Source organism: Dermacentor andersoni, chromosome 4 (genome assembly GCF_023375885.2).
Source record: "Dermacentor andersoni chromosome 4, qqDerAnde1_hic_scaffold, whole genome shotgun sequence".
Classification (NCBI taxonomy): Eukaryota; Metazoa; Arthropoda; class Arachnida; order Ixodida; family Ixodidae; genus Dermacentor; species Dermacentor andersoni.
Window position 1 is genome coordinate 181,317,224 of NC_092817.1, and position 72,089 is coordinate 181,389,312.

A 72,089-nucleotide genomic window follows, 5' to 3' on the forward strand; every position below is an offset into this window, starting at 1 on the left:
AAAAATACCCATCAAGAAATTGGTTTAGGAATCAAGCACAATGTTTCAATTGTTATTCACGGCTTGCTTAGAAGTATTAAAGTTAGTAGACTCTGTAGGAAGCAACTAATCAACCTGTTGTTTTTAGATGACACTGTCCTGTTGAGCAGTGATGGAGTTGTCTTGCAAAAAATTAATGAACAACATAGCGGACAAAATGAAACGGTTGGCTTGAAGATTGTTGTGCAGAAGCCTAAGGTATAGTTAGAGCACCTTCGAAGGTAATGACGAGTTGTTATTGGGAGACAGACTCAAGATATAATTACTTATTTCATTTCTATACAAGGGATCATTATCATGTGAAGGAAACACATATAGAAAAATAAGAAATGGTTGAAGAGCACGCTGTAGCAATTACCAAGTCATGGCCACTGAATTCTTACCGTTATCATTAAAACAAGCGTGCAGTCCTTGCATTCAATCTCTAATACCTTTTTATCACCCTATTTCTCTCGACATCAGGACGAAGCGATATCCGAGATGACTTCATTTCCGATACTAAATTATAAAGCAGAAACATTAAGGTTAATTAATTACTTGGCAAAGAACTGTAGCACGGCGTCAACAGCGGCGTAACGGAAAAGAAATTGTAAAAAAAATATTGGTAACAGGCAGGAAGACAGCAATTTGTATTAGAGAGCAAACCGGAGTAGTCGAAGTTCGTTGATCTTAATAGTTGACGATGGAGCTGCGTAGAAGACATAAAGCCCAGGGCGGATAACTGGCATTCTATTAGAGTTATATACGTACTGATTGCCAAGATATAGAGCGCAGTCGGGATTTACATTGGAACGAGAGAAAAGGCATGGCAGATTCCAAAGTATGTCGGTTGGAGCATACAGGAGCGATTGCATTTCCGTGAACACCAATAAGCTGCCGGTGATGATGATGATGACCAACGTGGAATATAGTGATGTGCGCGCTGTGTGAAAAAGAACAGCACACAATACAAGCTAGACCTGAATTTAAAAAAAGTCGTGCCATATATCCACAATAAACGGAGGACTTGAGGCCGGCTCGCAAATTAAGGAGCCCTATTGGAAGATGCATTGTTTAGTTTTTTGAGGCAAACTGTAAGTTTACAGAAAGCTGGCGCATCGAGGCCTACGTGAGGTGGCTGACGGCGTCTAAGAGACGGTGAGTGGCCGGACCTGTTGCACTGCCGGGATAAAGTTATTAAGCAATTACAATAGCCATGTGCCCCATAGCTCCAATATCCACGATTGGCATAGTATGTGGAATGTTGTGATGTGTATATTGGAGACGGAGTTATCGTGCACATAGGGTTTTTGGACGGAAGGATGTTGTGGCGCGCTTATCGGACACAACCATAAATATGTGCCGGCGGGATAATTTCCCAAACCAGAACCACCCGGGACAACAGATCGTTCCTACTTAAGCACCAATAAATAATCTTGTAGATCAGTCAGGAAGGAGCGTCAAAATATTAGCTCCGACCAACAGAGATAGATCAAATTTCTATCACATTTGCTAAAGTGTTCTAAGTGCTCTCAAAGTGTGCTTTGTATGCAATCCTGAAAACACACGGTGATTATCTATAACTTTCCTGCGAAAATGGATTTCGCTATAATTATACGCGGTTTGTCAACTCTTGGCGTTTATTGTGACATTCTTTTCCTGCTATGCGCAATGCATATATTCAACGCAGTTTTGAACACGCACATGAGACATGGCCAGCGCATTAGAGAAAACCGTCATGGCATTACAACAGTCGATATCTGTTTGCTTTCATTCAAAGGTCTTGGCAGTGCGGCGGCCATTATTCTGCAGTTCATTTTTTTCTAATCAATATTGTCGCCAAGCAGACCAGACGCTGTGTGCATAATGAGCACAAACACGCTCAAAGTAACCCTGCAGTGATAAAATACTTAAATTGCCCTGAATGGTCACGAAACATGTTGACAGAAGCTTGTGGTTTCGAGGACACTCAGGCATTGTCACGAAACACAGGACACGAAGGGAACAGCAGGGATAAAGGACGCGTTCGCTGTGTTTGCTTTTCGCACTTGCTTATACATTTGGATTGAAAGTGGTGCAGGTCATATAACTAAATATATATGCTCGTTTAATGATATATTTTAATTTCTTTGATGTATTTCTCGCCGATTTGCAAAGCCTGCTTTCACATGCCAGTGGAGTTCCTGGCCACCGAAATGTTTTGTGGTGCATTCGGATGTTTAGTCAAAATTGACCCACTCTAGGTCCTGCAAACAAGCTGGCTGTTCAGACGTTTACCTAATGCGACTGCTAAAAGCTCAGCGTGATGTGTCACGTAAGAAAAGAGTAGCAATAGGCACTGTTTCGCACATACTAGCAATCACAGAAATAATTTCTCTTTTGAACTCGCAGGTGATTGCCGCAGGCTTCGACACTGCCTCTAAACAGCCTGATTTTGTGGCGTTTCCTCGATGTGTTGTTGTGGAGCTCCGTGCATCCGTCGCGTGAAGACATTCCACAGGCTTTACATAAAAGAAAAAAAGAAAAGACGCATGGATCTTATTCTAGATTTTTAGGTTCCTGTGCCCCCTCGTAAGTACATTATGCTATTTGACACCTAGAGGTTTTCTTTAGAGTGTAACGTTACTTCTGCAGCGTAGCTTAGCCTACTTTAGACATAAATAAAAACGCAATGAACGAAAAAGGATCTTATGCCCACAAAATATCTGCAGGAGACATCGTAATGGAAAACACTTTTGGTTGACTTTTATTGAAAGTTAAGCTGAGACACTTGTGAAAATGCGGACGGGTTAGTTCACACTGACGTAGCATAATATGGCGGTCTGCCCAGTGACCGTCTTGCCTCCCGACGATGACGCACTATCGGGCGCTGAGGACAGCGCACCTTGGTAATTTTGCACACTATGCCAGAAGTAATGTACTTATAGAAAAAAAAAATATAGAGGGCTTTGGCGTAAAGTCTGAATATAGGTGAACTTAAAACACCAGAGTTGATATAAGGCCGACATATGCGTAACGAAGCTGAATGATCAATCGCTTTGCACTGCCGTCGGCAGTGTTTAGCGTGCTAGCGGTGCTTGTTCGTCTGTCGGTAGTGTTTGATTGGTCCGCAGTAATTAAATTTCAAACTGTGCATGCCAATACATAAATTTGCCCGAGACATCCCGATTTATTTGTCAATATTAAGCACTCGCTTCTACAAATGTTCCTAGAATTAAATTAAGAGAACACTCCCATGTGCACATAACATAATAGAGCACAGCCAGCCCCCTCACTTCTAATGAAGGTGTTTATTACTGTCATCTCAATTGTATCAGGGCGATAAGTATGTACTTCTACGCGACAGACGGGAATTGTCGATTTGAAAACAGCGACTGAGTCACCGACGCTCAAGTGAATGTGCGTCGCTTGTGGAATGTTATGGCCCGTTTTCGACCATTCGTGTCTGCATATAATCTTTCATCTACTGTACGTAGTAACGGTTGAGTCAATGAAAGATTTGATCTTCATGGCTGCGTGGCTATGAGGAATAACACGAAGAACGGGATAAAGGAGCGATCCCAGTGAACATAAAAGATTTTCGATAGGGCGGATAGCTCCATTTCTCGCAATAGGTCAAGTAGCCATTCTATAAAAAATTAAGAATACACGCAGCCAAGCGCTTGACAGTGGACATTCGCAGAACAATTGCAAGGGCACACTTGTTCTCAAACGAAAGAAACTTTTACATATGATGGACTTGCTCATTTGCCTCGGTGACTTTTTCGCGGTCTTAATGTCAGCAATACCGGTATGTCGCGTAGAAATAAATTATTGTCGCAAAGATAAAATTCACGTCATGATTAGTAAAATATTCCATAAGCTCCGAGTGCCCATCTAAGCCGTGCAAGCAGTGCCATTTCCATCCCGCCTTGCAAGAGCAAAAGAGTACACAAGAATGTTTGTTTTTACTTAAAGCAGCTGAAATTCTAATCTTAAACTGTGAATAAAGATTCACATCTTTTTGGTAAGATGGTTTAGGCGCCCTTTTTTGAAACTCTTGTACTGAATGCATCGCTGTCTACAAGATGCACCAAAGAAATGATGCCCTCTATGATGAAGAACGGGCTGCTTTCTTGCATATGGCACTACAGAGACAGGCAAGGAGTGCGATGTGTTCTTATATACATACGCCTAGGAATACGCGTAGGACGTAGTACTATTGAGAACTACGAATGATAAATTTTCCAGTCCATCACAAAGCCACGTTGCATGTGTATAACTATGAAGGAAAGCTGGCAAAAGATTGTTTTTGTTGTCACGGAATGGCACGGCAGCAGCAAATTATCGTCAGAAATGACAGTCAGTGCATCAACTACGTACACGCCCACGCGACGTCACGGAAAGGCACGCAGACTAACATGCAAAGACCATTGCACCGCAGGAACCAGGAAGGTGACAGACTGCGTGTCAAACCTTTGAACAGCCAGCCCACCTAGGATCGTTGATCGCAATATGATCGATCTCGCATGAAGCGTCGAGAGCGCTGTGGATAGAGGCGTGTAAACCAGACACGCCTCCACGCCACGTCCAGCGGTGAGTATCGCAACTACAAACTGGCTCACAAAGAAGTCGCAGAAGATAACCGGGCATCAGGAGAGCCGTGGCACAGGTACTGTATCGACATTTGTCGCCTCATGACGGTAAGACTGGCTGTGGAACAACCGTTTTGTGTGTTCGTTTTTGCACTTGTTTTTGTATTCGCGGAAGATAGCAGTATGCCATATCGTGGAATGCGTACGTCTTAAAATACGTTGTCTTTATTCACACGGAAGTACGTGCATGCATTTTCAGGCAGAGTTTTTCGCGTAGAGCACGTGTTCTACAAAGTACCGGCGACGCCCTACGTGCGTAACGGTGTCGCCGCAATGCGATCCAGTACGATATCACGAACGGGTTGTTGAATTTGTGCCACGCCCTGAACTCGTCGACCAGACGAGGCGGACGGCGTGGCACCCTGCGTCAAGGCTGACACAGTCGCATCTGGACGACGTCTAGATGCGCTGTGTCCGGAACGCAAGTACCATATGATGCTGCATTCATTGTGATGTTCCTCCCAATTTCCTATCGCCAATGATTGTGGGTTTCAAAACGCTTTTCTTCAGCAATGGTCCGTAGCGTTTGCATTTTGCTGCATTGTTGCGAAATGTTTTTTGACTCAATTCATTAATCTTTTGATGTGGCCATACAATTATAGCGCAGAGGAGTACACGCCGTAAGTATTTATCGGCGGTTTGGCGCCAAATTATCATCCTTGTCTCTAAAAATGAAAAGCTTTCATATGTAATACCAAATATTTATACCCTCAACTGAAAGTATTGTCATCGCCTTTTGGAGAAATTTCCAAAGAAGGGAAATGGAAGAGGGAGCTGGATAGTCACTGATTATTCTGTTGAAATTAATTTTCTTTTGGATATCAAATGGCCGACCGTGTCAATTAAAGCCCACAGAACTAGCTATCCACAATATTCAATTTCAGCCTTCCCACTACTCGTAGCTCAGTTGGCAACACGAAAAGACATCTGCAAAAATATAATTGTTTTGTTATTTTATTAAATGCTCTGCAGACATCTAAATCAAACCCATGCGAGCGCGGACTTCATTTGTACGACAACGCTCTACGACAGCTACAACTCCTGGATGGTAGATGTTAGGCGCAAATCGGGAACACGTTCACGTAGGTGAGTGTGGTCAGTTTTAGGCAGCTGCCTTCCCAACGAACGCAGAATAAGCTCGCAGCAATCAAGCGTACTTGTAACAACCACGCAGGCCTGAACATGAGATGATGGAAAACATGGACGTGGTTTCCTCCTTCCTGGTTATAACACGCTATTCGTTTGTAGAACCCTGCCATCAGCGCCGTACTCAGCGCATTTGCTGGCAGTCTAATACCGTGCGAACGTCGACATATTTTTAGAAAAAACCGTTTTTGGTTCGGAAGACCTTCTTGTCCCTGCGTCTCTTTTTGCGATTCTTCCTTCGCGCTAGAATATGTGGTTATGTAAGCACCAGCTAGCCCAACAGCATGTCTTCCTCTGGCAATAAAGCGGAAGCAACGGAGTCAAGGCCTGCTCCTGAATAATGTTCCACATTGTTTTTCATGTAAGCTTAGGCACGAACAAAACAAGCATATGCCTCTTGTTGTACGACAGCTAAATCAGCAAACAGACATTACGGAGTGTTACATTTCACTGGTTTCTCAGGGCTCTTATCTCCAACGTTTGGACAAGTGCGAAACTAGAGCACGTGCGAGTCATGGCGAGGACAGCTTCCTGTTGCAGTAATCCAAAATAGCTTTGAAACGCTGCTACACTCTTTGGGCCGTATACAAGCTGCGTCCTTGTAGCTTTCTCTTCACTGCTGGAAAAGTTGTGCGTGAGTATAGCAGAGTGTAACGCGTTGTGAGCATGCAGCTAATATCGGCGGTCCGTATAATTATCTCCACCGTAAGACGCCGGAGCACAGAAAAGTCGGTGCTCGTGCAGGTTCAATTAGGACGGGCGTACACTTACGTCCACTGTTAAATAGAATATATGAATGACGAGCAGAGTGCGTGCGAGTCTCGTGTTAGTGCACAGACTTCAGCTATTGAAACGTGAGACTTAGACAACGCGGCAGGCGGCGCTTCTTGCAGCATCGGTGAGCGGTAGGCGATTGCTAAGGAGCGGAAAGCAATCACAATGCATCGCAAAGGACCTCGGTTTCAGTCGGCATCCACAGCGTTCGCCGGTGAGGCAAAAAGTGTCCGCGCGCTCCGAGTATCGCGTTGCAATCGCGGCGCGCTACAGAATCGCCCGGCTTTGCTGCCGATGCTTGTGGGTAATCTCATTGGCACCTTCCTGCACGTCTGTGCCGCGCATTAAGAAAGATGCAGCCAGCATAGGCAAATAGAGAGGAAATAGAGTAAGAACTAGAGCTGCAATGTGGACTTGTCTGCCTCGTTCTTCTGTCCATGTGCTTTTTGGCGCTGCAACTTGTTCTCTGTGAAGCAGAGTGAGAGTCGTGCTCTAGTGTGTTGCCTTTAACACTGGAAAGCAGCGGGCACATATATGCGGACGGGCTTCCTGTTCTTGTTGTTGATTCATTTTCTTTATTTATCGGAACAAATCACAATCTACAAAGCCTCAAACAGGTAGAAAAATAAGCATTCCAACGACAGCCAAAAGATTGACATCCTTTATTCCCGCAGACCTATATATACAGGTAATATTAGGAAAAGGCACATCTTATTAGTGCAGAACGGGTGAGGGTAAACACTAACATTTGATCGATCTCGCGCCTGTGACCGCTACTACGCCCCCTGATATGCCCAAGTATTTCGAGCCTCAGTCTATACAGTATGTAGAGGAAATAGAATAGGTCGTACAAATTACAACGCTCGTTCCAGAGCCGGCGGACGATGCCAGCAGATGTCTCGAATGCATCACCGTCAACCGACCTGACCACCTCTGCTCTTTTTGTCATTTGTGAATGGCCTCAGAAAATGCATAGTTTGCTTCTATAGCGCCCCCTTAAAGTGTGGCATCACACTAACAGGAATGATTCCTTGATAAAGCTCTTGGACAACAAGTATTTGTAATATTAATCACCAACGTGTACCTCCTATTCATTACGCCATGCTGCATTCACCAACATTCATTCGTTAAGAGTATGTTAGAAGGCAGCAACCTCATTTAGCGTCATTGTTGTTAAGGTCACTGTATGAAAGCTCCAAGTGACACGGCGTATTTGGATATATACCGCTCTTAATTTTTTGGGAGTTCGATAAAACTACACGCTGAGCATCTATATCTATTGATACGAATGAGTTAGCTTTTTATCAGCCTGCGGTAAAACACTGGCTTTGAATATTTTGCCTATAATGAATACTTGAAAGCTTATTTTGTAATAGTTTTTCATTCGGAAAATTCATTTACCTACAAAAGAACTAATGCTGCTTAGTCAAAACGGCAGTGATTACTACAGTGATAGTTAGGCCATCGCAACGTACACCGCTCTATTTAAGCCCTGGCAAAAGTTCAGTAAGCTAGTAAGTAGTTATAGACCTCGCCAGCAGTTAAAAATCAGATCACCGGCGTATCTCTTAACAATCGTTGAAGAAAAGTCACCGGTACATTTTATTGTAGTCGACAAACGTCACGTAAGCTTTTTTTTCCTCTATTCAGCGATCTTAATCATGTGATTCAACTGGCCCGTTATGACATCACATGAATCTTGCTTGACTACCTCTTCTTCCTGACACATTTGAGGCTTTGTGCTATGGGAACCTTAAATAACGCCTGCGTATCACGATTATTTTGTGGATACAAGTTTATTCTCGGGCACCGAGCATGTAATATACTTAATTTTGAAAGGCTATTATACAGGTTCATTAAGAACCAGAGTGAAATTACAATTGTTGCAGCATTGCAAAAATTGTCATTCAGCGTTTTGTCTGCGTAGAGTATGTAATTCGTGTCGTGAACTACCGCGTAGAGTTAATGAGCATGGTGGCTGCGTTCGGGTGCTCTCGGTGCACATTACCACGCATCAGGTGTAGGTTCAAGAAGATCAGGTACCGAAAGTTACCCTAGAGTCATCACTACTCATAACATATTGTGTGATTTACGAACATTACACCCTAAAGCTTATTTCAGTGATCTCGCGTGTTTCTGCATTGTCTGCAGTGATCCCCGCGCCACCACCGCCGAGCACTGCTCCATCGACTCCAGTTGTAACAGGGATGTCTACAAGGATCTCTCGATTACCCATCGTGCCTCCAGCAACGCCCGCGCCCACAACGCCATCTACGTCAAGTACAACGACCAGGACTACCACGTCAACAACTACCACGACGAAGACCACGACGACGACGACCACCACAGCTGCCACGACGAGGACGACCACCACGACTGCCACGACGAGGACGACCACCACGACCACCACGACGACCACGATGACCACGACGACCACAACCACCACAACAACGACCACAACCACGACAACAACCACGACCACAACCACGACGACAACTACCCGCCCGCGAACTACCACCAGCTACCCTGTTGGTATGTATAGTATGTATGTATAGCTGCGAAGCAACTGACCACGGCGGCGGTCAGACCTGCGACGCTGCAGAGAGTGCTAAGAATCCCTGGCTCCGGACAGGCCGCCAATGGAATATGAACCTGGCAACGTTTAACGCTAGAACGTTATTTAGTGAGGCGAGTCTAGCAGTGTTATTGGTGGAATTAGAGGGCAGTAAATGGGATATAATAGGGCTCAGTGACGTTAGGAGGCCAAAAGAAGCATATACAGTGCTAAAAAGCGGGCACGTCCTGTGCTACCGGGGCTTAGCGGAGAGATGAAAACTAGGAGTTCGATTCCTGATTAATAAGAACATAGCTGGCAACATACAGGAACTCTATAGCATTAACGAGAGGGTGGCAGGTCTTGTTGTAAAACTTAATAAGAGGTACAAAATGAAGGTAGTACAGCTCTACGCCCCTACATCCAGTCATGATGACCAGGAAGCCGAAAGCTTCTATGAAGACGTGGAATCGGCGATGGGTAAAGTCAAAACAAAATACAGTATACTGATGGGCGACTTCAATGCCAAGGTAGGCAAGAAGCAGGCTGGAGACAAGGCAGTGGGGGGATATGGCATAGGCACTAGGAATAGCAGGGGAGAGTTATTAGTAGAGTTTGCGGAACAGAATAATATGCGGATAATGAATACCTTCTTCCGCAAGCGAGATAGCCGAAAGTGGACGGGGAGGAGCCCGAACGGCGAGACTAGAAATGAAATAGGCTTCATACCCTGCGCTAACCCTGGCATCATACAAGATGTGGACGTGCTCAGCAAGGTGCGCTGCAGTGACCATAGGATGGTAAGAACACGAATTAGCCAAGAGCTGTGGAGGGAACGGAAGCAACAGGTACATAAGAAGTCGATCAATGAGTTAGCGGTAAGAGGGACAATAGAGGAATTCCAGATCAAGCTACAGAACAGGTATTCGGCTTTGACTCAGGAAGAGGACCTTAGTGTTGAAACAATGAACGACAATCTTGTGGGCACCATTAAGGAGTGTGCAATAGAAGTCGGTGGTAACTCCGTTAGACAAGATACCAGTAAGCTAACGCAGGAGACAAAAGATCTGATCAAGAAACGCCAATGTATGAAAGCCTCTAAACCTACAGCTAGAATAGAACTGGCAGAACTTTCGAAGTTAATCAACAAGCGTAAGACAGCTGACATAAGGAAGTATAATATGGACAAAATTGAACATGCTCTCAGGAACGGAGGAAGCCTAAAAGCAGTGAAGAAGAAACTAGGAATTCGCAAGAATCAGATGTATGCGTTAAGAGACAAAGCCGGCAATATCATAACTAATATGGATGAGATAGTTCAAGTGGCTGAGGAGTTCTATAGAGATTTATACAGTACCAGTGGCACCCACGACGATAATGGAAGAGAGAATAGACTAGAAAAATTTGAAATCCCACAGGTAACGCCGGAAGAAGGAAAGAAAGCTTTGGGAGCTATGCAAAGGGGGAAGGCAGCCGGGGAGGATCAGGAAACAGCAGATTTGTTGAAGTATGGTGCGCAGATTGTTCTAGAGAAACTGGCCACCCTGTGTACTTATGCAATGCCTCATGACTAACGCTAAAAACGCTAACATAACCCTAATCCATAAGGGAGGGGACGCCAAAGACTTGAAAAATTATAGACCTATCAGTTTACTGTCCGTTGCCTACAAAGTATTTACTAAGGTAATTGCAAATAGAATCAGGAACACCTTAGACTTCCGTCAACCAAAGGACCAGGCAGGATTCCGTAAAGGCTACTCAACAATAGACCATATTCACACTATCAATCAGGTGATAGAAAAATGTGCGGAATATAACCAACCTTTATATATAGCTTTCATTGATTACGAGAAAGCGTTTGATTCAGTCGAAACCTCAGCAGTCATGGAGGCATTGCGGAATCAGGGTGTAGACGAGCCGCATGTAAAAATACTGAAAGATAGGTATAGCGGCTCCACAGCCACCGTAGTCCTCCATAAAGAAAGCAACAAAATCCCAATAAAGAAAGGCGTCAGGCAGGGAGATACGATCTCTCCAATGCTATTCACAGCGTGTTTACAGGAGGTATTCAGAGACCTGGATTGGGAAGAATTGGGGATAAGAGTTAATGGAGAATACCTTAGTAACTTGCGATTCACTGATGATATTGCCTTGCTTAGTAACTCAGGGGACCAACTGCAATGCATTCTCACTGACCTGTAGAGGCAAAGCCGAAGGTTGGGTCTAAAAATTAATCTGCAGAAAACTAAAGTAATGCTTAACAGTCTCGGAATGGAACAGCAGTTTACGATAGGTAGCGAGGCACTGGAAGTGGTAAGGGAATACATCTACTTAGGACAGGTAGTGACTGCTGATCCGGATCATGAGAGTGAAATAATCAGAAGAATAAGAATGGGCTGGGGTGCGTTTGGCAGGTATTCGCAGATCATGAACAGCAGGTTGCCATTATCCCTCAAGAGAAAAGTATATAACAGCTGTGTGTTACCAGTACTCACGTACGGGGCAGAAACCTGGAGGCTTAGGAAAAGGGTGCTACTTAAATTGAGGACGACGCAACGAGCTATGGAAAGAAGAATGGTAGGTGTAACGTTAAGGGATAAGGAAAGAGCAGATTGGGTGAGGGAACAAACGTGATTTAATGATATCTTAGTTGAAATCAAGAAAAAGAAATGGGCATGGGCAGGACACGTAGTGAGGAGGGAAGATAACCGATGCTCATTAAGAGTGACGGAATGGATTCCAAGGGAAGGAAAGCGTAGCAGATTGCGGCAGAAAGTTAGGTGGGCGGATGAGATTAAGAAGTTTGCAGGGCTGATGATGATGATGATGATGATGATGATGATGATGATGATAGTGAATGGCAGCTATATGTAGCGCTATAAAGTGGATGGTTTCCAGAATCCCATTATTTAAAAGCATTGAGAAGAGCAGTAATTTAGAAACAGTTCTGGTCGTGCAGTATTCGTTGGAGCACTGTGTAACAGCCATAGCATGGAATTGGCCTGCGTTATCAGAGTGCTTCAATAGCTCGGTTCTATATTTTACGACGCTGTTTCCTTCCTCGAATCTTTTAGAGCTCTCTATATATCCAGTGCAGTTAGACAGTATAATGAATGTGCGACCAGTAATACATAGAAAGATGAGAAAGCAGCATGGCACGCTTGCTTTTAGCAGCTGCCGACAGGTAGCGACCAGGTAGGACGCAAGCTTATCCTAGCGCTGCATTGACAGCAGCTAGATTCTCCATACACGAAGCAATCTCGCTTTTTTTTTTCTTACAAGCCAGGCAAGTAACATTCTCAAGTCTTACATTGAATTTTCCGTACTATGAAATGCGATCTTTATGCGAAATTTGACGAACAGAGCAGCGGCAAGCGCGAAATCTTTTGCCATAGATTTCTGCGCACAGAGCGTAAGTTTCTATAAAAAGCGTAATTATTGCTGAATACGGCGTCTTTTTTTACTTTTGACTCTTGGCTATGAACAAGTTTGTTAGCTCACTGTATTCATGATAGGCTAAATGTTCCTTCCCTCTCCTCCGTTGCCACCTTATTCGCCCGTAACACGTGTAGTCCTGTTCACGCAAGCACCTTCTTACGCTCAGACGCTTCGATCTATCTGCGTACCCCTTTCGTTCTGCGGCAGGTGCTCATCAATGGTTCCTCGAAGCCATAATTTGTAACTTCTTAGCCTTGAATAATGTCGGCTATATCCTACTCATTCCCGTAGGTAATTCTCCTGATCTCTGTCAACCAAATGTAAACGCAAAGTAGAGAAACACCTGTGTGCGCTGAGTGGAGACAACGGCACAGAAGAAATAGGGTTATTGCCCTCGAACTTACGTGGATAAACCAATTTGAAGGACCTTTAGGGAAGAATATACCAGAAAATGCAAATTAGACACCAATGCCATTGCACGAGCAGAATCTGGTTCCCCTCCGCAGTAAATAAAAAAAATTGCCAAATAAAAAAAGACACCATCGGGCCCACAAAGTTGCTACTGCTGATGAAGAAGATTTACAGGCATCCCCTTTGAAACTGGGCTGGTACAAATAGCCACCTAGCATGCCTGATTCATTCAGGTGTACTTTACATGTCATTAGTGGCAGCATTTTTGTATGCATTTCTATAATCTTCTTTTTTTCCTCAAAACTTCTCCGTCTACATAAGCTGGTCATCAACAACTAGCGCTACAAGCAGCCGCTAGAGGAGACAGCCGCCGCTGTCTCCAGTAATCCTCATATTTCCCGGATAATTTCTCACACAGCCCATAGTTTAAAATTTCTGATCGAAAATAAAGACTGCATCGCTATACCCAGATCTAGAATGAGCGGAAATGTTTCAATTCAATTTTTTGCTCACCAGTTCAATTACCACCAAGTGGCACTGAAAAAGTACTCAAGACTTGACTTCCGGAATTATCACGTCTTCCCGCCGTTATGACTGTGGCGAAATGAGTTGATTTTATTCTGATGTGACTCATGGTGCAGGGGCCATCGCAGTTAATGTGCTTGCATCTGTTTATAATTGTGTGGTAGTCACTGTGTGTTTGCATGTCTCTGAAGAAATATTTCTCCGTTATCATGAAATAGCGTTTTGCTAGATGATTCATTACAAAATGAAGTCGCTCTGCAGAAAGTATGGCAAAATACAGAGCAGGAAAAATTGCGACAGAAATGGTCTTGCATGGTGGGAAAAGCGTTCCGGAGCTTTTTTTTTTTTTTTTTTGCCGGTGACCCTCTTTCCCGTTCTCATGCCGTCTTGTGATTCGCGGCGAAGTTTCTGATCACATTGGCTGAGACGCTGCCAGTGCCAGTTCTGCACAATGCCAGATTATATGGCGCGCACTCAACCGTGCTTCCATCTAACTCTAGTGCCAAAGCCGGAGCCAATCCAAATTTTACGTACGGTCAGTGGGCTCTAAGCAAGCAAGAATTTAAGGAAGAAATATAGAAAAACAACCTCAGTTCCCATCCACTCTGGGAACAAGGCTGAAGAGTGAACCTGTGTATGTAGGCTCCCTGATGGTGAACTGCACCTCCGCCGCGGGTAGGCCCGAAATGGCACCATCCCCGGAATCGGCCCACGTGTGGGGAGTGCTTAACGCCCGGTGCGCACCCGCCGCGGGTCGGCCCGGCAATGCACTATCTTCGTGATTGGCCCACGTGTGGGGAGTGCTTAAGGCCTGCTTCATCTCCGCCGCTGGTCGGCACGGCATCGCACAATCATTGGGGATTGGTCCACGTATCATCATCATCATCAGCCTGGTTAAGCGCACTGCAGGGCAAAGGCCTCTCCCATACTTCTCCAACTACCCCGGTCATGTGCAAATTGTGGCCATGTTGTCCCTGCAAAGTTCGTAATCTCATCCGCCCACCTAACTTCCTGCCTCCCCTTGCTACGCTTCCCTTCCTTTAGAATTCAATCCGTAACCCTTAACGACCATCGGTTATCTTCCCTCCTCATTACATGTCATCCCATGCCCATCGTTTTTTTCTTGATTTCAACTAAGATATCATTAACTCGCATTTGTTCCCTCACCCAACCTGCTCTTTACTTATCCCTCAAGGTTACACCCATCATTGTTCTTTCCATAGCTCGTTGCGTCGTCCTCAATTTAAGTAGAACTATCTTCATAAGCCTCCAGGGACCCGCCATGGTTGCTCAGTGGCTATGGTGTAGGGGATCACGAGGTCGCGGGATCGAATCCCGGGTTGGCGGCCTCACTTCGATGGAGGCGAAATGCGAAATCACTCGTATACCTAGATTTAGGTGCACCTTAAAGAACGCCAGGTGGTTAAAATTTCCGGAGTCCTCCACTACGGCGTGCCTCATATTCAGAAAATGGTTTTGGCACGTAAAACCCCATAAAAATAAATAAGCCTCTAGGCTTCTGCCCCGTACGTCAGTACTGGTGAGACACAGCTGTTATACACTTTTCTCTTGAGGTATAATGACAACCTGCTGTGCATGATCTGAGAATGCCTGCCAAACGCACCCCAGCCCGTTCTTAATCTTCCGATTATTTCAGTCTCATGATCCGGATCCGCGGTCGCCACCTGTCCTAAGTAGATATATTCTCTTACTACTTCCAGTGCCCCGCTACCTATCGTAAACTGCTGTTCTTTTCCGAGATTGTTAAAACATTACTTTAGTTTTCTGCAGAATAGTTTTATACCCATCCTTCTCCTTTTCCTCTCCCGGTCAGTGAGCATGCATTGCAATTTGTCCCCCTGAGTTACTAAGTAAGGCAATATCATCAGCGAATAGCAAGTTACTAAGATATTCTCCATTAACTCTTATCCCCAATTCTTCCCAATGCAGGTCTCTGAATACCTCCTGTAAACACGATATGAATAGCATTGGAGAGATCGTATCTCCCTGCCTGACGCCTTTCTTTATTGGGGATTTCATTGCTTTCTTTATGGAGGACTATGGTGGCCGTGGAGCCGCTGTAGATATTTTAAGTGTTTTTACATACGGCTCGTCTACTGACTGCTGAGGTTTCCACTGAATCAAACGCTTTCTCGTAATAAATGAAAGCTATATATAAGGGTTGTTTATATTCCGCACATTTCTTTATCACCTGATCGATAGTGTGAATATGGTCTATTGTTGAGTAGGCTTTACAGGATCCTGCATGGTCCTTTGGTTGAGAGAAGTCTAAGGTATTCCTGATTCTATTTGCGCTTACCTTAGTAAATGGTTTGCAGGCAACGGACAGTATGCTGATCGGTCTATAATTTTTTCAAATCTTTGGCGTCCCCTTTCTTATGGATTAGGAATATGTCAGCGTTTTTCCAAGATTCCAGTAGCCACAAGGTCATGAGGCATTGCGTATACAGAGTGGCCTGTTTTTCTCGAACAATCTGCCCACCATCTTTCAAAAATCTGGTGTTACCGGATCCTCCCCAGCTACCTTCCCCCTTTCCATAGCTCCCAAAGCTATTTACATCTTCCGGCGTTACCTGTGGGATTTAAAATTTTTCTAGGCTATTCTCTCTTCCATTATCGTCGTGGGTGCCACTGGTACTGTATCGATCTCTATAGAAATCCTCAGCCTCTTGAACTATCTCATCCATATTAGTAATGATATTGCCAGCTTTGTATCTTAAAGCATACATCGGATTCTTGCCTATTCCGGGTTTTTTCTTCACTGCATTTAGGCTTCCTCCGTTCTTGAGAGTATGTTCAATTCTATCCATATTATACTTCCTTATGTCAGATGTCTTACGCTCGTTGATTAACTTGAAAGTTCTTCCAGAGCTATTCTAGCTGTAGGGTTAGAGGCTTTCATACATTGGCGTTTCTTGACGAGATCCTGTCTAGCGGAGTTACCATCGACTTCTATTGCACACTCCTTAATGATGCCCATAAGATAATCGTTGATTGCTTCAACACTAATGTCCTCTTTCTGAGTTAAAGCCGAATAGCTGCTTTGTAGCTTGACCCCGAATTTCTCTATTTTCCCCCTTACCGCTAACTCATTGATCGGCTTCTTATGTACCAGTTTCTTCCTTTCCATCCTCTAGGCTAATTCGAGTTCTTCCTAGCGTCACTGCAGTGCACCTTGCCGAGTACGTTCACTTCTTGTATGATGCCAGGGTTAGCGCAGAGTAAAAAGTCTATTTAATTTATAGTCTCGCCATTCGCGTTCCTCCACGTCCACATTCGGCTATCCCGCTAGCAGAAGAAGGTATTCATTATCCGCATAATATTGTGTTCTGCAAGCTCTTCTAATACCTCTCCCCTGCTATTCCTAGAGCCTATGCCATATACCCCACTGACTTGTCTCCAGCCTGCATCTGGCCTACCCTGGCCTTGAAGTCGCCCATCAGTATGGTGTATTTTGTTTTGACTTTACCCATCGCCGATTCCTCGTCTTCATAGAAGCTTTCGACTTCCTGGTCATCGTGGCTGGATGTAGGGGCGTAGACCTGTACGACATCCAATTTTTACCTCTTAAAAAGTTTCATAACATGACCTGCCACCCTCTCGTTAATGCTATAGGATTCCTGTATGTTACTAGCTATATCCTTATTCGTCAGGAATCCGACTCGTAGTTCTCGTATCTCCTCTAAGCCCCGGTAGGAGAGGACGTTCCCGCTCTTTAGCACTGTACATGCTTCTTTTTTCCTCCTAACTTCACTAAGCCTTATTATATCCCAATTACTGCCTCTTATTCCTCCAATTGCACTAATAGACTCGCCTCACTAGATAATGTTCTAGCGTTAAACTTTGCCAGGTTCAGATTCCAATGGCGGCCTGTTCGGCCCGTATAGGAAGTGCTTAACGCCTTCTTCATCTCCGCAGCGGGTCGGCCCGCCACTGCACTATCCTCGGGGTCGCCCTCGTGTGGGGTGTTCTTAACGCTTGCTTCACCTCCGCCGCTAGTCGGCCCGGCAATGCAGTATCTTCGGGATCATTCCACGTTTGGGTAGTGGCTAACGCCTCCTTCATCTCCTCCGCGGGTCGGCCCGGCATAGCACAAACTTCGGGATTGGCCCACGTATGGGGAGTCCTTAACGCCTGCTTCATCTCCGCTGCCCGTCGGCCTGGCATTGCACTATCCTCGGAATCAGCCCACATATGGGGAGTGCTTCATGCGTGCTTCTCTCCGCCACTGGTCGGCTCGGCATAGCACAATCTTCGGGATCGACCCACATGTGGGGAGCGCTTAACGCCTGCTTCACCTCCGCCGGGGGTGGGCCCGGCATCGCAGCATCCTTGGGATCGGCCCACGTATTGGGAGTGCCTCCTACATTTTTCGCTTACGACACGAAAATTTCCTTGATCGGTAGCGGTATACAGCTTCGCGGTAATAACAAGCGTATTATTTTGCTTCGAACTTTGAATTGATGTGGTTAGTTCTGTTCCGTGTGTTCTCACTGCCCGATGTGATGAAAAACGTCAATATTAAAAAAAAGTAGGCGTTCATTGATGCATTACGTTCTTGTTAAATCGCAGATAAAGGTCCTCTACTCTGCACAATCAAGGCTTCCAACCGCTACCCCGAATACCGAATGCATGATGTCGCCACGCAGCCTTTTCCGTACGCTACCCTTTGCGACTACGTCATCGTCGACATCGCGCAGTCACCGGATGGCAGCTATAACTGTAAGTGGTGAAGAAAAATGCAACACATCGGCAGTGATAGGCCCACCATGTCGGTTGGTCATGCCAGCGCAATTACCAAGGCTATAGGGAACATCTTTGTAATTAAACTGCAGATTGTGCACATTACATGAACCTGCTGTCATGCGGACAAGTGTAGTATTCGCCACGTGCTTTTGTGATGTTGATACATGCGAGCTAGGAATAGGAAAAGCTGGTGCACTTTCGCTATCACCGTGTCAACGTTAACTAAAGTGGGGAAACTGGCCACTTCGTATACAGGCTGTTTTTTAGAACTGCACCAACTTTTTTAATTTTTAAATATTGCCTATCAAATACTGTATCAAGAATTGTACTATGGCATATAGGACCATTCTAATCCTTGATTTACATTACTCGATAAGGCTGCGAATAATACTACGAGGACTCAAAATGTTTAATTGAACAATTGAAGTAATTCCGCTGATAAAGGTTTTCAATTAATTACATTATGTCACATATTTTAGTCTGCGAGTTACAGCAACTGAGTTCGCACGGCGTATCCACTTGGAAAAAATTCTCTGGACAGCACCAGTTCCAATACATCCGACGAAATGCAGTTGCATTCCAGTTTATTCTTTAAAATCCCGCTGTTTTCTTCATTGAAGCACAAAAGTAACTGGAAAACCAATGCATTTCGACGTTAACCTTGAAAATTATCATCTCGGAATTATGTGCAAAGTGGCGCGTAAAGGATTCGGACACAAGAAAAAACGCTAGCATACATAAGATGCAAACTTACAGCAGTTTTATTTCTGAAAGAGCGCGACCTTTTTCTGCGCTTGCTACAACACTGCGCATGTGCTGAGAAATATCTTTACCCTCGTGTACCTCTACTCAAAAGAAGCTGTCTTTTTTTCTGGCAATGCAACTGACGCCTGACTGATGCACCTATTTCGTAATTTATAGATATTAGGTTTCGCCATCATCAAGCGAGTCATTTCATTTTTTGCTTCTTGCTATTATTGCGCAGTGGTCGGACCTAGCTTTGCATCTGCAATCTCTGCAGTGAATGGCTAACCAGCCACCTGTCTTATCTTTAACTTTATTCGCGCGCTCCCGCAGCCTCTCATTAATGCAGCGACCTGACTGTCTGACGGAAGACCGTTTACATAACAGCGGTGTACGGGAGACTATGCCTCCATTGCACGTTACATAATTTGTGCGATGTTGAGTGTTGCGCAATTTCGTTTCTACTTCTTTCTGTCCCCGTCATTTTGCATAAATTTTTCAACCCATACGTAGCAGAGAACAACTGTTTTACGTCAACACGTTAGGCCGCCTTTAAATTGTGCGATACCCTATGAATATAGGGGATTACCGTAATCTACCTTTTTTCTCTTGTGATTTACGCGCAGCATTACTGGTGGCCCTTATGGCCTTGAGAAGCTTTTCGGCTACGGAAATTAACGCCTGTCTGAGAGACGAGTGCATTCCGGGCTCAAACTGGGATTCATTAACTGGGAGCATGATTTTTGGAATGCATTCTCGAGACAGATTTACAATTGCATTTCTAATTAGTTTCCAATGTACGCAGCCAAAGGCAAAGATGACCCGCCGTGGTTGCTCAGTGGCTATGGTGTTGGGCTGCTGAGCACGAGGTCGCGGGATCGAATCCCGGCCACGGCGGCCGCATTTCGATGGGGGCGAAATGCGAAAACACCTGTGTACTTAGATTTAGGTGCACGTTAAAGAACCCCAGGTGGTCCAAATTTCCGGAGTCCTCCACTACGGCGTGCCTCATAATCAGAAAGTGGTTTTGGCACGTTAAACCCCATAATTTAATTTTAAATTTTAAGGCAAAGATGGTTTAGTTAGCTTCTGCCTCGAAGCTCCAACTCAAATGGTCATCGTTGTAAATAAACCTTATGGCTATGAGCGGGATGCTTTCGTTGCTGGGTAATTCGTGCGTCATTTGCACAGGCTTCAGACATTATTCTGCGATGGACAGAACTTCTGCGACTTTTAGGTTAAAATCGGATGGGTTGCATTCTAAAAGAAAGAAATCACCATCGACATATTAAAACCCTTTGCACACCTTTGTTGTTAGTACTTCAGTGGCCAGTGTTCTATTCAGGTGCAGTAACAATAGATCGCTGACTAAAGTTGCAATACAACACCCTATGCAGACGGCCGTCTTTTGTAATATGTGCCTGCCGTCCCAATTAATGAATGTCGATGAAAGGTAAAATTTAGGAAGCTATAAAAAATTCCCACAGGCAAGTGTGGTCTCGGATTGAAAGATCATCTCTCCGAATTCGTCAATAGCTCTTTCTATGCAGAGAAGTTCATCGTGAGGTAATGAGAAGTCAAGATGGCTAACGTCGATTAAAAAGGCTTTGACATTCTTTTCTGCATGCTAGCTTACAAAATGTAAAACCTCATACGAATTCTTCGTTAGAAATGAGTCATTTACAAGTAGGAGTTTTAGTTAACAACTTTTTGCGTTTTCACGTTAAGAAAACAGATTTAGATGATCCCTAGAACCTTTTCTATACTTTTCCGGAGCCTAGAAAAATTCGGTCGCGTGAATATTTCCGTTGCCTCGCACTTCAATTTCTGCAAGAGTATGCCCTCATGGCGATTAAACAATTTAGATACAGCCTGTCTGGCTTTCTTGCAAAACGTGCTGGATTTCAAAACTGCGAACCCGTCCTGTACTCTGTACATACTTATGGTATACCAACAGGATCAAATAGATACTTTAGTGCAAAATCTCGGAATTGGTGCCGTTCAGAGAATTCGTTCCAAGTGATTGCACCATGCCAACTCGGCGGCTATAATTCGTTATTTGAAATATGCGGCGTAAAGTTATTATTTAAAGAATAATTTGTGTAATTACGTTCAATATTCAATTGAACATTTTGATTTCTCGCAAAACTAATGACCGCCGCATCGAGTAATTTGATCAAACATTAAAATTGTGCTATCTGCTATACGAAATCTATAAAAGTTCGGTGCAGCTCAAGAAGAAGAAAAAAAGAAACACCGATTATATAAAGCACCGGCGAAAACACCCGGCTTTCAGCCGCTTATTGGTACTAGTTCATCTTCGGAGCTCTTGGTTCTGCATGGTCTTCGCCCGTTCACCCTCTGGGACCACTACAATGAATAGAGGTCAAGCAGTGATAAAAACACTGCCCGTGCTATAAATGTCAAATCGTAAAAGTCGCAGAACACTTGTTAGTTTTATCTATGAGCGCCACTCTCTTTCCACGGAAACATTTCCTCTAGGCGGGCCGACTTTGCGCAGACCGTAACGAAGATATTATTAAGATGCTATCGATAGCCACCGCGAGAAAGACGATGAAGTCTTTGTGCTCTCGACACAAGCGAATGTCTGCCTGGTGGCGTGGTAGTGTAAATACAGCGTAGATAGTCTTATTTATCTGTCTGTCCACATCTAACATTCTTGTGGCGGTTTGCGAACCACGTTCTCGCCACGGAGATCCGTAGGGGTCGATACATCGAGCTTCTCACCATGGCTCCATTTGAAGAGACAGAATCAGCCATGGCTGCAGCTCGTGAAACTGCCCTAATCGAGAAGATTACCCACTTGGTGTGTTCTCAGGCCTGGACGGAGACGATGTTGACGAATGGATCAAGCTCTATGAACGCGCGCCAATGCTAGTAACAGCGGTAACAACAAACTCATGAAAAAGCGTTAACCAGCAGGGACATTTTTTAAAGAAAAGCTGCGACACTATCTGGCGACCCCAACGGGCGCAAGTGTGCCGCGAGAAAGGCGGCTGCGACTCGTGCCCGGACACCTACGGAGCCGTGCGTTTCACACGTGCAGGACTCCTTGGCTCTCTGCTGCAAAGCTGACGACAAGATGCCTGACACATATAAGGTCGATAATGCTAAAAGGAATCTCGGACGAAGCTTTCAATTTGCTTCTTTTCTGCGACATCACAATAAAATACCGTCACTATGAACAAGCTAAGAGCTGCCGTATCGCGCACCATATCACGCGACTGCACAATACTGCTACTACGTCAACTCCTGAGGATCGACCCCGTCAGCCAGTCACCTGTGACAACGTAACCCACTTTGTTCGCCGCGAGCTCGAGGCAACCTATTCACCATCCTTCTTCACAAGGCCTTCCGATCCTCCAGCAACCACGATTGCGATGATCGAGGCTTTTGTGCGATGGGTATTTGAGATCACGGCTGAGAAATCCATGTTTTCGTCGACACAACACACCCTTTCTCCAAATTGTTGCCGCCCTCCCCCTCTCCGGAAGTCTTTTTCCAACACTTTTCTGAGCGCGTCCCAATGGCATACCACCGATGACAAACCCATCTGCTTTTACTGCTGTCGCATCGGCCTCGCCACTCTTAACTCCTGCAACTGAAGGCTCCAACAAACTCAGGCATACGCCGGCGCTTATTCCCGTACTTTTGGACCTACTACTGCCTATGCCACCCGCCATCAACCCACTGCCTCTGATGCCCCAGTTCCGAACCTTCGCTACAGCCGATCACCTTAACCTCGACACCATCAGTCTCGTTCGCCGCAACCCCATAGCTTCTTATCACCATCAATCGCCGCCCGCACCCTGCCGAAAAACTGGACACTGTAGCTTCTTGAGGTGAAGCTGCGGTGTCGATCCAGCTCCCAAATCCTCTGCTGACGTTACCTACGAAATCAATGGTCTCCAAACCACGCAGTTCAGGTGGTTGCACAGCTAAGCTGTACACGACATCTAGAACGGGTACCCATTACGACGTAGCTTGAAATTATTCACGTGGCGACATTGAAGTGTACTTTGTCTAATTATTAGCCTAAAACTTCTGGACGACCTGCGACTTGGTTGGCGCCCCTACGTCGTGCACCTAGAAGGAGTGGACCAGAGACGAGACAAATTCGCCGCGCCTCGTATGCACGCTGCTCTTGAGGAGTTGTGTCCTTACGTGGCTTTCCCATATCCATGTCAACACAGTAAATTAACTGCTAGGCGGGATGTTCTTTTACGTATGAAATTACAGTTACGTCATTTCTTACAACAGTCAAGCTGCCGTCGTCGCGGAACTTGCGCAACGGTAATCTTTACCGGGAACGTATGAGAGGAGCGCTACGTGCTTCACATTGCACGTAGGCGCAGCATCACCTTACAAAACTCACCACCTTATAATAACAGCATACTCAAACGTATGCTGTTCTGTATGTTGTGCGCGTGATTTAAAAAAAATGTATGAATTGTTGGCTTCGCTTTGCTGAGTACTTGTAGCCTCTGCCTTACGGGTAGTATGATCAAAAGCACCTGGATGTATGATCCATAGGTGATGATAGCTTTCTGTCGACGTTACGCCGCGACAAAATCCTGGGGTCCTTGATGTAGACACCTTTGCTGTAAAAAAAAAAAAAAAAAACTTTCTTGACACTGATGTTGACGGCTTTGCGATTAATCATAAAGCTCACCCCAGCTTTGACATGAGTCGACCGCGTTGCGAATGGTGGTACTATCCCTACGGTGGGCATGTGTACGTGACGGATCAGCATCGCCTGCCGCTGTACTCCCGACCTCTTCACCGTAATTGCTATATGACCCCATGACGTAATTCTCGTACTCAATTTTCTCTCCGCGCATTCGGATATTATTGACTGCTCTGCTAGAACTCTTCCTCTTGAGTTGCCGATTCTCTCATAACGTTCTGACGCAACCCCGTGCCGCTAACGCCCCACCGGCTTCATTCGCCTGTCAACAATGTCATTAGCCTATATGCAACTCTAGTCCTCCCCGCCTGTTCAGGATAGAGAGTACCTCATCCCTCCTGTGCCCGATATTCCATTGCAATATGATGTCCCCATGACTCACAGTGTTCGTACTAAAACAACTAACCGGCCTCGCATGCTCATTTGTAGCTCTAACATGGCGTGTTTTTTTTAATCAAACAGCGCGCTGTACGTGATTTTTTTCGTTGAAGGCATGAGCCTGTCATAGCCGATGATCGAGTTCCATGATGGGAGTCACACTTACAACGTATACGATTGTGATCGAGATGATAGAACACGTGATGGCCTCCTTCTCGGCATGAAATAAATGCTTTCGTTTTACTCCAGTAACTAAGATTGTCCCCTCGAAATCGTCTTGGCACTCGGCTCAACGCTTACTCACAGAATTCTTAAAGGAGCCTGTTATCGTCCACTAAATTCCAATCATTTCTTTGTTAACGACTTGCGTGCTAACTTGAAACAAGTGAAAGAGTCATTATCGACTCATTTGTTCTGCTTTTTAAGCGATTTAAATTTTCCGGAATTCATCTGGGTGCACATATCATGTACACCCGGCAGCAAAATAAGCCGGGGCACGCCGAGCGGCGGCCGAAATCAGATAAAACTGCATCACCGCACCATCTGACGTTGAGCGTCTGAGGTTGTGCAGGCTCGCAGCCATGTCCTTTTACTCGCTCGCCGCATACTAGCTGACTACACGTAGGGTTTGGTGGTAGGGGTCGCTTTCTTTGTTTAATCCGTCGCGCACTCAGTTGGACGGGGACATGTTGGTGGCGAGGCGGTGGGTGTGAAGCCTGCACTGCTCGGTTTGCCCCGACCAGACAGATGACGCATAGCAGCCAGACCTTCTCTCTCTTTTTTTTTTGAGTGTGCTCTCGTTCACCGCTGCTGGCACGTGTTTTTGTTAATTTATGTAACCACGCGCAACGCGTTGTGATTTTCATACATGTTATAGGCGGTCACAGTGCCTGAAGCAGCGCCATCACACAACATAGTAAGAAGGATTGCGTCGTTAGACCTCCTGTCCGATAGCTTGAAGATGAGTTTTTGAGTTTCACCGCGCGAAGCAATGGTTTGTCTGCTTTCAAAGACAACACTATGCAGCGTCAAGTATTGAAGGGGACGAGTGTTCTATTAGTGTCCGCCGCGGTGACCTTGTGGTTATGGTGCTTGGCTGCTGATCCGAAAGACGCAGGTTCGATCCTGACCAGGGCGGTCGCTTTTTCGATGTAGGCAGAAATGCTAGAGGCCGGTGCACTGCGCGTTATCAGCGCGCGTCAGAGAACCCCAGGGGTTAAAATATTCCGCAGCCCTGCACTACGGAGTCCCCCATAATCACATCGTCATTTTGACACGTAAAACTGCAGCAGTCGTTAGTTTTCTATTATTGGGCACATGTGTCGCACTCAAAATCTGACGGCGACGTCAGTCTGCCCGGCTGTGTTATGTCGCTGTGTACTATTAAGGCGCTGATAAAAAAATATAAAAAGCGAGCCAGAGGGGCACCGCACGAGCATAAAGATTTAACTACCCAGTGAATAAGGTGGTGTTCAGAGGTTCGACTAGAAATGGGCTGCCACTCCATTTCTTGATCTTTACCCGCTCCCCGTGTGTTCTGTCTTCTCATTGGCCAGCAATACTGTTTAATGGTTTAGAATTGCGGAGAGCCGAACAACGGTGCGGCGTCTTCTGAAATGACACCACGTGTCCCAGTTGAAGAGCGGAAGCTCATCGTCAGATTTTTCGTTGAGCGTGCACCGCAGAGAGAAACTTGCCCGAAAACTGGCACGTCGAAGTCATCGGCGAGCAGAATTATCCGTGCACAGCCGACGACAAACCAATCTGCTTCCGCTGCCACCGCGTTGGTCATGTATCCCGCCACTGCCACACCACCTGGATGCCGCCGTACTGGAGCTCATTCAACTGACGCTCTTGAACTTCGCTAAGCACGCCTTTTATTGTTTACCGGTAGATTGCATAGGGCCTACAACCCTGTGACGTTTCAGGGGACGCTGTTTCTTGGCAGCCATTGTGATGGGCAAGGACGAGCAGGCTCTCCTAGTAGGCAACTGGCCCCACCACATTTTGCATGTTTTGGGCTACTTGTTCAGCGTTCCTTCGTTTTAAGTGGCACCGCCCTGGTGACGTAGAGGTTTGGCGCTACTTTGGTAATTGCAAAGGCGCGGGATCAAAGTCTTCCCATGGAGGCACTTTTTCGATGCGAGAGCATTTCAAAAACGTTCATGTAACACGTATTCCGTGTGCATTAAGAAGCGAAAGAGGGTCAAAAGTATACTGGAGTCTTCCACTAGGATATGCCTTATACTGATATTCTGGTTTTGCCATGTAAAACTCGAGAATATATTTTTTACTTCAATTTGACTTGCTGACGTACAGCTGCTTGCGTCTATGCTAGCAGTGTGTATGCGTGACATTTTGGCCAGTAAATTGCATAATTTTTGCAAACCGCAATGTTCAGCGTACCACATTCATCACTGAGCTCAGTCACTGCATTGGAGGGCCATTATTCGCCCGCGCTACGCGTTAATTGTGTCAGTTCGATAGAGCAGCGTTGATGCAACAGTCACACAGTATACTCCAAAAATCTGTACAGCGCACTAATGTCTGCATGTTAGCTTATCTCGCTCATGAAAAACAGCTACAGCACAGTCGTAATGTACTGCATCACTCTCCGTAAGCAATGGCACGTCGGCGATGGAAGTCACTTTTAAAGCGAAGGCTTTACTAACCGTGTGGAGCCGGGTTTTGCCGTCGTGAGCAGTTTGACCTTCATATGACTGCAGCTGCGCCGTATACTTGGAAGCGCATTTCAATTTTTTAATGTCTCCCTTTTTGTGGATTGGTATAATGTATAATTATAATGGTTACAGTATGAATATGTTGTAGTTAAATATAAGTATAATTATTACAGCTAAATCAAAGGTTAACCAAGTGAAACCAACACTTACCCATGCAGGCTAAGCCAAGCTTTGGCATTGCATATCAAGCGTTAGCTGAACTAAGCCGCAGCCAACTCTTTCGAACCAACTGAATATAGAAGGCCGCGCAGTGAAGGTCACTACAAAGTGAATTGAGCATACAGTCCTATTGTCGCGTCCAATATGCGGCACGAAGAGAAAGACGAAGATCTCGCGTACTGCAGAAGAGAAGTCCATGCCTAATGGTTTTTCAGTATACCTAATTAAATTGTCCTGCCCTGTTAGGTCAGTTCTTGCTGCTTGTGCATTGTGTCACTGGTGGAGGTGCTGGGTAAATGTTTGGAACGTCTGTCAACAGCCACACATGTTACCGAGGACGAATTCCGCGCATCAAAACCACCGTTGACCGCGCCAGCCGTCGCATATTAGGCCTAATCCCAGAATTCAGTCCCCTACCAGGAAGTCTGCCTGTGACCAGGCATGACCAAGACATCGCAGACTCAGACTCTGTACAGATGACTCTTCTGACTCCTCGATCTCCCGTGAAATTTTACGGAAATGCCTGCGAAAAAAGAAGACTGGTTCGAGTATTAAGAGAGCGTAGCCGAGTATAAAGAGTGCCTCGCTGGACAGAAGCTATCTTACGTGTCTTTCTCTCTTGAAGAATGGGCCCGCACATGTTTTGTAAAGGGCGAGAGAAACTGGCCAAGCTGGGATGAGTTAGGCTACCAGTTCCTTCATACGTCCGGGAGCGGCGAAAGGCGAGACCACGCAAAGCACCCTCTAGAATCACGGATTCAGAGGTGAGCAAAACTGTCGCCATCAGGGTCGTCGTGCAGACCTTGATATGTATGAGGCGAAAAAAACTCAGCCACCTCACGTGCGGCATGTGCGGCTGGCTTGTCTTGTGCGGAACCCGCCGACAAGTTTCAATGCATTTATTACGGAATCCACAGCCATAGAGCGCACGTTACATCTACGCTGCCGCCAGTGTGATCGCCTGACCAGCGCTAGACAGACAAGCGCCGCAGCAGTGACGGTCACAGAAGAGGGTTCAGTGCGCCGGCTGATACGCGAAATTTTTCAGGGAGCGATTAAGCTCACTTCCACGGCAAGTTAGTGCACAGATGCGTCGCTGATGAAGTTGTGCGCCAATAAGGCTGTTGATTTCGGCTTCCGAGCCAAATCCCTGGACGCAGCAGCTCAGCTACGCAGATATTCTCCGTCGAACGCCACCTCGAATGCCCACGCCGCAGTATCACCAGCAGTCTCCACAGGTATCACCATGGTAGCACAGGGGACCATCGACGCGACAACCGCTTCACTGAACCGACATTTGCGCAAACTTGACTATAAGCCCTGGCGCTTCCAGTGTGGGGAAGCAAGGCGTATCTGCCGTCATTGCCCGTATCGCTTCGCAGGGTACTAATTATTTCCATATACTGCTTCTCGTCGCGCTTTTGACGGCAGCCAAGCGGAACACCGACGCGTATTCGACGATCTGGCGAGCCTATTCTCCCGGTTGCCGATCGCACTCACCCTCTTCGGGGCATCATTTTCCACCTGCACGACGCAGTTTCACCGACGTGGCCCAAAGGACATCTCACTGTCCAGACCGGGAAAACTGAAGGCCCCGACCTCATGGTGAGAGGGCTTTCACACTTCAAAGTGCCGAAAATTCTCCGTTATCGTCGGGTCATTTGACGACGGAGGAAATTATTTTCGCCGATGTTGCTGTATCGATTTACGGCCATGACGTGGCGATGCTGGTGCACACTGGCCCAGTCTTTTTATTATTGATTCAAAAACTGTCGGACCGAGTTCGCAAATTGAAAATGGAGTCGATGGGGCTGCACATTAGAGTTGCTCGAGGGAAGCTACCGACACTTACGAGTAATGTGTACTTCAAGGATCAACATTGGGGATTCATCATTCGTCGCAAATTTTGTTATTCTTCCCTACTGTTGCAAAGATGTCACCTTCGGTAGGCCTTCTTTCGCGAGTACGGCGCCGTCGTCAACATACTAGAAGGTACACTAACTTTTTCTGTGGACCAAAGTGCTGGGCTACAACGCAAGTCCTTGCGCATCTTAGATGACGCGACCATTCCACCGTTATGTTGGGGTCTTCGTTCCGTCAGGCGCGACACAAAGTACAATGGAGAAGGTCTTAAAGAGCAGACAATTACGCTTTTGCCGTCTCAAGTTGTTGCCACAGCCAGAAGTATCGTCAAAGTAATGCATGGGCAAGCAGAAGTACTGCTAAAAAAAGTTCAGAAAGGAACGGCTACACATTGCAAAAAGGCAGCGCAGCAGCTGCTTACCCCGACGAGAATGCAGAGTTCCGCGAATGCGTTCCACAACAAAAGGGAGAGCACTACACTTTGGCGCCGCTACCTGATCTTGACGTGAGCGCAAGCTTACTACAAGCGGAAAGGCCGCGCCTTGTGGACCTGTTGCACCAGTTCAGGATTACTTGCCATCGACATCGAGAGTCGGTCAGATGCCACTAACGAAGCACCGTATTATCAAGGAGGCGAAAGCTAGACCAATGCGACAAAACCTGTACCCTATAGCACCGAAAGAACGTGAAGTGATCAAAGAGAAAGTGAAAAAAAACAACAATGCTCTACGACGACGTTATCTAACCTTCAAAAGCCCGTGTGTAATGGTAAAAGTGATGGTAAAGGAATGTCGCAGTTTAGCTCGAATGGCGAAACATAGATTGCGATAGGACATTAGTGAACAGCTGTACGAAGTAAGGATTGTAGTTTTGTCGCACTTGTGCTTAAATGGCACCGCTGCGACGTTGAGAAAAGCACATACGAAGCGTCTCTGTCGTTCAACTTCGCAGCACTGCTTTTTAAATAGACGTGCATATTCCAATTAGCCTCAACGCAAACGTTAATTACTAGTTTTATCGGGCGTATAATCTTGCACGCATAGGCATATTAACTAAATTAGCAAGCATGGTGTCAGGCACGCACAAGCAAACATGAACAGGTCTCATACGATGACCGCGGAAAGTGGCTGTTAAAACGCTAAGTGAGGAAGCGCAGACACAGCAGCGAACGAACAGACCGTGCTGTATCTCGCGTGAACGCGAACTATGCCGCGAAGGGAGGACGCCGCCAGGGGGCCAGCGAGTGCGAACGCGCTTCGCATCGGCTCTGTACAAACACGGTGATTTCGTTCGAATTTCCGCCCACGCAGTGCCCATCTCTTCACTACAGCGTTCGTAAAGGTGAGCGCTACCATCTGTTCAAATTTGGTGGCCGTCGGTCCCCCCTAAGCGGGCCCACGGGCCGAAAACTGCCCTTTGCCGATCAGCTGACGCACTAGGCCTCGCGCCACCGTGCGCTAAGCCTAAGTCGCTTCGACCTCCCCTACGTCAACAGTATGGAAGCCCAAGTGATCAGAGAGACCATCGACCCAAAGGACATTGATCCCAGGGATTGGAATCATATCCTGAGCCTACCCACCCGCCAGAAAGGAGCACCGAAAATCCAGGACCAGGCGAACGCCGCCACCGGCTCGCGACCTGCAGATTCCGTACACCCAAGCGTCCCAGTTGCGCGCAACGCGTCTCGCGGCGCAAAGGCCGCAACGCCAGCCGTGTTTGCCTGAGGGTGCCTACAAGATAGTGTTTCGTTCAACCGGGGGACTTGCGTTAACCGACCTTCAACCGCGCCAGCTTCGCCTGGCCCTGCTAACTGCAGGCAAGGACCTCCAAGCACCAGACACCACCAGCTTGGTTATCCACCCCCTCAACAACACCTGCACGATGAGTACCCCGCATGAAGCCGACGCGCTACGCCTGGTCGCCATCCAACAACTCTCCATTCGAACCCAAGTCTACGCCGTCACCGCGTACATCGCCCACCCTGATGATGCAGTAAGAGGAGTAATCACTAACGCTTACTGGGAAGAAACCCCAGCACAAGTTCAGGACGACCTCATCACCGGCAACCCTAGCGTCCCCATCGTTGATGCACGTCGCATGGGACAGACCTGTTCGATCCTTATCACCTTCTGGACGGGTCCGGTGCCCCGAACCATCTCCTACAGAGGCGGACTCCACAGCTGCAGTTTATACAGAGGATACCTGAACGCTTGCACAAACTGTAGAATACCAGGGCACCGTGCGGATGTGTGTACCCTTCAGCATAAGCACAACTGTTCAAGGCGCGGTATCCCGCACCCCCGAGAGGACACCCCGACATGCACCCCCGCCTGCATACTCTGTGGAGGCGCCCAGATGACCGGTATTAAATGCTGCAAAGCGAGGGGACGCCGCTCACCACCCGCGTCACGACAACAGCACATCTCCCGCACACCGGAACGAGACGCGGACCGCTCCAGCGTCCGTCGCTCCAGCACGTCTCGCTTATCGTCTCGTCGCCGCCAGGACCAACAGTCTCCACAGCTTCCCTGGGCGGACAGAATAGCAGGCAAAAGATTTAACGCTCCCAGCAAGCCCTCAATGCCCCCGCCCACACAGGAGGACCCCCGTGACCGGGAGCTCCAGGCCCTGCGAGAGGAGGTGAGTCGTCTTAGCTCTCTCATCAAGACTCCCACCTTTACCCCTCTACCGCTTCCGCCAATCGTCCCTCCCACCCTACCCACGCCGCTACCTCAAACACCCACTGAAAACATGGAACAATCCGACTCCCAAACCGCCACCTCACCCCCACCCAAGAAAAAACGCACAACGGAGCACCCACCCGTCACCAAGACTGACCTTCAACCTCTAGAGGCCCGCATGGACGCTAAACTCGCCGAAATGGACGCGCGTCTAGACGCAAAATTCAATCAGCTTATCGACCACCTGTCTCAACGCATTGAACATCAAATTGAAGCGGCATTTACGCGCATGGTGCACACCCTTGAGATGAGCCTTGCACGGTACGACACCCGCCTCCAAACAATCGAGCAGGCCCTTCCCTCGCTGCAGCTCCCCAATCGCCCCTATCAATCCCGCCCACCTACCCCACAGAACTCCCTACCCAACCCATCTGTACTCAACCCACCCAAGCTACAGTATGGCGGGGCTACCACCTAATTCCTTATCAATTCTGCAATGGAACTGCCGCCGCTTCCGGGGCAAGCGCGCACCTCTCCAACTCCTCGTCCCCACACTTCCCACGCCCCACATCCTCCTCCTTCAGGACACAGGACGCGGCCCGAGCTCAAGGCATTCTGGAATGAGGACGCCTCTCCAAAGCTTCATTCACCGAATAAAAAATTTTATTCTCACTCTCTCTCTCAGGACACACATGCCCCTGCCACACTTCCCAGCTACACATGCGCTCACTCGGACGCAACGAATACACCCAGGCCTTCCACACTCATACATCCCTCCATTACACACCAAACACATCAGATCACCTCCGAGACGCCCTGCGTGTTCACATAAATCATACAACATACACACTCCACACCATCAATTTTTATTGCAAACATATACCACCCACCGTCTCATCCGATGGCTTCATTGGAAATATTACTGCGAGATCTCCATCGTATTGCAGGCAAGCATCCATTGATAATCGGAGGGGACATGAACAGTCAGAATACTGACTGGGGCTGCCACACCACCACGGGACGAGGACGAAGACTCTAGTCCTTGGTACAAGAGCTCCGCCTCACAATACACAACAACTTTAACACCCCCACGAGAATTGGCAACAGTGTCAGCGCGGACACCAGCCCGGACTTGACACTGAGCCGCAACCTTGCGGGTATTACGTGGAACACAACACATCACACATTACGGAGCGATCATTACATCCTTTGCGTTAGAGTATCCTACAAAAAAAGAACGACCCTTCACCTAACACACAAACTCACCAACTGGGATGCAGTCCGCGCCCCACGGGTTGCCCTTCCTGACGCTCCCATTACAGACATCGACCAGTGGGTGGCATCACTCATTAACGATGTCTCCGCACACACTCAAACCCTTGACACCACACCAGATACGCCCACCCTCGACACTCACCTTGCGCACCTATGGTAGGCCCACCATAGCATCCTAGAGCGCTGGAAAGGGCAAACGCTCAACCGGACCCTTAAAAACCGGCTAGCCGCACTGCAAACAAACATTACTGAGCCCTCTGAGGAGCTCTGCCGATCCAACTGGGGACAGATTTGCGATAGTATGGCTGGCAATCTGTACTCCAAGCGCAGTTGGCGACTCCTCCGTCACTTAATTGACCCTACGCATTCTAAAACAGCTCCACAACAACACGTCACACGCCTTATACACAAGACCGACCTTTCTCCCGACGCACTCATCGACATACTTAGGAACACACATACAACTCCCGGTACCTCAAATACCCTGCCCCCTATGCAGGCACCCCAAATGCCAATCTCGACGCGGAGATTACGGAAGCAGAAGTCAGAGCGGCCCTCCTGACTCTCCGCTCTAACTACACTCCAGGAGTTGACCGTATCTCCAATAGCATGCTCCGCAATTTGGACGATCAGTCGATTGCCCAGCTCACGGGGTACTTCAACACATGCTGGCAGGAGGGCACCCTTCAACAATCCTGGCGTCACGCCAAAATATTATTCATACCCAAGCCCCACAAACCCCTTACACCTGCAAATCTTCGCCCCATCTCCCTAACCTCATGCCTGGGCAAGCTTTTGGAGCATGTCGCACTCGCCTGACTCACCCAACACATGGCGGAGCAAGACCACTACCCGCACAGCATTGTGGGCTTCCGTACCCACCTGTCGGCACAGGACGCCATGCTCTAGCTCACACAGGATATTTTCGAGCCCCTCATACCGGGCCACACAAAAGACGTCCTCGCCTTGGATCTCTCCAAGGCGTTTGATCGCCTAGACCATCGAGCGATAATGGCGGAGCTTTCCACCTTGAACATAGGTCAACGTATGTACACCTATATTAAAGCATTCCTTACTAACCGCACAGCCAAAATTCACTTCGGTCCCCACACATCCCTCCCATACATCCTTAGTGGGATTGGCACCCCCCAGGGATCTGTCCTCTTCCGTTTTCTCTTCAATGTCACTCTCATTCCCCTTGCCCGCAAACTACAAACCATCCTTAACCTTCGGCACACACTCTATGCTGATGATATCACTCTATGGACCACCCATGGCAGTGATGAAGAGATAGAGAATACTCTGCAGTCGGCAGCTACCCTCACCCAAACACATGCGCGGAGTATCGGACTCTCATGCTCTCCAGAGAAGTCGGAACTCCTCATACTCCGCGCCACAACCCGAAACTGCCCCACTACCCCTATAACTGTGACACTAGAAAACCGGTACATCCCTGAGGTACACACACTCCGGGTACTGGGCCTCCACATCCAAGATAACGGGAAAAACACTCTCACTATCCACAAACTCAAGCGGACGGGGGTGTCGATATCCCACCTAATCCGCCGAGTTTCTGCACACCACCGGGGTATGAAGGAGCATGACCTATGTCGTCTCATTCATGCCTTCGTCCTCAGCCACTTTTTCTTCACGCTTCCCTACCTTAAACTCCAGGGCAGAGAAATCTCCACCCTGGATGCCATGATTCGAACAGCATTTAAGACAGCACTACACCTACCCCTAAATACCTCCACCGAAAAAATCCTCCAGCTAGGCCTACATTACACGATAGGTGAGCTTATTGAAGCCCACCGACAGACACAATACATACGTCTCGCGAGAACCACCACCGGCAGGCACATCCTAAACACCCTCGGTAACAGGATACCAGCCACGGATACCACACAGCTCCAGGTCCCTCACCACATTCACCGCGAACTTCTTATTAAACCTCTCCCTAAAAACATGCACCCAACCTACCAGGAACCCCGCCGCAGCGCTCGCACACGGGCGCTCCACAAACACTATGGCACGGAACCGGATGCTATGAGGGTGGATGCCGCATGCACAGGTGAGGACGCGGTTGTTGCCATCACGAACCCCTCCCTACAACCGATTACCACCCTTCACATATCTCCAACTGCCACTTTGGATGAGGCTGAAGAGGCCGCTATTGCCCTAGCTATTACGGGCACGGAAGCCCGGTATATATTATCTGACTCTAAAACTGCGATACTAAATTTTGCTCGTGGGAGAGTTCACGTCCCTGCATTTCGCATACTGAACTCCCTCGCTACACACCCGCCCCGCCACGTGGAGCTCATATGGGTGCCTGCCCACTCTGGGAATCCTGGAAATGAGGCTGCCAACGCTTTAGCCCGAGGTTCTCTCAACCGGGCACCGGCGGCCTCCGATCCAGGGTTCTCACGGGAGCGCATGCATTCATTCAGTGAACTGACGCAAGCCTGCCAAGCCGAGCGTCGGCTCTACCCCCCACCCCATCCCTCCCTCGACAATTATCACCAGACACTTTGGAGGCGGCTCCGGACGCGTACCATACCCTCCCCTTATATACGCTCGCGCTATCACCACGTCCACACCGACCCCTCCTGTACCCTCTGCCACCACCCCAAAGCCACTCTCGATCACATCCTTTTCCTCTGCCCGTCGGATCCTCCCCCGCGGGGCCTGGAGCACCTTACTACTTGGGAGGCTTGGGAGACCCTACTGCACTTCGAGGACCCGGCCAACCAAGCCATCGCCACAGGCCGGGCTGCCAGCGTCATGAGCCTCCGGGACATGAACGTTTGAGTACAGTGGGGCCATGCGGGGGTCCAAGGACCTGCGTGTCCGCAACTCCCCAGTGCGCAATAAAGTTGTCACCACCACCATGCCGTGACAACCTAGCGCGGCAGAGTATGTCCGTCGGAGACGGGTTTTAACATACAGCGGCCCGGCCGCGTATTTTCATCCGCTAGCAGCTACAACGGGGCGTGCCACTTTTGACGGAGCTCGACGTTTCTGCGCAGGCGCGAGTAAGAGCGGGCGCGAGAGAGAAAATCTGGGGGCTTTTGCTCCTTGAATATATGACTCACCCTAGGCACTACGGAGGAGGTTTCTTAGATTGCGTTGTATTCGTTTGTCCCCTGACATGCCGGCATTGCGGAGTTCGGTGGAGTTGGTTTATACGCTCCGCCGCTGGCTGCCCGCGCGGTGAGGCAGTGGGCGCGGACGCCGCTTGGTGATCGCTGTGTCTGAAGGGACAATGTTCTGACTGGTGTTTTATAAGTCACGGGTCGAATTTTTCGTCGCGACGATAGATCGCATTTTTTACAAGCACTGCTCCAGGAGGGCACATGTAACCGGCAAACGGAGGCCTCAGGAGAGCACCTGAGGTTATATTAAAGCAGGCGGCGCAGGATCTCCGGGGCACCCAAGCGGTAGCGGGGGGATCAAAGCTGGAAGCCGGGCGGCCCGTGGGTTGGGGCCGCAGAGGCCGAAGCGTGCCTGGGGGTGTTCGCATAAAACATTGGCTGTCCGCGATAGCGGACAGCCGATCTTATACTCCCCTGGCACGCGCAGGCCTCTGCGAGCCCCAACCCACGGACCAGTCCAGCTTCTAGCTTTGATATCCCCGTTGCCGCTTTGGTGTCCTGGAGGCGCCGCCAATAATGCGAAATAATGACACGTTGTTTTCATTAGTAAAAACATGATCGATTAAATATGATTGCGTCGAGCCGCCAACTTGCGATGCTAAGTTCAGCACAACCGCGCCCCGCGACTTCTGCCGGCACGGCGCGCCTAGGGACAAGCGCATACACCGCGCGCCAAGAAACTCCTCCGTAGTACCTAGGCAGAGTCGTATTTTCAAGGAGCAAAACTCCCCACATTTCCTCTCTCGCACCCGCTCTCATTCGCGCATGCGCGCAAATGTCCGTCGTCTCCGCAAGTTCCACGCCCCGTTGTACCTACGAGCAGTTGGAAATACGCGGCCCGGCCGAGCGGGGCGAGCGGCGCCGCCTGAAGTAGAACACGCCCCCGCTGTCAACCCTCACCCAGAGCCTTCCGCGCGATGGATGGCGGCGCGCTTCCTCCCCGCATTCCTCCCTCTCGCGCGCGAGATGGAGCCGCGATCGCCCGCTCACCCTCGCACGCTTTCACTCGCACATAAAGCATACGGCGCGCGGCGACGATTTGATCGCCATTGGACTTTATAAGAAGCTTGAGTTAAAAGCGTCTGTTTTACCATAGATGCGCGTAAAAGAAAATATGATTATAAAATCTTCGTCAGGTGAATGAAGAAATTTGCAGAGCTATTGGTGATGACCTTGGTCCGTGAACGTACTTGTGAAACAGCAATAGGAGTTCTACCTTACGACGAGTGTTCGAAGAAGGAATTGATAAATTGTTTTTAATTTGCGTCATACTTTCGTTGCAGGTGTAATTTTGTGAGAAGAATCAAGCGGGTTTATCCTCAACTGATTCCAGAATAGTGGTTAAATAAATGGAATGATGGGACCATATTGAAGAAAGACATTCAAGTTTAGGGTGAACAAATGTAAGATACGCTAATTTGCGCACATTGGTCGGCGTCTTACGGAGGTTCGGCGTAAATATCCCTAGGATCGGGAGGCATTTCCGCAGATGGTAATATGTGTGGTCCAAGAAAGGTTTGATGTCAGGGTTAGGCCTAGATATTTGAATGAAATAACTACAGACACATGATTGTTAATAATATCGTATGAAAAGTTGTAAAGGAAATGTTTGCGAGTTGAAGTCATTACATTTATCTGGATTAAGCGACATTAGCCAGGTGCTACACCAACTGCTAATAAGGTGGATATCATTTTGAAATTTTACGTCGTCATCAGTACTAACAATTTCTCCATAAATTATACAATCATCAGCAAAAAGCCGCACATGAGAATGGTATTCATGAGATATGTTAGTTGGTAAGCCGTTAATATATTTCAGGAAGAGTAGTAGACCGAGGACACTGCCCTGTGGCACACCTGAGGAAACCTAAGAGAGCGGGGTGGAAAAATTCTTAATCACAGTGAACTGCTAGCGATCGGTAAGAAAGTATCGATTCCATGATAGCGTTAGTGTGCCTAAGGACAAAAAAGACAGTTTACAAAATAGTCGGCAGTGAGCTACGCGATCAAAAGCCTTTGAAAAATCCAAAAATATGCAGTCAGTTTGCAGGTATTTGTCAAGATTAAAATGTAATTCAATCGTGAACTGAAATAGTAGGACTCTACCTTACTGTGAACCTACTGGCAGAGGAGCTAACGGCGACCCAGGCAGCCATCTTCTGCGACTCCAAGGCGGCGCTGCTCTGCCTGCAGAGCCCTGATAGGGCTAGCCTTGGGGTCGCGCTGCTCTCTTCAAGACTGACAGCCCTTAAGGACGCAGAATGCTCACTATCCCTGCATTAGCTACCGGCACACGTAAAGATCCCTGGCAATGAAGAGGCGGACACTCGTGCGAAAAGTGCCCAGCACTCAAGCGTCCGCCTCAGCCCTGCTTTAACGGCAGCAGACTTCTCGAGACACAGGCTGCGTGGGCACATCATCACCTGCCACCCGGACAAACGGGTATCCCTGGGCCGGCATTGACGGCCTCTGCCACAGCACAACCTCCCACGAAGGGATGCCTCGTTGCTGCTCTGACTGCGAGTTGGCTGCTACTGGACGGCAGCCCACCGGCACCAGTTTCGGAAAGCCACCTCGTCAGCCTGTGCCTCCTGCAGTGAACCAGAGACTCTGGAGCACCTCCTGCTGACCTGCCCTGCTCACCTGTAGCACCGCGGCCGACTTCTGCAGATGTTCCACCTCCTGGGGCTCCCATGTTCGCGACAGAAAGATATCATCTTCCCCTGTCGTGATCAGCTACCAGCCTTCCTGAGTGTCATCGAGTACCTCGACTCGTTGGGACTCTCGGCGAGACTACAAGAAATTTTTACAAAGACAGATAGCCTAACGGCCATCCCACCACCTCGGGCTTCCTGACCCGCCACCAACTTCACTTCTGCTGGGTCACCTCCTATACGGTCTATCACCAGTCTACTTCTCCAGTCGAAACCACTGGGCCCTCCCGGCCGGGCTGCTCTGATGTTGCTAGGACGACCCTCTACCTTTCTCCTTCCTACCCTACACAAAAACCTAATGTTCCCGGTGCGCAAAACGAAATGTTCCCAGTTCAGCGTTAATAACACTGTAATTTCATCTGTTATAGTCATGAATTATCTTATTTGTGGCGCCAGAAAAACGGGACGGGACTTTAAGGTTTACTTGCATTAATTTATGGTCACTGAAACCATCTAAATATGTTATTTTTTCAACAGCATTAGGGACCGTTGTCAATACTAGATCCAGTATAATCGAATCGCAAGTGGGCTGACTGACAATTTGGGACAGGTTGAAATCCAATGTTAAAGAAATGAAGTCTGAAGGAAGGCGGCCGGTCGATGACAACTGCTTCAAGTTTATGGAGGGAAGATTAAAGTCACCGAACAGAAAAATACTTTCAGCTGGACAAGCCCTAACGGCGGGGGTTATACTGTTTCGCAGGTCGCTAGCAAACAACACACTTGAGTCAGGATGACGATAACAGCAACCTAAACATAATTTTTCAGAATGACTCATGCACGCAACCCCGAAAATTTCTAGGTTTGTGTCGGAATCAAATAAGATATTCCCATCTTCCTAACGCCTATATGTACGCCTTCGCCTCGTTTACTAGCGCGATCACATCGGTAAATATTATACTGTCACGTGGTGGTGACGTTCAAGAACACAGTAGCAATACGGTGAAAAACGAAACTAACTTTTATTGGGCGAAGCTGTGCCCACAAAAACAGGCTACACTTATAGCACAACGATAGCGGCGAACACGGTCGGCGATCGTCGAAAACCGGATCAGCGGGTCGAGCGCGTCGGCTTTTATACACAACACGGTCGGCGATCGTCGAAAACCGGATCAGCGGGTCGAGCGCGTCGGCTTTTATACAGCAGTCGTCGAATGTTCCAGACTAATCGTTGGGACCCCCGTGCCTTCCACAAAGTTCTACATCATTCGCGTCAGGCGATGAAATCAGATAACATAAGGTTCAGCGACAACAGACAGCGGATAGAAGCATCGTTAACTTTCCAGAAACTTCGGATACATGCAGGTGCGTCCCGCGCTGTGTGATAACATTTGTTAGGTGGCGAAACCTGGTCACCCAATCAAGATAAGTACACGTGTCAATACCCCTCTCTTAAAGAGCATCGACCCGATGCTGCATACAAACGAATGTAATAAAGAAAAACACCTATAGCAAAGAAAACAACAAAATAAGGAAGTTCGTCAGCGTCCGTAAAAGGGTTTCAGACGCACCACGTGGACCACATCAGATCATGCGCGACGCCGCTGTGAATGCGAAATTCCTTCTGGCATGACCTCATAGCCCAGTGCGCCAATACGTCGAATGACCTTGTAGGGTCCGAAATAGCGGCGCAATAGTTTCTCACTCAGTCCTTGTCGGCGTATCGGAGTCCAAACACAAACACGGTCGCCGGGCAAAGCGTCGTCGGAGGTTGTAGTGTCGGCTGTCGGTCCTCTGTTGGTTCCTGGTCAGTAGGCGGGCGAGCTGTCGGGCTTCTTCGGCGCGCTGGAGATAGCTAGCGACGTCAACATTCTCTTCGTCAGTGACGTGGGGCAGCATGTCGTCGAGCGTCGTCGTCGGGTTCCTGCCGTAAACCAGCTTAAACGGCGTGATCTGTGTTGTTTCTTGCACTGCCGTGTTGTAAGCGAAGGTTACATACGGCAGGACCGCGTACCACGTCTTGTGCTCGACGTCGACGTACATTGCTGGCATGTGGGAGAGGGTCTTGTTCAGGCGCTCCGCGAGACCATTCGTCTGCGGACGGGAGGCAGTTGTCCTTCTGTGGCTTGTCTGGCTGTACTGCAGAATGGCTTGGATGAGCTCTGCTGTAAAAGCCATTCCTGTGTCGGTGATGAGGACTTCTGGGGCACCATGTCGCAGCAGGATGTTCTCGACGAAAAATTTCGCCACTTCGGCTGCGCTGCCTTTTGGTAGAGCTTTAGTTTCAGCAAAGCGGGTGAGATAGTCCGTCGACACGACGATCCACTTATTCCCGGATGTTGACATTGGAAACTGCCCCAACAAATCCATCCCAATCTGCTGGAATGGTCGGCGAGGAGGTACGATCGGCTGTAGTAATGGTGCTGGCCTTGTCGGTGGTGTCTTCCGTCGCTGACAGTCTCGGCATGTCTTGACGTACCGGGCGACGTCGGCGGTCAGACGCGGCCAGTATTACCTTTCCTGTATTCTCGACAGCGTCCGGGAGAATCCGAGGTGCCCAGTGGTTGTATCGTCGTGTAGGGCGGGCAGTATTTCTGGACGCAGCGCTGACGGTACAACAAGAAGGTAGCTGGCGCGGACTGGTGAGAAGTTCTTCTTCACAAGCAGGTTGTTTTGTAGCGTGAACGAAGACAACCCGCACCTAAATGCCCTTGGGACAACGGCGGTCTTCCCTTCTAGATACTCAACGAAGCCTTTTAGCTCCGGGTCTGCTCGTTGCTGTTTAGTGAAGTCTTCCGCGCTTATTATCCTAAGGAAGGCGTCGTCGTCCTCGTCGTCTTGCGGCGGGGGATCGATGGGGGCGCGTGATAAGCAGTCGGCGTCGGAGTGTTTTCTTCCGGACTTGTATATTACCGTGACGTCATATTCTTGCAGTCTGAGGCTCCACCGCGCCAGCCGTCCTGAAGGGTCCTTTAAGTTAGCTAGCCAACATAACGCGTGATGGTCGCTGACGACTTTGAATGGCCTGCCATAGAGGTAAGGGCGGAATTTAGCTGTAGCCCAAATGATGGCGAGGCATTCCTTTTCTGTCGTAGAATAATTGCTTTGCGCTTTTGACAGCGACCGGCTAGCATAAGATATCACCCGTTCAAGTCCTTCTTTACTCTGGACTAGGATGGCATCGAGGCCTAGGCTACTGGCGTCAATGTGGACTTCGGTATCGGCATCCTCGTCGAAGTGTGCAAGTACCGGCGGCGACTGCATGCGTCGTTTGAGTTCTTAAATTGCTTCCGCCTGCGGCGTTTTCCACTTGAACTTGACATCACATTTGGTTAGATGTGTTAGCGGCTCCGCGATGCGTGAAAAGTCCATGACAAAGCGCCTATAGTAGGCACACATGCCAAGGAATCGGCGCACTGCCTTCTTGTCGGTTGGCTGCCGGAACTTTGCGATGGCAGCTGTCTTCTGTGGGTCGGGGCGTACTCCTGATTTGCTGATGACGTGGCCTAGGAACAAAAGCTCATCGTAAGCGAAGCGGCACTTTTCCGGCTTCATAGTGAGCCATAATGACTTGATGGCCTCTAACACTGTTGGCAGCCGCCTAAGGTGATCGTCGAAATTTCCGGCTAAGACAACGACGTCATCCAAGTAAACAAGACACGTCTGCCACTTCAATCCTGCTAACACCGTGTTCATGACGCGCTGAAATGTTGCAGGCGCAGAGCACAGTCCGAATGACATGACCTTGAACTCGTAGAGGCCGTCGGGCGTGATGAAGGCGGTCTTTTCGCGATCTCTCTCGTCGACCTCTATTTGCCAGTAGCCAGACTTGAGGTCCATCGACGAGAAGTATTTAGCGTTGCAGAGCCGATCCAATGCGTCGTCTATCCCTGGAAGGGGGTACACATCCTTCTTTGTCATCTTGTTCAGTTGACGATAATCGACGCAGAAGCGTAGGGTTCCGTCCTTTTTCTTCACCAGGACTGCAGGAGAGGCCCACGGGCTTTTCGATGACTGGATGATGTCGTCGCGTAGCATTTCGTCGACTTGTTGCCTAATAGCTTCACGTTCTCGCGTCGAAACTCGGCAAGGGCTCTGGCAGAATGCTCGAGCGCACTCTTCGGTTATTATGCGATGCTTTGCAATTGATGTTTGTCGAATCCTCGATGACGTCAAAAAGCAGTCTTTGTATCGTCGGAGAAGACTTCTGATCTGTTGCTGCTTACTCATAGGAAGACTTGGATTCACGTCGAAGTCTGGTTCGGGGACTATGCTCATCGGGGTAGATGCGGCAAAATCCGAGAGGACAAAGACATTACTGGTGTCTACAATTTCCTGGATGTATGCGATTGTCGTGCCCTTGTCGATGTGCTTGAACTCTTGGCTGAAGTTGGTTAGCATAACTTTCACTTGCCCTTCGTGGAGTCGAGCGATCCCTCTTGCGACGCAAATTTCACGGTCGAGCAGTAGATGTTGGTCGCCCTCGATGACGCCTTCTACGTCAATGGGTGTTTCGGTGCCGACGGAAATAATAATGCTGGAACGCGGGGGGATGCTCACTTGATCTTCCTGCACACTCAAGGCGTGTTGACAACGACAGCTCTCCGGCGGTATCGCTTGATCTTGCGACAGCGTTATCGATTTCGACTTCAGGTCGATGACTGCGCCATGTTGATTCAGGAAGTCCATGCCGAGAATGACGTCTCGTGAACACTGTTGGAGGATAACGGAGGTGGCAGGGTAAGTCTGGTCATGAATGGTTATTCTTGCCGTGCAGACTCCAGTCGGCGTTATGAGGTCTCCTCCAGCGGTCCGAATTTGAGGGCCTTCCCATGGGGCCGTAACTTTCCTCAACTGGGTGGCGATGGGTCCACTCATGACGGAGTAATCGGCTCCTGTGTCTACTAAAGAGGTGACTGCGTGGCTGTCGAGAAGCACGTCGAGGTCGGTGGTCCTTTGTCTTGCGTTACAGTTAGGTCTTAGCGTCGGATCACGGCTGCGTCGCGATGACCTGTGACTGGTACGTGGCGTCGTCACGCTGTCTTTCGTCGTCGTACTCATTGCTTCCACACTTCGTCGGGACGGCGGCGTGTCGTTATGTCGTCGAGGTAGTCTATTCGGTGTCTTCGTCGGTGGCGGAGGATCTTCGTCAGTTCAACGAACAGCAACCGCACCTCCATCGGTTGCTGCTTTTAGTTTTCCGGATATGGGCTGACGGACTGGCCCTGGGCTGGGCCAGTGAATGGTCGGCGCTGGGGCGACAGGTAGCGGCCTGGTGAAGGCAAACGGGAAGGTCGGCTCCACTGAGTGGCGGCGATGTAGTCGGCGATATCGTGAGGTCGTTCGCCAATCTATGACCGCGGCGCGTTAACGGCGAAACCTAGCAGTCCCATCTCCCGGTATGGGCATCGGCGGTACACATGGCCGGCTTCTCCGCAGTACAAGCAGAGCAGGCGATGGTTGGGCGCGCGCCAAACGTCAGTCTTCCTTGGAATGCCGCGTGGGTTGACGGGTTGGCATGTTGGCGGCGGGGGTGGTGGTGGACGACGGAACTGTGTCGTCACTGAGCCCGGCCGTGGGCGCGGAGGAGGAACGTGACGGCGGGCTACAGTGGCGTATGTCATCGCTTGCGGCTGAGGCTGCGGCGATCCAGGGGCAACTCCGAGTTGTTGTTGAAGCTCCTAACGCACGGCTTCGGCAATCGAAGTCATTTGAGGCTGTGATGACGGGAACAGCTTCTGTAGCTCCTCCCGCACGACCGCTCGGATAGTCTCGCGCAGGTCGTCGGTGGCCAGTGACTGAACTCCCGCGTAGCTTGTCGAGTTTGGGCGGCGGTCGAATTGCCAGTTTCGCATCTCGAGTGTCTGCTCGATGCTGGAGGCCTCGCGAAGAAACTCGTCGACGGTGTTTGGTTGGCTTCGTACCATTCCGGCAAAAAGTTCCTCCTTCACACCACGCATGAGTAGGCGGAGTTTTTTCTCCTCGGGCATTTCAGGGTCGGCGTGGCGAAATAGACGGCTCATTTCTTCCTTAAGGATGGCAAGGTTTCCGTTTAGTAGCTGCACTCGGGCGTCCAGCATAGCTTCGGCCCTTTCCTTGCGCACGACGCTTGTAAAGGTGCGCAGGAAGCCGCTACGGAACAGGTGTCACGTTGTGAAGGCCGACTCCCTGTTCTGAAACCACGTTCTGGCGGCGTCTTCTAAGGCGAAGTAGACATGCCGCAGCTTGTCGTCGGCGTCCCAGTTGTTGAACGTCGCAATTCGTTCGTAGGTCTCCAGCCATGATTCCGGGTCTTCCGTCGCTGCACCATGGAAGGTCGTTGGGTCACGAGGTTGTTGTAGGATAACGGGAGACGCTGGGGCAGCCATTGGGGTTGCCTTGACCACGATCTTCTTTGTCATCTCAGGTAGAAGTCCGTGCTCTGGGGGCGGTCCTTGCAGTCTGCGGCTAGCGCGCCGGTCTTGGGCGATGTTGGTTTTGTCATCGGGCTTCGGGCTTGGATCGTGGCTTTGCGGGGGCGTTCGGTACATGAACGCACAAGCACCTCCACCAGATGTAACGTGGTGGTGACTTCAAGAACACAGTAGCAATACTGTGAAAGACAAAACTAACTTTTATTGGGCGAACCTGTGCCCACAAGAACAGGCTACACTTATTGCACAACCATCGCGGCGAACACGGTCGGCGATCGTCGAGAATCGGATCAGCGGGTCAAGCGCGTCGGCTTTTATACAGCAGTCGTCGAGTGTTCCAGACTAATCGTTGGGACCCCCGTGCCTTCCACAAAGTTCTACATCATTCGCGTCAGGCGTTGAAATCAGATAATAAGGTTCGGCGACAACAGACAGCGGATAGAAGCATCGATAACTTTCCAGAAACTTCAGATACATGCAGGCGCGTCCCGCGCTGTGTGATAACATTGGTTAGGTGGCGAAACGTGGCCGCCCAATAAAGATAAGTACACTTGTCAATACGTGGTATATATGGGACTTATTTCATTGTCTGAAATGTCCGGATCGAGCCATGTTTCCGTCAAGATGATAATGTCAGAACCTGCATCGTTTAGGAAAGAAGAGACTTGATCGAGCTTGCGCACAAGGCTTCGAATATTAGTAAATGATATTGACAGTGACGGTAGGATCCGAGGTTCTGGTGCCTGCTGACAGTCATGAGTTCGAGTGCTATGCTTCAGCTATCTGCTCACCTGCGCTACTGTGCTAGTGACCCCGTCGTACACGTAGGTTGTGATATCTATGAACATTCTGTCGACGCTAGCTTGAAATACTATTTCTAGCCTTCGCGAATTCGGTCGGTTCTCTTCTTGCGTGTGATATAGCTGGGGAGAAGGATTCTCAAATCGAAAACCCAGAGCCCTTAAGCTTTCGCGCCGCTGACAAGATGCGTTCTTTATCCTTATAAAACGTCAACCTCGCTATGATGGGTCTCTTTTTTGTTATCGGCACGCTTGCCTAACCTATGTACCCTTTCGAAGTGCGTGCCAGATAGGCTTAGGTCTAGTTTTTCAGGACAGAAATCAGCAATTCTTTGCTCGGACGCAGCCCAGTCACATTTTTCGTCGTTCGGTATGTTAAAAAATCGCAGGTTTTAGCGTCGCGTTCTATCCTCAGTGTCATAGCATCCTGAAGAAATTGTGGTCAGTCGACTAGATACACCGCGAAGGGTATCAGCACCTGCCTTTGTAACAGCCGAGCTTCCGGATGCGGGAGTATCGAACAGCGCGGCGATCTTGTCGTTCAGCAGCTTGATGTCACCATCAGCGGCCTCTTGTTTTAGTTTCGAAATTTTCAGTTCAGCGAGTAGTGTTACCAGCTCGTTTTCTAGCTATTGGAAAATTGTTTATAACTACCGTATTACTGGCTTTGACACTAGTTAGTTGAGAAAGCAGGTGTGAGTGCACTACTTCTAATTTCTTAATAGCCTCTAGTGCAGCAGCAAGAGCTTCTTCTTGAGCCTTAGTCATTGCTCCAGGATTTGTTTCAACGTCTCCCGACAGCATCAGTGTTATTGCAGACACGGCATCACACATTTGACACGCAAGATTCAAAAAATGTTTCAGCACATCATTCAGGTCTCGTGGGCACGACACCACCAACAAGCAATTATTACTGGATTTAGCGCAAGCAACAACTTTCAGGTAACTAACCTGAAAAGGCAATGGACGTAAGCCTGCCATTCTCGAAGTGGTGCCGTGCCCAAGTGAAGCGGCTGCTAGCTGACGATTATGAAGGGAGCCGGTCGCGTCCACCGTAGTCGTGCTGAATCCATGCTGCCAGATGAGCTGGCTCGCTGGCTGTATCCAAGCTTAGCGTCCTGCTCATCCATGGTGGCCGTGCTTGAAGCGAATCATCTGCATGAAGCCACGTTTCTGTCATAATAGTAATGGGCGGATCGTGCTGCATTAGGGTAATTCCAATAACTCAGTTTTGTTTTTAATACTGCGGGCATTCACGTTTAACAGGCATCAGCCATCGCAATAAAAGAAAGATTGCAGTCTGCTTTTCTGTCTCGACTGCCGCAAGCTGAACCGGGTAGCAAAGAAAGACGTATGCCCATTACCGCCTATCGATGATTCTCTCGATAGGTTGAGGCATGCTTGCTCCTTGTCGTCGATGCACCTAAAAATGGCTATTGGCTAATCGACGTTGGCGAGAGATAAAGAGAAAAGACTGCTTTCATAATGCCTGACGGGCTTCTGAAATTCATGGTCCTTGCTTTCGGTTTGTACTCAGCTCCAGCGACTTTTCAGCAACTCATGGATACGCTACTGTCAGACCTGAAGTGAAGTGGAAGTCATGTTTCCTGTACGTCGACGACGTCATAGTTTCTTCGGAAACGTGCCTTGAAGACCTCAGGCGCTTGCAGGCGGTATTACAGACGATACAGTCCACCAGCGTAACACTCAAAGCAGAAAAATGTCACTTTTAGGTGGCGTGAGCCATCAAGGAACCCACTCTGACTCCGAGAAGATCACGGCACTCACTGAATTCTCAGCGCCGACAGGCAAGATGGTTGTGGGGTATTTCTTAGGTTTCTGTGTAGATTTCAAAATATCTATTCCAATTTTTTTGCATATAGCTTCGCGTTAACACGGCTTACTATAACAGACGTTGCTTTCATATAGGGAGAAGCGCCAATAGCGTTTAATGATCTCCGAAAGCACCTGCAAATACCTCCTGTACTAGCTCTCACATTGACGAGGACGCTCCTGCCCTAATTCATACAGATGCTAGCAACGTCGGCCTAGGCGCTGTGCTCGTGCAATGGTGAGACTCAGCTGAGAGAGTCATAGCATACGTAAGCAGGACGCTCTCATGTGCGGAGTCTAATTACTCAACCGCAGAAAAGGAATATCTTGTGGTGGTATGTGCAGTTATGAAGTTTCGCCCATATATCTATAGCCACTCGATCAGCGTTGTCAGCGACCATCACTGACTTTGCTAGATGACGAACCCGAAGGATCCACGTGGTCGACGAGAAGGATGGAGCCTAAGGTTTCAAGAATTCTATATGAAAGTGGTGTGCGTCTGGACGACAACACTCCGCCGCCGACTGCTTTTGAATGTAACCAATCGAGCATGAAGTCGGAGAAGATGACGAAGAAGCGGCTTTTATACGAGTTCTAGGCACGGCCACCATTGCTCGACAGCAGCGAGAAGACAGTGAGCTGAATCCGCTTATTGATATTTTAGAAGGTTGAATCAAAAGCGCGCCCAACACATTCCCAGGAAGCTTACCATCATTCTGGTTTCCTTAATAATGTTCTCTACTAGAAGAACATTCTTTGATGCGAAAGCAGCCGCCTACTTGTCATCCCGACTGTCTGTCCTGAGGTGTTACAAGCCTGCCACAATGAACGGCATCGGTCCACCTCGGCTACACGCGAGCATGGGCCCGCATCAAAGAGAAATATTACGAGCCAAAGATTGCCGTCTTTGTGAAACATTGCGTGCTCACGTGCCTCAATTGTCAACGAAGCAAACCACCACATTTGAAAGCAGCTGGGCTGTTATATCCAGTTCAAGTGCCCACGACGCCATTTGCCCAAATCGGCATGTACCTTCTTAGACCATTCCCGACTCCCAATACTGGAAGAACGGGTCATTGTTGCCACCAATTAACCTGACACGCTACGCCAAAACCAAGGCCCTTCCAAGTGGCACCAAGTCGAAGCAGTTCGATTGCACAGTGAAAACGTGGTTTTGCGGCATGGTCGGTCAACGGTGATTATAACGGATAGAGGGACTGCATTTGCCGGTACACTCCTAAAGACAGTGCTTAGCCTCAGCGGCACGGCTCATCGAAAGACTGTAGCCTATCAACCTTAAAGAAACTGCTTAGCAAAACGCTTGAACAAGACTACCGGGATCATGCTATGTACGTAGACGGTAACAAAAAATTGGGAGGACACACATCCGTGCATGAAAAGAACCGCAGAAAAGCCGCAGAAAACACGAAAGACACGATTTAGCCACCTTCCTGGTCTTTAAGTGTCGATGATGCTCGATGCGATGTCACCACATGGCTACGGTGATACAGCCACGGACGCTGAAGCATTCACTCGACGGGCTGAAAAGCGAGATAGCTTGTGCACGTCAGAATAACCCGGAAACAGGACTCGGCGTTGACAGCCGAAAACACCAATACGTCACCTATCAGCTAGGCGAGAAAGTATGTCTTTGAAGTCCCATCCGCTGGCGAGGACTTTCAGAAAAGCTACTCGAGAGGTACTTTATTCCGTATAATGTTGTACGACGCCTCAGTGACGTGAACTGCGAGGTTGTCTCTGGCGTCCACCAGAAGTCGTGCACATTGTGCGCATGAAGCCCTATTGCTCGGAATGAAGTGAAGTGCCCGCACCTCGTCCCAAACGACATGTTCCTGCCGTTGGCTGGTCATCGGGACGATGCTCTCTCTGAAGGGAGAAAATGGCGCATTCAATATACGGCACGCAGATTAAGACAAGGCTATCGGGCATTGCAGAAGAGAAGAGGAGGTCAATGGCTATTGGATTTTCAGTTTGCCTTATTAAAGTGTCCTGCTCTGTATTCCCAGTGTTTGCTGTCTGTGCATAGTGACAATGTACCGCAGCGTTAGCGAGGTGGCACATCAGGCGTGCTAGAGGAGCGCGCGTGCTTACTACACGAGTACACAATATATCGAAGCACGCCATCTTCATTGGGCTGTTTCCCTCATTTTCGTGTGATACTTCGCTCTGGTGGAATCCACAATGACGCAGAACGCGACAAAGTGGCAGTTTCTGCAGCCGAGGCCTCTGACAGTCATTACTTTTACTTTGTATTACGGTGGGAGCCGCGTTCGTGGTGGAAGAACAGGAGTACTCCAATATATTTCTCCTATATCTTGCTTGGCTACAAGAAGCTTGGGCTCGCAGGGCTATGTTAGTGCGGCGAACAAGCTGTGTGAAATCCAAAGAAGGCCTAGTGAGACATCTATCAGAGCAAAATTTTTTCTCGTGTTTGCAGTTACCCGCAAGTCTATCGTCCCCGATGGAAGCGGGAATTGTACGTTCTGTTGCGTACTCCAGGGTAGCGTATCGTACTGCTGCCGAGTTGTAGCGACGCCTGTTTATCGAAGCTCGACCGACGTTACTATTGGGTAGCGTGGCGTTGTCGGCGGGCTGCAGGCATGCGGTCGACAATGGCAACCAGGCATGTACGAGACGATTTCTAGTGCGAAACTTGCACACTTCATTAAAAGGTCGGTGAAAGATGATGAGAATAGAATTAAGTGTCAAAAAGTACATTTCGCTGTCCCTTAAATAGGCTCTCTATAATCGTGGGAGGGATCTTGCTCCCGTTGACGTCACGTGACAGGCACAGAGTCTGGTGGATGGGCATCCTGCCTCCGGTTATACCAAGCCTCAGTTCCGTAGACGTTTCTCCTGTCTTTTAGGCGACGTTGGTTCAAGGAACGGGCGTCCCGCCACCGTAGATACCAAGCCTGCAGCAATGAATGAGTGTCCCGCATCTGGTTATACAAAGCCTGCAGCAAGAAAAGGGCGTGAAGCCTCCGGTTATACCAAGCCTCAAGTCATGAAATTGTAGACGCTTATCCTTCTCTTTTGAGCTTTGCTGGTTCGCGAATGTTCTCCTGTAGAGCTTGGCAGTTCGAGGAAAAGGTCCCCCTCAAGTCGCACACACACAAAACGGGCCTGTAAAAACTGCGGGGCTTCCGCCAGACCTGCATACATTCGAGGCAACCAAGCCGAATTAGGTAGTCACAAATCGTTTCGATGAGGTTATGGTCGGCGAGAGCACCTTTTGCACGGGGTGCTAGACGCCAAACGTAACAGCATCTCCAGCGGTTCCGACGCGTAGGGGCCAGCAGACGCTGCGCGAGAGATCGGCCCTTCAGTATCAGAATTCCCCTCGGAGGTGACGAACCCTTGGCTCGTAGCTGGTAGATTTCTAAGAGTCGTTCATCAGTCGTCGTGGCGCTCTTGTGACTTCTCTCCTTGGTCTGGTCCGGTGAAAATGGACTTGCAAACAGGTCTCGAAACTTATCGTCTCCTGCGTGGGCAAGCAATCACCCAAGAGCAGTGCCCCACCCACCACCACAAAGCAGCGAGCACAAGGCCACCCTCCTCCAACATACACCAGGCTTTAAAAAAAAAAAAGGAAAGCCGCTACTCCTTTCCCATTCCTTTCACGCGTCCCCCCCCCCCCTGAACACTAAAAACAACCATTTCTTGAAAGTGTTAAGATGTGGTCATTAAAATCAGCTAACAATCCATTACAACTTCGCGAAAAAAAAACGTATGAACGAACGCAAAAATGCCATCGAAATCCGGGTGAGCATGAGGCTTTCGTTACTCTATGGGCAACGACTCAGACGGTCGGCATTGCCGTTAAGCTTACCCTTCTTTTAGCGAATATGGAAGATGTACTGCTGAAAATCCAAGCTCCAGCGCGAAAAACGACCGTTTTTCGTATACATGGACTGCAGCCATGTGAGAGGACAGTGATCAGTTTCTATGGTGAACCTTGAACCAGCGATATAGCAAGCTAGCTGCTGCACCGCCCATACTAGGCAGGCGCGTTCTTTTTTTGACGCACTGTATGCTCCCTCACGAACTGAAAGCTTTTTACTGGCGTACAGTACAGTGTGTTCGTTCTCGTCATCTCTCTTTTGATAGAGCACCACCCCCATACCCCTGTCACTGGCATGACACTGAAGAATGAAAGGCTTAGAGTAGTCGGGTGCGTTCAACACTGGCTGACTCGTTAATGCTTTCTTCAGCATACTAAAGGTCTTTTCTTTTGCGTCATCCCACTTTACCGCTTGTGGTTCTGTTTTTCTGAGAGCATCCGTCAAAGAACTCGCAATCTCGGAATACCGCGGGATATATCTTTGGTAATAACCCGTCAGGCCAAGGAATGATCTGATGTCCCGCTTGGTTCGTGGTTGCTGGTTGCGGGAAGTTGTCTGTTGCGGTCAGTTTCACCTCGGTAGGACGACGATGGCCTTGCCCTATTACATGACGTTGGTAAGCTACCTCCGCGCGCCCTAATTGGCATTTGAGAGCCTTGACAGTTAAGTTGGCCTCTCGTAGACGACGCAACATGGTTCGCATGTGGTGTATATGGTCCGCCTTTGATGAAGAAAAGATTGCTATGTCATCGAGATACGGAAGTTCAAAGTCCTCCATTCCTCGTAGCACCTGGTCGATAAGGACAGGAGCAATAGGGAGCATTCTTCAAACAAAAGCTCAGGACTTTCGGCCGAAAGGTTCCCATCGGGGAAATAAACGACGCAAGCCTGCTTGCCCTCTCCTTCAACGGAACCTGCCAGTACCCTCTGACTAAATCGAGCGTAGAGATGAAATTAGCACTGCTCACTTTTTCAAGCCTTTCCTCGATATGCGGTATTGGATAAGTCTGGTCCTTCGTGATTAAATTGAGCCTGCGGTAATCGATACATGATCGCGGCCTCAACCGGGACCTCAACCAAGATAAGAGGCGAGGTATAATCACTTTCTCCTGGCTCGATTACACCTAGCTCTAACATCTTGTTTATTTCAGCGGCCATGACTTCACGCTGACGAGGTGAAACGCGGTAAGCTTTCGAACGAACTGGGTCCGATGAGGTTAACTCGATGTCGTGAACGATCGCAGTGGTCCTGCCAGGGGTGTCTGCAAATATGTCTTTAAATTCAAAGACAAGTTCTCTCAGTTCGGCCTTTTGATTGGGATTAAACTCCGCCAGCTCTACTAGCTTGTCAATGGTCTCGTGAATGTCTTTTACCTCCGTTACTGATGTTAACTGCGGAAAGTAGACAGGCATCTCCTCAGTTTGGCTAAAGGACAAGTTCACGATGGCCTCCCTCTGCAGGTAGGGTTTAAGTAGATTGGTATGGTACACTTGTGGTGTCCTTCGTTTTTCCGGCACCATGATTACGTAAATGGTTTCAGATAATATTTGAATTATGTCAACCGGTCCTTCCCATTGAACCTCTAGTTTGTTTTTCAATGAGGGTTTCAAGATCATTACCTTTTCCCCAACTTAAAAGCGACGCGTCCTAGCCGTCCTGTCATAGTAATGCTTAGCATTGATTCGGGCCTTACGCATTTTCTGCTCAGCAATCATTGTCGCAAGCCTTACGTTTACTTACTTTCTCGTGCATACTGCTTCGCGAGACATTTCAGGCTCCTGCGCTTGCCTGACCTATTCATTAGCTAAGGTACTTTCCGTATTATCCCCTACAGGGCTGTCCTCTTTGGTACTGGTTGACGAAACCTCTGTCAAACCTGTTTCCTCCACCAATGGACACTCGTACACTGCCTTGGGCGCGAGATCCCTTGCTTTGAAACGAGTTAGAGCTTGCCCTATTCCTTCACTAAACCGGATTCCCCTGCGTCGCAGCAAATCCTCAGATTTCTTAGAAAACAAATATGGATATTCTAGCGGGAGATGTGCCGAGACGGCAGCTTCAGTGTCCAGTACTCCAAAGGCGCCTTCAATACGAGTCGTGGCCACAGGGAGACAAGCACTGGACAAACACGGCTTGCCTTATCCAAGAACATTCTCCCTTGAACTGGCCTTCCTCTACATACGACGGATGCTCAACGTCCATTGTGGCTGCCGAGTCGCGAAGCACTCTACACGGTTTGCCATTTACCACGAGGTTTGGACTGTACGGTTCTCGCAATTTGAGGTATTCCTCGCTTCTAGTTAGTGACATTAACACTGGTTTGGGATTTCTGCATCCCACGAAGATATGGCCCGTTTGCTGGCAGTTGTAGATACTACTGGTTTCTTCGCCCCGAAAGTTTCCTTCCTTCTCCCTTTCTGCACTCTGTTCGGGTGACTTCTTCTCTCCCTCGCTGTCTACATCAATATTTTTCACCGAATCTGACCTTTCCATAGTTTTATATCGACTCGAATTTGACCATCGCTTTGGCTTGTTGGGTATGTATTTATTCATCTCCTTCTTAGGAGCTTCGTTGCTTTCGTCCGCACGGCGAGTTACGTACTCCTCAGCGAGACCAGCCGCTCTCGTGATAGTGTGCACGCCTGGCCTATCCTGAACCCAATACTTGGTGTTTACTGGCAGCCGGCCGTAGAACTGTTCTAAAGAAACGCACTGCATTGTCTTTTCCGCGTCACCGAGTGCACCCTCTTCTCTGAGCCATTCCTTCAGCTTTACCTCCAAGGGGTCTGAGTATTACTCACTTTTGGTCGTCTCGACCTCCCTGAATTTTCGCCTGAATGCTTCCGCTGATAATTTATACTGTTAAGCAGATTCGTTTTGACTTCATCGAAGTCCTCTGCTTATTCTTTCCCAATGCGGGCAGTGATATCAGCTACCTCACGTGGCAGCAACGTAAGCAAGCGTTGCGGCCACGTGTTTCTGGCAAATTTTGCCTTCTCACACGTGCGCTCAAACTGCAGCAGAAAAAGACGTATGTCCCCTCATACCGCGTAGGGTGCCATGAAGTCTGTCATTCTGCGCTCGCTTTCACGTGCCTCTGTGGAAGGTTTTTCATTATTTTGAGCTTTCAAAAGCTCAATCTCTAGGCGCTTCATTTCGAGTGCATAGCGTGCAACACGGCCGCGCTCCTCTTTTTCCTCTAGGCGCTTACGCTCTTCCTTTTCGTCTAAGCGCTTACGCTCTTCCTCTTTCTCCGCAATGCTCTCTAGGCATTCCTTCAGTTCATCGTCGTCTGCCCCGATCGCTTTGATCGCCTCCATGATCTCCGGCTTTCTCTTTGATTCGGCAATTTGGAGGCCCAACTCTCTGGCCAAGCTCAACAATTCCGGCTTCTTTAGAGCCTTCAAGTTCATGGCTGCCCTTAGCGCTGCAAAGTATTCACACTTGTTCAGGACAGCATTCATTTGGCTAGATGGTGCATACTTGAATTAGGAAGGAATAGCGCCAACTAAGACGATTACGCGAGGGAGAAGGATGGCGCTGGTCCTGTATCGTTCTCCCTCTCCTGATCGTCTTAGTTGGCGCTGTTTCTTCTTAATTCTTCACACTATAACAAACTCGACGTACTCAAAACTTCCGACAACGGTTAAAGACAAATCACTGCTCTGTACTTCTCCAAAAGAATACCTAAAGCCAAGTGATATCTTAGTGAAGAAAAGCCGTGCACTCTCCATATGCAGTCATGAATCCTGACACTTTTCTTCCGGACGTTGTCACCAGGACGTGAGAGGCTATGATCTTGTAGATGTCATCCACGTTGAGGTCACCAGGCTTGCGTAGCTCAATCGCTGCGAGCCAGTTTGTAGCGTACTCCAGGGTAGCGTATCGTAATGCAGCCGAGTTGTAGCGACGCCTGTTTATCAAAGCTCGACCGACGTTACTATTGGGTAGCGTGGCGTTGTCGGCGGGCTGTAGGCATCCGGTAGACCATGGAGACCAGGCCAGGACGAGAAGATTTCTAGTGCGAAACTAGCATGGTTTATTCAAAGGTTGGTGAAAGATGATGAGAAGAGAATGAAGTGTTAAAAAGTACATTTCGGAGCCCCTTAAATAGGCTCTAAAATTGTGGGATGGATCTTGCTCCCGTTGACGTCACGTGACAGGCACAGAGTCTGGTTTGTGGATGGGCGCCGCGCCTCCGCATATATACCAAGCCTGCAGCAAGGACATGGTGTCCCGCCTCAGGTTATATGAAGCATCTGGCCCGGGAATTGTAAACGCTTATCCTTTTCTTTTGTACGTTGCTGGTTCGCGAATGTTCTCCTGTAGAGCTTGACAGTTCGAGGAAAGGGTCCCTCTTAGTTGCACACACACAGAAGGGCCCTGTAAACACTGCGCGGCTTCCGCAAGACCGGCATAAACTCGAGGCAACCATGGCGAATTAGGAAGTCACACTTCGTTTCGATGAGGCATGGTGGGCGAGCGTCGTTTTTGCACGGGGTGCTAGACTCCAACCGTAACAGTTCCCGCTGAGCTGTCAGCATTATGCAAAAGAAGTATAGTGTCACAGACGTCGTTACGTCGCTTTTTCGGTAGTGTTTTGTTATCGTTTTTACAACGTAGGCAGCTGTGCAGTAAAACTGTTAGTGACTACATTTGCTTGTAGACGAATATTATTGCGATAGCAATTATATGGACACTCCAGGTGCATTTCTGCATTTTCCGTACTTTTCCGTATAAGTTTAGTCTAAGGGCGATAAAATCGACGCCGCGGGCCGTATACTGTATGTGCGAGTGAAAGTCTGCGAGGGTGTGGGCGCGAACGCGGCTCAATCTCGCGTGTGCGAGCGAGGAAGGAGGGCTGGAAGCGCACCTTCTCCCGTCACGTGGCAGGCGCGGGGGGATGCGTTCTTCTCCGGCGGCGGCTGCTTATGGCGCGGTTGTGCCATATTGAAAGCGATCTGCGAAGCAGCCAATGTGCCCGCCCGCACGGGCCTCCTCTTCAAAGCAATTGGGATGTTTGCAGAGTGCGCGTTGTGCCAGTAGCATCGTATGCGCTGTGCTTTCGACGTTTCGTTCGCATTGAAGCGACAGCTGCACGAAGGTGAATTGATCGCTGCTGCTGCCGCGATTCCTCACTCTGGCAGTTTGTCAGCGAGTTCTGCGCTCATCGAGCGAGTTCTGTTCATGTTTACCTGTGCGCGTGTGACACTGTGCTTCTTAATTTAGTTAAAACACGTGGGTAAGTTACTTCGTTTGCATCCATGATAGAAGGTGTAGGCGCGACTGAACAAAGACGTAGAAAGAAACGGACACACGTGCCTGTTTCTTTCTTGGTCCTGGTGAAGCCGTGTTTATACATTATGTCATTCTTAAGCTAGTAAGCGAATGCTTACGAGTTTGTGTGGCCGATAAAACTACAATCCCTACTTCGTATAGTTGTCTACTAATTTGCTGTTGCAATCGGTGCTTCTCCTTACGGGCGAAACTGCGACTTTTCTTTTACATAATGAAAAATAGGCATTCAAGAACTGTACTTTTGAGTCTGTGTCGCACCTGGATCTGGAAGAGGCACAGCGAATACGCCAAAACTTTTTAATATGCATTCAATTTACCTCTAGTGCCAGTTACAACTCGGTGCCTCAAGAACATTTGTCCGCTTTATAGCTCGTATATTGCAAGGTATGCCGTGAAGGAAACGTTTTGTTATTGCGATGGTTCAGTTTAAGCGGTGGGCTTGCGTTCTTCCACGTCTTTGCCGACTGCGGGTACTTGTGTGTAAGTGGCGCGTGCTTCATCTGATGGCGCGTGAACCCTTGTGCATTGTTACTCAGCCCTCGAGCCGCCATGCGGTGTTCACACCAGCGATTTATCGAAAAAGCTATCGCGACTGTAATACTGCTTAGGGGAAGGCAGGGGGTCACGGCTTAAGTCCCGATTATTGTTTAATACTTTTACCGCTCCAGACCACCTCGTATGTTACTCGGCTTCAGAGGTGTGTGCTAAGTGACCTAATGTCCATGTGGAATGCATTCATGTGTTATGCATCCTAGCGCCTCGCAGAATAGGTTACTCCGTATAGCAGGATGCAGAATAATTGCAAGATGTCGTTCATGAGTGGTACAACTTCGGCGTGTGAAGCACTAGATCATTTTGTTCAAATAATTATTTTGCGTGCTCTGCCTTTGTATTTATTAGGGCTTTTTCCTTTCACGCAGACTCTGCGTACAAGTTTCTGAATAATACCAACAGATTCTTGTTCACGATTGACCACGGCGGCTTTCTCCATGATGTGGAGAACATAATCAGCAGCAGCAAGTTCATCGAGAGCGTCCGGGATATAAATAAGGTTCTAACTATAAAAGGATTTGGCCTGTTCGAGGAGCTTTCCTCTGCCGGAAGTACCTACACCCCGGCCGAGGTCACCTCCCTTAGATCCATATACAAGGTGCGTACATTGTAATAAAGCAATTACGGAATCATGTGGACTTGCTTGTAGAAGAGGACCCTAGGACGTAGAGCTATTCAAACGTGTTTTATTCCAATCTACTTGCGTCAAGCTTACGTAACAAGTGACGCAAGCAGGTGACGGCAACCTGCAGCCTTGTTTGAAGCGCCCAATCAAACGCTCTCCTCGTTTATAGAAGCTCACTTTGCTTTCAGAGGCCATAGCACTAATTACCTTCACTATTCTTTTCAATCTAAATAGCTGAAAAATGACTAGAAGCGCACACAAGTGGAGAGGGCTTCGGTGGAACCTAGCTACGGCAGTGTAAGGAAATAACCTGATGAGGAGGCTGGTGGCGGCGTTTGCGATCAGCCCGCTTCCTCTTGAATAACTAAAGGTGGCCGATCGAAAATTACTACACCGTGCAACAGAAGGCTAAAAAGGCCGGTAAAACAGATCTTGCGCGAAAGAGAGTTGGCAGAGCGATTTTGTATAGGTGCCGAAAGGAATGAACAACGCAGTACTGCTTCAAACACAAAACAAAATATAATTATTACGAAAAGGATGCATTCTTCCCTGCAGCTCCCTGTAGATAGTGCCAGAGCGATGGGCGGGTACGCATCTTAAATTTGTTTCGCAACGGGACACTCTCTGGCTATACGAAGTAAAAGTTTTTTTTTTTTTTGGCATAATATGCATCTTTAATGTGTACACGTCACATTGGCGTGGACAGTTCTCGAGCTTTTGTGAAGTAGCACGAGAGATAGGCGAAGTGGGCATAGGCCGAAAACATTTTGTCCAATCGAGGAAGGCTAAAAGTAAGAAACGCGTATGATCGAAAAGGTTTTTTTTTTTTGTTTTGGCTAATCATGCATAATTAGTGTATGCGCGTGTTATCAGATGCAGAGATTTCACAATTTTCGTGAAGTCGGTGACAGATAGGTGAAGTGGGGCCTCTCTGAAAAATTGTTTACCAATCTCTAGGTGGGCTGATTGCAGAAATAGAGTAGAAATAGTAAAGAAGAGATTTGCGTTATAGTACCCCGTGAGTCATAAATCTTGCAAGATTATTGCGTGTGTCACAATTAAATGCTTGTCTTCTATTCAGCATGAGAAGGCTGAAAAGATCGCATAAATATGAACAGTGGCCACCAGTGCACGTGGTATTGCAGCACTTCGAAAGGAATGGAAACAGAGGGGCTCAATTTTAGAGCGCATCTCTTATTCGCCCTTTCTTGCGGTAAGCGTCGGCGGCGTACTTTGCCGTCCTCGTAACCGAGCGAACGAGCACAGCAAGAGGATGAACGAGCGAACGCGGAGCACAGATGAAAGACGGCGGCAGCAAAGAGAGCGTTAGGAGGAAAGCGGAAGACGAGGGTGCAGCGGAACCAAGAGACGGAAAGCGGAGGAGGACGGTATTGCGAAAGCGCAAGGAGGAAAGCGTAGTGCCGCGGACGACTGGCTTTCCGGTGACGATGGCTACATGATGGCGCCCGAGTAGCGCGCGTCGTCTGCATGGAAAAGCGCTGCATGAGCGGTGGTCTGTCTTCAACTGCTGCCATGAATTCTAACCACGCGTCACGATTAGCGAGGCATTCGCGCCACGCTTTACTCCCTTTGCAACGCAGCGGACGAGACTGGTTGTCTGCGCAAGCCAATATGTCGCGAAATGAAAACACGTATGCAGCTGCAATCAAACTTCGCATTAGGGGTACAGTAATCTTCGGTAAATTTCCGTTAGTAACGACCATACAAAACCAACAAGATATGAAGCCAAGAAAAGGTGTGGTTGTAAACTAAATGTAGAAATCAGAGAATAAACGGGAAATGGAGCTGGACGAACGGATACGTTGTCGTCTGTGGGGTAGAACCCACAAACTTCGCAGGGAGCGTGCGATGCCCTACCAATGGCGCTAGAAATGCGAAGGTTGCGGGTTCCGTCCCCACCAGTGAGAATTCATCTTTTTGTCCACTTTCAGTTTTCGTTTTAATGCATTAGCATTCTTCGAATACCTCGGGCACTTTCCAGGTACACCTGTGTTTATGTGTTTGTCTATCTACGTAAGTCTGTCTGTTTGCAACCATCTTTCCGCGTGAGTATGTGGCAATGTGTACATACTTGCGGTTCTTTCATGATTTGAAGAACCGCTATTACGACGACATAGGTGACTGTAGACGCGGGGCTGGATAGGGGCCGTGGTTCGAAGAAACTCTATCACGTCAACATGGAGTATTCAGTATATGCCACTCGGTAGGTGCTGTTCTCCAATCAACATTTTTGATGCCAACTTGGGTCCCTGGGTATATGTCAGCACGGGCGTTATAACGTAAAGCTATTCGAAACTTTTGTGTTCCAATTCAGCAATCAGCCCTCCGCGCTCAGTCTACAACTTTTTTTTGGACAACCCCCACTTCACCTCAAGCGACCTCACGAAAACCACAATAGCTTCCCAGGGGATCCGACGTGTACACATTGATTATGCATGATTGGACCGAACATAGGAAAAATAGGTATTTCTCATTCGACGCCTTTTCAGCATTAGCCAACGGCTATTGGTCAAAAGTTTTCAGGCTGAACCCACTTCGCCTGCCTGTCACGCCACGTCACAAAATTACGAAAACTCACCGCCTCAAAGTGATGTGTACGCGTTAAAGATGCATTAGTATGCCGAACAAAACTGTGTTTTTTTTCTGAATAGCCGCAGGCTGCCCCCTTCCGAAAGGAATAAAAGATGGGTGCTGCCGATCAGTCAGGCACTGGCTACTCGCACCTGCTGGAGAGCACTGATCTGCTTGATTGTGACAAAACTTTCTGCGTGGACGTGTAACGTTTTTGAGCACTTTCGGCACGTTTACGACCTCGCTCTGCCAACTCTTGCTTGCTTAGAAGCCGTTTTATCATTTGCTGAGACATAGTTACTAGCGCAAACAAGAGTAACGGAAGAAATCTTGTGACATGACAGAGTGCCAGACTTCAACGGACAGGCTTTCTTCAGAAAAAAAAAATTCAACAAACCACCGTATGCCCAAAAATAGGGAGACAGGCGCAGAAACCAATGTGCCACGTAAGAGAAAACCACATGCGAAAGGAAGCCGGTAGGCGCCCACAGCAAGCCATCACAAAGGATTCATCAGGTTCTTCTCAAGATAGAACTATTTATCAGTGAGAGCCAGGGATGGAGCATTGCACATTCATCAGCAGCTTTTAAGTTGCCATTATAAGTTGCCAGTAGATGTATGCTTCTGCAAAACTAGTTCTTGGGCGAGTTGTTCACTTATTGCAGGCATAACAGCAGCGCCAAAAAAAAAAAAACACACAGCAACGCTCCCAGGCACGGACAATCACTGCACTCACAACTGATTTTGTTCCACGAAAAGAACTTGAATATAAAGGCTGCATCGCGCATGCGCGTTTGTAGACAATGAACGCGTGCCACCACAACACCCCACAAAATAAGTCTTATCTTCTTGCTCAGAAAAGGTCACAATTCAAGCCATATAACACAATCGACGTATCACTAATGCACTCATAGCCCTTTCTCTTTATATGGAAGTCTTCCAGTAGCTGTCGTGTGGTCTGGCTTTTGCGCCCTAACTAATTAATATATTTGCATTCTCAAAATGCGGCGAACACTTCTTGGAGAAAGTGCAGTGCTGTACTAAGCGCACGTCCTTGCTGTTCTCTAAATTTCATTGGTGCTCCCTCAGCCGATCGTTCAGGCATCTGCCTGTTTGTCCTACATCGGCTTTTGCGCAGGACAGCGGTATCTCGTGTACAACTCCTGATTGGCACCGCACATAGAGCCTGGCATGTTTTTTCCACATCCGCCTTTTGCGGACTCCTTGCCGGAGATACGGGGGCATAGCTTTGATATTCCGGAGCGCAAAACAGGAGCGGTACCCCAAATCTGCCCGCAACGTTCATCAGGTTGTGTGAAATTTTGTTAAGGAAAGAAGCTTATAAAATTGTGACCGGAAGTGGCACCCTACGTACAGAAAATTTCGCACCACCTGTACAAGGTTGCGGGCACGTTTTAGAACCACCAAGCGGAGAAAGACGAGGCCGCCTTTAACGAAGATAGGTCCTCGTATCAAATCGTTGGCCAGCCTTTCTGAGGCACCTTCTCCCTGTTTGTAACCTTTAAACCTCAGTGTGCTATTCCGTCGGTCAAGCGCCTTTCTTGATTTTATTCCAGGCAATGTTATTCGTTTTGGAAGCAAAGGAAAGTGACCTCCTACAAACTAAGAGGGCGTTTGATTCGGCTGTTGAGGGAACGCTGCGGGTCACCGCCCGATGCTTGCGTCGACGGTTACGCAAATGTGACGTCACGAGATTGAAATAAATACACATTGCAAAAGTTTTACTTTATAGGGCCCTAGGTGTGTGCCACTCTTGAATGAACGTCTTTTACGTCAACTTGTGTAACTATGCCTGTGCACTGGTAATGTGCCGCTCTACAGTCACGAAAAAGATCCCTCCCCAGAAGGCCCAATGTATAATACGCTTTGTTCCATACCTCAAGTATGCTGATTTATGCGCAGGAAACAAATCTATAGCCATAGTACTAGTATTTCCTTTTTTAAAGGCGGCAATGAACCTTTAGTTGTGGATAGCTTATCAAACCAATTACTCTTACTGCTATGCTAATTAGCATAGCAGGCACATGATGATCTTCTGTTTCTTTAATTAATGTATTTTCCACATCCAGGAATAAAGGTGTCCAAGGGCGCTATAACTTAAAACTATTGCAAACTTTTCTATTCCAATTCTGCAATCAGCCCTCAACAATTGGTCAAAAACTTTTTTGGACACCCCTCCCCCGTTACCTGTCTGTCAGGCGACGTCACGAAAACCGCGATAACTCCCCACTTGATATGAGGTGAACCCACTGTTTATGCATGATTTGACTGAGCAAAAGAAAAATAGCTAGTTATTTGTGATTCGACGCCTTTTCGCCATTAGTCCTCCGCTATTCCTCAAGGGTTTTCGGGCTGCACCCACTTCACCTGCCTGTCACACGACGACACAAAACCGCAAAAACTCACCGCGTCAAAGCGACGTGTACGCGTTAAAGATGCATTAGAACAGGCCGCAAAAAACTTGAAATTTCTTCTGAATAGCTGCAGGCTGCCCCGTTCCGAAAGGAATAAAAGGTGGCTGCCACCGATCGCTCAGGCAATGCCTAATCGGATCAGGCAATGGCTATTAATTTTTGCGTGGCAGTGTAACATTTTCGTGCACTTTCGGCACGTTTACGTCCTCGTTCTGCCAACTCTACTTTGCTGTGGATCCGTCTTGGCGTTATTCTTAAAGGGACACTAAAGCGAAACAATAAATCAGTTTGCACTAATGAAGCATTGTTTAAGAACCATGCAGGCAGTCATTTCAAAAAGTAGTTTGAATATTAGACGAGAAAATCAGGGTCCAAGTATCAGTATTTTAATTTCGCGCCGAAACCCCAGCGCCGGTACGTCAGCGTGACGTCAGGGATTCGAAAGTATGTTTTCGCATTTGGGCCGCGTTGGCTGTATAAAGGTTCCCGAAACTTGTCATGTTCAATATTTGGTTCCTTTAGAACATAATGTAGTCAATCTGTACCGCTATATGTAAGTCGCCGGCCCTAGAAGATGCCATCAAAATCCAAGATGTCACAGCCCCCAGGTGCGGGAACTTAAGTAGGCGGCACCACCCTTATTTCGTTTTTGCGCCTTTTCTGGCTTACCAAACGTCTTCTCGTTGTAAGAGTGGTGCTTTTGGTGTCATAGAATGGTAATTTACTGGTGCAGAAGAAATAATTTTTCACTTTAGTGTCCCTTTAAGCTTCAATAGCATGGCGTCGCGATTGTCGACGAGCCACCGCAAGCTAAGTAAGGGAAAGAGGACCAATCGCAGACGTCGGCACCACCCTCTTCATCCGCTTATCGATTTTCAGTGCTGTGGCTCAGTGCCATCGAACCCCCCTCAACTTGAGCGTGCTCCTCGCCTCTTGTGAGCCAACTAGATAAGACAAGCCGCACAGTGCAGGCAATATTGTTCGTTTTTCAAGCAAACAAAAGAGCCCTCCTATGAATAAGGAGAGCGTTTGATTGGCCTTTTGATACAACCCAGCGGGGGACCGGCCGATGCTTGCGATGGTGGTGGTGCATTTTTGACGTCAGGAGATTGGAATAAAAACATATTGGAATAGTTTTACGTTGTAGGGCCCCAAGTCGTTACAATTTTCCTTGATGTGGAATGGTGTTCAGGCTTTCTGGGGTAAATTTTGTCCGATGCTGAGCGGTAACGAGTACAGGTCACATGGGTTCCTGAAGAACAGCAGCCTCAAGCATTTGCTGGTTGCACCACAAATGTGTCAATTATGTGCTGCTTTTCAATGAACGCCTTTCACGCGAACGCTTCGGTGAGCTGCGCCATGAATGCACTCGGTATGTGCCGCTCTTCAGTGAAGCTGTCGCTAAGTTGGGACGCAGAGTATGCGCCACTGGGCGTGCGGCCAAGCGAGGTAACAATTCTCAGCCTTCGCAAGCACCGGCGTGCCACGCTTCTCGCGTCGAACACCAGGCGCGGATTTCTCGGCAGCACCGCTAGATGGCGCAGAATGTCCACAACGAGCAGTCAGAAAGGAGCCTGCTTGCTGTATAAGCCATTTCTGAGCTTTTGCTCGCACCACCACGCGATTCAATTCCTGTGTCATGCGCAGGCTTCGTGGCAGCGGCTCTAGCTGGCTCCGAGTGTTCTTAGGGAAGCGCGGAAGAGGACTACCGCTGCAATACAGACCTCATACTTAAGTCGTTTCGGCGGTGGCAATACGCAGTGTCGCCATATTGATTCAATGCTAACGCATTACCATTGACAGTCATCGTGAGATGAGTTATGGCGCAGTTCATCATTTTCGATATTGAGATTTGAACCACAGCTAATTACCGCTGTGCTTTCCTTGGCTTCATTGCCTGTTGGCATTATATGGTCGTGATTGACGAAAATCGAGCGCGTATGTGTTTCCCTTCTCGCTCATGCGTATTGAGGACCTCGAAACTGGCAGCCTTCGTGTCATTAGATTGCATATAAAGGTTTATTAGCCAGGTGCGCACTCTAGAACGTTCACGTGTTACGCGACATCATCGGGCAAAAGAGAGAAATTCCACATCAGCTTGTCACGGCTCTGAGTGGCGCAAGCAAACGCTCCCAGGGCTGGATATAGTACACAAAAATATAAGCAAGGGGACGGATTGACGGCCTTCGCTGTAGGACAATTCTTTATGCAAAGGATGTTGGTTCGGTCCTCACAGCCGAGAAGTTATATTTTTGTTTACTTTCATTTCTTCTTGATTTTTTTTCTACATGTTATTATCAACAACAGCCGATAACCCCTACCGTTTTCTTGGCTTCTTATGTGATTAGAGGTTTTTCGACGTCGAGATACGTTTACCATACTGTAAAACAAAGTTGGGTTGCTTAGGGCAAAATGTGCCGATAATATGTCACTGATTCCTTTGCGTAAATAAAAAAGGGAATCTACTTAGAACGGACGGCCTGTCCGGCAGAGACGGTAACACAAAAAGCGAGTACTTTCGTGTCTGGAAAATGTAAGATTCTGTATGGTGATGCCGTACTATACGTTCCAAGCCTTAATATACAGGTGCTCCGTGTATTTAGAAAACGGAAGGGGCTGTATGGTGTAACAGTACTATATGGTCCAACCGTTAAAATACAGATGCTTCCGGTATTACATTTTACGGCGCATATTGGCTGTTTCGAGAATGTAACATCGTTGGACGCAAGTGGTGAGCGCGGCCGAGCCTCGACTTGATTGCATCGCTGCGCTATCGCTAGGATCAGCCGCACTAAGATCTGCGCTTGGAAAGCGCATGCGCGGATCATGCTTTCCAGTGCTCTCGAACGCAGATGATAGCGCGGCTCATCCCGGCACATAAAATAAATAGAGACTTTTAGCGTGTCCGCTATTCCGGCAAACCGTGGCGGTTTGGGCGGATTACCGGATGGTCAGGGGCGTAAACTTGAGCGGCCCGAGCGGTGCAGCTGCCTAGTGTTGTACAGCTCAATCAGACAAACACAGAGCTAAAATTGCAGTAACCTAGTTTATTCTGCTTCGCTGCTGGTGCAAATTTTCGGCAGCGGCGCAATTGTGTTCCCAATTACGCCGCTGTCGAAAACTTAACCCCAGCTAAGAAGAATATAGTAGTTGACTCTGTGTTTAGGTGGTTGAGCTTTGCACCACAAGCTGGCGCCACCAATCTGGCCGCTCACTTTTACGCCTCCAACCATCCGGTAATCCGCCCAAACCGCCCCGGTTTGCCGGAATAGCGGACACGCTAAAGGTCTCGACTATATACATCCCGTAGCAATGCGATTCCATTGACGCTCATCGTCCTTGGCATTTTCGTCCCCGATAGTAAATGCCCGTTAATGCAAAGGCCGCGAAGGTAACTCTAGCAGCAGGAGCTATATTGTGAAAATATTCAGAAAATAGAGCTGTCTGGCCAACACGTTGACATAGCTGAAAAGTTAAGAAATCTTTGAGTGTGTGATATGAATGAACGGTATATCATTTAATCAAATAGCTGAAAAATGCCGTCATCAAATTGTTTTGCACAGTTAAGCATGTTTAGTTTCTTCAGCTACACGTATTGGACAGTTTCGTGGTAAAAGGTGTTCTTAACGTAACATCCTTTGGAAGGATAAACTTGATGCTGCTAGGAGAAACGAAATGTTTTCGTGACCTTCCATCCTAAAGAAAGGGAATAAAGTATAATCGCAGAACAAAACAAAGGTAACCTATGGGTTAGAAAATCATGAACATGGGCCAACATTGTGGGAGGGACGTTGCTGTAGCCAACATTTGAACAAGGATTCTTGTCATCAGGTCAGGAAGTGTTTTCCTCGGCAGTGTTCTTGTGTGCGCATTGCTCACTCACCCCACTCCTCATTGGGGGAGTAGCTCCTGCGTATCGTGTAGGTCAAGACAAACCGAAGGGTTAAAATAAAGGCCCGAAAGACGTGTTTAGCAGTGATTATGATGGAGTAGGTAAGGGCACTGCTGGCAATTCCTACAAAGAGTAGGAATGACCAAACAAAAAAGAATCTACAGATGTAAGCAGGGATTAATGCAGTAGGCTTAGATTTCCCAGAAAACTACCTAGGAAGTAAGATAAAGTATTTGGACCTTTGGAAAACAAACAATGAACAAATCGGAAAAAAAAACACGCTGTATCACGACGCGTTCGGTAAAGATCCGTGTACATGTCAAATGAAGGCAAATATTATGAATACACATTTTGTTGTGCGGTAATGAAAAACAGAGAATGACCAAATAATAAATAAATAAGCCATGACGTGAAAATAAAGTGAGTGTGAGTTTGGCTCTAACATAAAAATAAAAAATCATAAACAAATACGATGAATGAAAATGTCAGGCAAGACGATAACCAGCTGCAAGATTGCGAAAAGTTGAGCGCCGTTTATATTCGTGCCTCAGTTGATGCTTTCAATTTCTTTTCCTCTCATTCTTTTTCCTTTGTATATTGTATTTCTGTATTACTTGGCCATAAAAAGGAATCATTTATCAAACAAATGTTAAGTTCATATGTTGTTAGAAGATTGCTTTATTTTAATGGACTAATTTGTTATGGATAATTCTACAGTGTGGGTATTCATTCAGCAGTACCATCTACAGATGTAAGGCTAAGATTTATTGGTCTCAATGAACATCTGTTCCTTACAAAGTATTTGTCTTTTTCTCCACGCCAATTTATTCACAATATATATGTTCGTACGAGTTCTAGCAAACTACGTTACACTTGTTGCCGCAATCAATAGTGCGGTTTGTTAACAATGAATGACGAAAAAGCTGCATTCTACTATACTGACCCACAGCATCCGAAAAGCCCACTAAAGCTACTTTGCATACACACAATGATTATATATCAGATTTCCCCTCTTGGTGTCTATTATGCTATTTCAACCCAAGGCATCAAATTAGGAGAATATGGGGATAACGGGGCTTGATTCTTTCGTTAGAACACCAACCGTGCTTTGTATTATTGTCGCATTCCAACAAAAAAAGGGGCGGTTCTTGAGGTGGTCGATGATGCATAACAAAACTCATGACATTCTGTGCAGCAAATCGTTGTCGACGAGGTGTCATGCACGCAGATTCACTCTGTCATGCAAAATGACATCCTTCAGTCGAAGCTGCTGCAAACTCGCCAACCGTAGAAACAACATGGTGGAAGGCAAAGGTGGTAAATTTGGCGAAAAACTACTAATAATCTGATTTTCGGTTAGAGCTAATACACATCGAACATTCACATACGTTGTTCTTTATGGGCGCTGTAGAAAGGCACTCTGTTTTTAGAGCCGCCGCAAGAATTATCTGTGCTGCAGACAAGGGAAATTGTTTACGAGGTTTTTCACAATATTCGCGTAACAGATTCGTTGTAACAGTTGACGTCGCTTTCGCGCAAGCACACCCATGTAATATATATATATATATATATATATATATATATATTGGAACGTGCGATCCGAAGATGTGGACACTTGGATTTACTGGAACAGACCCATAAGCGGCCTTCGGCTCACGTGAGGATGTCGATGCGCCTTGCTTGATATTGGCTGGCTTCCATGTTGGCCAGTTCTTGCTACCCTTTGCAAATGCATTGTTTAAATAGTTTACCTTGCGTGCTTCCGCGTTACATTTATTTGGTGGAGGTGCTGGGTACTTCTGACACTGGAGCTTCGCAGAGCACGCCATCTCGATTCTACCGCCAGGACGCCAGTTGATGACAAGTCGGCGCCAACTACGTCTGCCACCACCACCTAGTTTATCGCCCTCTCACATCCCCGTGATCCCGGGAACTTTTCCGGAGAACAGCGTTGACGTGGAAGAGTGGCTCAGGACATACGAGCGTGTCTGCAAGGAGAATGGCTGGGATGCAACTGTAATGCTGGTCAATGTCGTATCGGCGGTGCCTCTGCGGAACCCCTCGCGTCCTGTTTCCGACCCACGAGGCTGATACCATAAGCTATAACACGTTCAAGCAGCAGCTCCACGACCATGTTGGAGAAGAGAGCAAACGGGTATAGACGATATTCTAATAGACGTTAAGAGAAAAAAATGGGGCTGGACAGGTCATGTAATGCGCAAATTACATAGCCGTTGGCCCATTACGGTGACACAATGTTTACCAAGATGTGATGCAGGTGCTTTTGTTTAAGGATTCAGACGGTTCTCTGAGGGTTCTCCGAGAACCCAACTGAGGACAAAGCGGTTTGGTTTAAAAACACACACAAACTTTTAATAAAACTAGAAAGAGGATAAAACATAATATAAGCACTCAAAGAGACATCACGGCAAGAAACACACTGAGGGCTAGTATGGAGTTAACAGTACGCGAGTCCGGGCTCACCACGACTGCAAGGGCGCATAATAGTCTCGACGTGGAAAAGCGGCGAAAAGACGACGAGAAATGGCGCCGGTTTCACCAAAGGTCAAGGTGTTGGACCGTTGATCGGGCAACCATAGCGCGTCAGCCCTGGCTTGGAGAGGAAAAGCAGGTGGCTTCGCGGCACGAACAAATTGCGGCGGCGTTCTGTGCAGGCACCTGGGCGTAGAACTCGGTAACGTAGCCCGGCTGCTCTCGTCCTGCCCACGGGTGCAGAAGCTGGCCAGCCTTGGGCAGCAATTCACGATCGGGTAGAGTGGCGACGCACAGGAATGAGTTGGCAGGAGGCCTCGGTCGGGTGACGTCCTGGTGGCACTGGTCCAGAACCCGTCGGGCTGTCTTCATCTCCCAGTCCGGTGGCCAACCTTCTACTGGCGTCGCTTCCTGGAACTATCCCTGCGTCTCCCCCTTATGCCAGCGCGCCTCGCTTTTTCTCCCGCTCTGGCCGATTCCTCGTTTGCTCATTGGCTGCTTCAAGCTCCGTGGTCTCTTCTGATGGGATTGGCTTTTTCTCTTTTAGTTTCTTTTCTTGTGCCTCGTGTTCACGTGCTGGACGCTATGAGATGTTGTCGTTTTCCATCCAGCATGAAATTCACCTTGGCGCACGCACTACTTGTCGTCTGCTTCTTGTCCTCTCCAACCACCACACCGTGTCCGCACTACACACATCACATAAGCCCCCTTAAAGGGAAGCCGAAGAGTCTGTCGAATTCAATAAGACGCTCATATACGGATGCGGGAACCCTATAAACCATGTAGGTAAAATTTGGGGGTTTTTTTTTCAATTAGGACCGACGTAATCCTCGGTTGAAATTGCGCTGTAGCTCCGCCCCCCGTCGAATGCCGCGCGCTGCTGCTGACGCTGACGATGCGAGCGGAGACCGGAAACCGCGGTGTTGTGACGTCAACTCTAGTGTTTCGTTCCTTCGCAGCGTCCGCGACCGTGCCTGACCGCGCTTGATTCTGCGTGCGTGCCATCGTAATCTGCTTCGATCGACCCTGCATTCCTTTGTTGAAGCGTCTGCGTGTATGTAGAGTGGTAGTCAACGTGCGTGGTAGTCAACGTGAGTGGTAATCAGCGTGAGTGGAAGTCAACGTGGTAGTCAACAGATGAAGGTCACTACACGTACCGCATGAACCAGGAAGCTTTTCACGCGTTTAAACCGTCTTTGTAGATTGCCGACAGCTTTGGACAGCGCAGAAATGCCAACGATCGCATCCCCGCTTACTTGACACGAGGAGGCATGCAGAAAAACAACACTACAGTTGTTTGACCGGAAACGAGCTCACTAGATCGGCGAAAGATCGGCGAGATCACTAGATCGCTTTGCAAAAAACATACTCACCAAAGAGCATTTACAACACGAGGAAATCCCAAGGCTTTGCATTCGTTCGCGTCGAAAGCACTGCTCGCACCAGCATCGTTTGCTTTTTCGAGAGGCCGGCTCTTCGCAATCGGCTCGTACATGTAGGGAGTAACGCCGAATTCCTCAGAAAAATGCAGTCTCTCTAAGTTTTCCATTACCGTCTCATAAAAACAGCACCAAACTACCTGGCACCGCGCTTCATGTGTAGCGGCAGCGGTCGGTTACTAGAGTTGACGTCACGAGGCGCCCGACCAGTGACAGGCGGAAACGAGATGCGCCAGCTGGGTGTGTCCGCTGCTGCACTTTGCGTCGAAATAAAATATATTTGCGCTTTCTTTCGCTCAATTTCGATACGATATTCGAATTCGGAGGGTTGAAAACCATTATGTAATGATGTTCACTCATTTTTTCTGGAAAAGCTTTCAGCTTCCCTTTAAGTGCGCGACAGGCTATTACAACACACTATATTTGAACAAAACAAAATCGAGTCTTTATGTCACCGTGTCCAAGGTCAAAATACCGAGAGAAATCATAGGTGAAACATTACAGCTCATTTAAGTGACCCGTTCCCACATCAACCGTACAATACATCTATCTTCTCGGTCAGGGTACACTGGCCAATCGGCGATCATATCGCTCCAGGCATTAATGTCTGTGGATGGCATCGTTCAAGTCACTGCCGGCGTTATAAGGTAGTGAATGTTGTGACGCATGGTTGCAGCACCACTGCCAATGGTGGAACGACACACGAGTGCATGAAAACACAAAGAATCTTCTGAATCTTTAAAGCCATGAGTTTATTTGGTACACAGTCCTGAACCCTCCCAAGTGCGCATAGTGTCACAAGGAGTTGCTTTTGTCGGATTCGAGAAACGCAGTAAGGACACCCCAGTACTTTTTATGGAAACAAAACACGGTTCCTCAGAAGCCCTGACATCTTCAGGTTTATCTTGACCATGGTGCAAACCCTCCGATGTACTACCGAGAGAGTTTTCCGGTCACCATTGCACTGCTCTATTGCATCCCCAACCATGGAACTTGTCCCTTCGGAGCAAGCATGCGTGATTGATGAATCTAGGCATTTGGTGCGAAAGCGTACCTTGCGAAGCTCCTCTTCCAGGTGTGCTTTCTCAGTCGCCTGTTCAACCAGTCACTTCTCGCACTCCTTCTGAGCTTCCTCGCATATTATCGACCATAGCTCTTGAACCCATTTGTCCAAGTCATCCCCATGCAAACCTAACCGCAGCCCATAGTGGCCAAGTCCGCCATT

At 48.2% G+C, this 72,089-nt stretch overlaps 1 protein-coding gene across 1 annotated transcript; it reads left to right on the forward strand.

Moving 5' to 3' along the window:
* The first annotated feature begins 8,597 nt into the window (after window positions 1-8,597).
* LOC129384868 (uncharacterized) lies at window positions 8,598-59,121 on the forward strand. The gene is made up of 4 exons (XM_055070452.1): window positions 8,598-9,104; window positions 18,094-18,243; window positions 57,757-57,986; window positions 59,095-59,121. Exons 1-4 carry the CDS (start codon window positions 8,780-8,782, stop codon window positions 59,119-59,121), a joined length of 732 nt encoding a protein of 243 aa, XP_054926427.1. The 5' UTR covers window positions 8,598-8,779.
* The last annotated feature ends 12,968 nt before the right edge of the window (window positions 59,122-72,089 follow it).

Excerpts from the sequence above, each read along its gene's own strand:
- LOC129384868 (XM_055070452.1), top strand. The coding sequence starts at position 8,780 with ATGTCTACAAGGATCTCTCGATTACCCATCGTGCCTCCAGCAACGCCC. Across the intron at positions 18,244-57,756 it reads ACCGGATGGCAGCTATAACT|ACTCTGCGTACAAGTTTCTG; the intron begins GTAAGTGGTGAA and ends CCTTTCACGCAG. Across the intron at positions 57,987-59,094 it reads CCCTTAGATCCATATACAAG|CATGAGAAGGCTGAAAAGAT; the intron begins GTGCGTACATTG and ends TCTTCTATTCAG.